At 35.8% G+C, this 72,089-nt stretch overlaps 1 protein-coding gene and 1 non-coding gene across 2 annotated transcripts; both read left to right on the top strand.

The window, feature by feature from the left end:
- Nucleotides 1-48,604: 48,604 nt before the first annotated feature.
- Nucleotides 48,605-48,677, top strand: Trnad-auc. The gene has a single exon. It is a non-coding gene; the product is annotated as a tRNA-Asp (tRNA).
- Nucleotides 48,678-64,765: 16,088 nt separating this feature from the next.
- Nucleotides 64,766-66,017, top strand: LOC125234919 (probable alpha-ketoglutarate-dependent hypophosphite dioxygenase). Its single transcript, XM_048141341.1, has 3 exons — nucleotides 64,766-64,963; nucleotides 65,354-65,485; nucleotides 65,901-66,017. Exons 1-3 carry the CDS (start codon nucleotides 64,766-64,768, stop codon nucleotides 66,015-66,017), a joined length of 447 nt encoding a protein of 148 aa, XP_047997298.1.
- The last annotated feature ends 6,072 nt before the right edge of the window (nucleotides 66,018-72,089 follow it).

The raw sequence follows: 72,089 nt of genomic DNA, 5'->3' as shown, positions 1-72,089 counted from the left end.
AATATTTGATTATTTGTTCGAAATTCATTTTACGCCCAAAGGCCGAATACACATAAACGTGCAGATATTTATGGCAAACGGATTACGGGCTACGACCGAACCTACAAATTCGTGCACTTCTTTTTTACGATGTTATTAATAACACGAAATCACTTAATTTTAGTCTTAATTCATAATTAATAAAACCACTAGCTCTTTAACAGTATAAATCATGCATTAAATAAAAGGTTTGTCACCAAAAATATACGAAATTATGAACTTACGTGGGTCACTACTCTCACCAAAATACCGCGCCATCTTCAAACATGTCCTGCGACCGACTGACCCGGCTAACCTAAGGTATTTACTATTATTACGTGTTGCTAGTGTCTGCAGATTCGATCGGTATAGGTTTGAGCCCGAAAATACAATTTACTTTCTGTCAAGATTTTTTAAAAATAATTTGCAGGATTATATCAAACCGGTCGGAAAGGGTTATTGTTTAACAGAATTTCAAGGGAAATGGGAGTTAAATTTTCACGGTGAATAGTGTTGGGGATATTACCAGGTTGATGATGAAAACTATTACTTGTACCATCACATTTACTTTATTCACTTATAACAAACATATTAACAACCAATTTACAATAAATAATTCAAGACTTCTTCACTACTACTCGTCTGTACTCGAACTGGCCACCGTCACTGCTTGTCCGCCATTTTTATAACATTCCAACATGGCGGAAACCCAGTGACTACTATTAGTCAATTGATATTCTTTAATACTTTCATCATAAATGACAGTAAGATAAATCAAAATAAGGCATTAATAAATAATTACTCTAACAGCTCGGCCATCCTGTTCGAGGCGAGACCCTTCGCCAAAACTTAATGTGAAATAATTCAAAAGAAAGACAATATCAGTTTATACAAGAAAGATTATAAAAGTGTAGTATAATATGCATTTGAAATAATTCTTAAACAATAGAAATACAAAACATCACTTCACTTCATACCGATACCTTTACCACATAATTACGATATGCTATAAAATGGATTTTTAAATATTTCCATAAATCTTATCAAGAAATATAGGCCCGTGAAAAATAAATATATGAATAACATTAACTTCGATACAATTAAATTAATTAAATTAATTACATCTAATTAAATTCATTACATCCAATTGAATTCATTACATCTAATTAAATTATGATAATTAAATTATTTTCACAAGTTATAAACATATTTAAGTAAACAATGCAACACTTCATTTCACACTTCACTCGCGAAACAAGCAAAAAGAACATATTTACACGGTTTTATGACATCACCACCTTATCACACGATTGAATGAAATTCCCGTGCCGCCACGGGCTTCGGCAACATGATGTACCCGTCCGCTGCAACAGCATCATGGGCCACCCAAGCTCTGTCAGCCTGGATAGTGCTGCCGATGCTGCTCATCACGGACGCCGGACATTGCGCCGCCAGACGCAAGCTCGCATACCATGCCAGCGTATGAGGACCCACGGTGGACGATCGAAACAGAGGTATCTTTACCCTGACCCTCTCACCTGGGCACTCCTGGGTCGGAAGTGAATCTACACCCCGACCCTCTCACCTGGGCACTCCTGGGTGGTAAACGAATACCAGACCCTGGCCCTTTCACCTGGACGCTCCTCGGTCCTTGATCTGAAACTTGCAACACTTTCTTTAGGAACATAATTTCGACTGTCTTCGAAATTATGGTAAAACGATTATGGTTCGGTAATCAATTCAATAAGTCATAATGTATCGATAGTCGTTATGATTAATTAAATTATTGTCATCGCCTATTAATATATCTACTGTTTATATATACTGAGTATATTCAAGATTTTTCAGATGTATATATCATACACATTTACAGAATCTTTAAATACTCAAATGACCTGTCAATAAAATATCGCGCCTAGTTAATATTTACCATTCGTAACGTAAACATATTATATTACGCAACCATTTAAGACTAATCGCAAGTACACGACTACGGTGTAGGTCCTTATTATTATTATTATTTTTATCCTGTTATTATTATTATTATTTTAGGTACTAGCTAAGATTGATGCAATAGTATGCCGAAATAGAAAAACTCTTTGTACATATACTATTTAGGTTACAGGTCAACAATAGCGACACCCGTCAGACATTATATACATAATCTCTTTTTTATATATACCGTGTCGTATGAAAAACCAAATACGATATCCGACGTATCTTTATTCGCGCTGATTACAAGCCGCAAGTGGTAAGCAATTCATTTAATTATCAAAAGATCTATTCACACATAAAGCAAGTATATATTTTCTTTTCATGAAGAGCTATCGCGAATTTAAAGACAAAAGATTATTAATGTTTGCTCTCTAGATTTCAAATTGCACATTTTCAATTTATTTCTTTTATCTATGAAAGGGAAACTAGTCGTTAGTAACGATTTTATTTTAAATCTAATAGGTCTCTTCATAACCGATACAAAGTTTAAGTACTTCACTTTTAATATTTTACGAGCTAAACCTGCTAGGTATTAAGTTTTATATGTTATCAATAAAGTCTCTTTTTTTGTTACTTTATTCTTGATCACCTAAGACTATAAAACATGTAAAGAACTGGATACACGTATTACAAGTAGCCAAAAGATAAATATGTAATTATTGCTGTACTGCTTTATCCAATCAAAAGTCGCAAATAATATACATTCTGATATTAAGGCACAGTCATTTATGTTGTACTTTTATATTAATGTTTCATGTATTTATAAAGGTTGAAATGAAAGTCTTTCACGTTCATCAACGTGCTTAAATGTTATGCACGTATATCCACGCGCTTTGAATCTCGCACGTTCATCCACGCGCTTTAAATCTCGCACGTTCATCCACGCGCTCTAAATCCCGCACGTCCATCCGCGTGCGTCAACCATATTCCACAAGATACGATTCATTGTGCAATACCCTGGCTCAAGTCATTATTTTATACTGGGGCCAAAATACTCGAGTTTACACGTACATATGACTCTTTGACCTACATATGACTGACTCTACATATGACTGACTCTACATATGACTGACTCTACATATGACTGACTCTACATATGACTGACTCTACATATGACTGACTCTACATATGACTGACTCTACATATGACTGACTCTACATATGACTGACTCTACATATGACTGACTCTACATATGACTGACTCTACATATGACTGACTCTACATATGACTGACTCTACATATGACTGACTCTACATATGACTCTACATATGACTCTACATATGACTCTACTTATGACTCTACTTATGACTCTACATATGACTCTACATATGACTCTACATATGACTCTACATATGACTCTACATATGACTCTACATATGATTCTACATATGACTCTACATATGACTCTACATATGACTCTACATATGACTCTACATATGACTCTACATATGACTCTACATATGACTCTACATATGACTCTACATATGACTCTATATATGACTACATGTGACCATCACGTCATGTCACATGCACCATAATATATAAGCATATCAAGATTGAATCGTTATTCTCAAGAAGCAAACAGATATTACTAATAGTCTGAAACATGTCTTAATGATATTTATTCACACCATAGATGTAATTTTTCGATTTCCCATCGAATTATCACCCATGATCACCATGGTAAAATGCGAAGAATTTTATTTTATACGTTACTTTGATTAAATAATTCTGCCATCACTGGCCATTATAAAATAGTATTCATAAATGTGGTAGCATACCGTCCACAATCAAAATGAAATCAATCAGTCCAATTCGTGAAATAAAACGTTGAAAAACAACACATTTCAATTCGTTGAGTTTTAAAACTTTAAAACGCTAAACATTTTTATAACGAGTTATCATAAAATATCTGAAGATGATTAGAGATACAACTTACTCTCCATTATTCATACCAGGGGTTGGCAACCTTATTATCAAAGTTGTTTATTTAAATTCAGTACTTAACAGAATTAAACTACCCACAATTGCACAACTTCAATTTTAACGGTTAATATAATATGTTAAATTCACTATTAAATATGTATTTGCAAATGAACAGGAATCGTTTTTGTTCAAAATCATACTTAAAGCATTAAATATCAAAATTAAGAACCAACTGCATTATAATTCTCAGTTTGAATTGAGATCAACTTTTCATAAGTATACATAATTTTTACCAATCTTGTGTTACCGGACACGAGGGATTAAATTATTGAAGTACTTTATGAGAACATATTTTACACAGCGTATTTCATTCAGTATGAATGTTTAATTGTTTATCTGATCTGTATAACTTGATAAGCTCGAATATGTATAATTATATTATAATAACAGAATACAACAGCAGGACAATTGCCTCGTTGGAATAAATTACACCACTTTTCGGAAACAACATAAAATGGCTTGTGTTTAACAACTCGAGGCATCGTTAAATAAAGCAGTCGTTTAATCAGAACTTTATTTCTATTGATAAGATACAAATTTACTTTACTCATAATTCCACGATTTCCTTATGCCAATTAATTTATGAAATTTTACTGTCACAAACTGAATGACGTATCATATGACGGCGCTTATTGTGTATCCAGAATATACTAGTCATATAGTTATCAGATTTATGTGTTTCAATAACTAATGGGCAATGTAATGTTACACACCTTTTGTAAAAAGATTTTTAGGTACAAAAGTAAAATCCGTTACATTATTTTGACTAAAAAAAAAAAACCTTACACTTGTGTGGCGTGGCAAAAATCTTATCGATTTTTGTTTCGTCCAACTTCTGAACTGTTGGGGATATTACCAGGTTGATGATGAAAACTATTACTTGCGTAAACTTTATTCATTTTTTATGTTAAATGACTTAGTCTGTACTCGAACTTTCACTGTTCTTTTTATAACATTCCAACATGGCGGAAACTTTTAGTCATTTATTCTTACTTTCATCATAAATGACAGGATAAATCAAAATGTGTAAATAATTACTCTAACAATAGATGTTAAATGAATTATCTGATGTAATGACTATTTTTGTAAGTAAGCGTAAACGCATTTTTTATGTTAAATGTTAGTTTCGTTCTTAATAGCTTTTAATTGTGTAATTTATCAGACTTAATTATAATTTATTTCTATCTCTATCTCATAGCAAGAAATAAATGAAACGAAATATGGCAATAACTTCAAACGAGATGCATATTAAATAAATTACTTACCTATATCAAATATCATAAAAATAAAAAATAAAAGTGTGATACTCGTGATAAGGCCCTGAGACGAAACTTATACTCCGTTTTTTTTGTTTGATTTTAGTTAGTTCGAGCCCCGGGCGAGGCAACTTTTGTTTTTTAAAAACAAAGGAATGTATTTTTTAAGTAAAATGAGCTAGATTCAGTATTTAAGGTGGTTTCCCTCCAGGGCCCGAGTTATCTTTCCACACCGTATATGAACCTATAGTAAGAATAAAATTTACATACTTCCAAAATTAACAACACCATGGTTTTAAAATGCAAGCAAGGCAAGGTGTGAAAACCGCACGTAGCGATAAACGATTCAGCTCCATTGAAAATGTGTTTCGTAAAATTCAGTCGTGAGCGACCATATTTTTTAAGGCTTAAAACGTGGCCTCTGCGGAATCACAGTATAAAACCAGTAATAACTCTTCTTACAAACTTCACGCCGCGCGGTGTGTCCCCCTCCCTCCCCTCGCATGCGGCGAAAACATGCGAAACTGGTGATTATTGGGCTGGACAGTCGGGGCCGCGTTTGCGCGCTGTGTTGACGTGTTGAGTTCGGGAGAAAATGACGTCAGCACCGAAGACATATTTTCGTTACTGTAGTGTTTATGGGTGTATGGAAAGTTCTCAAAATGCGGAAATGTCATTCTTTAGAATTCCTAGACACCCAGAAAAGTAAGTGGTTGTTATATATTTGCAGTGTTAGGTACATTATTGCTTACGTAAATGGCGTAAAAGTGAGATTTAAAGCTAGAATGACACATTAAAATCAATAAGGATTTATCTGTAACGACATTTAGGTAGATGCTGCGATCTATCTAGCTCGAAAGTTTGGTACCTACTTAAATATTGTGCAAACATCTATTCAAACATTTTATGTAAATATGATTTCGTCAGTATTTAAGAAACAAATACGTACTTGAATCTTTATTAGATAAAAAGGTAGAAAGAGCGTTGGTACTAGCATAGCGCCATACACAGTTACTAATACGAGTAGGACAGTAGGTACCTACGTTTCTAGTTCAAACGAATCTTTTTTTTATTGTGATGGATTGGGTGTATTCTAGAGAAAACATATAAAATGAACACTTAAATTAACGCTTTTGCAATTATTGTTACACAATCTACTATTGCGCGTATGAGAGTAATATATTTATAATGATTTTTTGTGTCTTCAATACTGACTAATGTGGTGTCATGACGTGGTATTGTTATACTAAAACCTACTTACAGTTAATAGTACCTATTAGATTTACAACAACTTACATTGTACGAAGTCGATTATAGTAACGTTGTACATGTACAACCCTGCGTGACCTTGCGCAGTAGTAACGACCGCGCCGCCGCTGCCGGAGATTAACTACTGATATATCCTTATACTGTGGCGGAATTATTTACGTTTGCATATTTATGTGCTTTATAAAGAAATTTGAAAATATAGTTTTATTACGTATATTTTTTTATCAAGAAACTCCTTTAAATTCAGATGTATTCAGTGACACTTCTCGCACTATATGTAGTGCGATAAAATAACACTGAAAAAGTTATTTCTTTATTTTTCTAATCAGTGTTTCTATTAAACACGGCAGACATTTATTGCATATAACTCAAAAATGACTTAACCTCATGTTGGCTACAGCTTTTATAGAAAATAGTGACTAAGTCTGACTGTTATAGGTATTTTACCAACAACATTATACGTTTTTAACTTCTGAATAGCAGAAACGTCTGCAATCAATGCCACTAGGCTTAGAATAAATTTTTTCTACTCCCGTACCGTTATTCTTGAGTTACAAGGTCGTGCAGAGAACTTTAAAACCCTACATAAAAGATGACAGGACAAGTCTATCTAGTCTATACCCTGAAAACATTTAGTAGCAGTAGCACGATATAGCTGTTAAAGTTCAGTAAATACAGTGCTACCAACTTAACAAACCAATCACTTCATTGTCGAAAATTAAAATATTGTTGCATTGTTTGTAAACATTGTTGCCAACCTTAGAATGTCAGATAAAGCCTGCCATTCGCAGAGTCGAGTCTCGTTCGTTTTCTGCTGCGTTCATTGGCGACGCGTCGAATCGCATTGAAATGTATGAGAACTCGATTCAACTCGGCTCGATTCGTCTTAGTGGCCAGGCTTCAGAGAACCATACCATAGACAGTTTTATTTTCATGTTTGCACTCAAACTGCATAATTCAAAATGGTAGGCCCACTAGATAACTAAGATGACTGGAATTAGGTATTTGTTGTTGAATTTATAATTTTCTTTCAAAGTAAGTGCTTGGTCGTAGAAAAAGTATTGTATGCAACGGTGTTTAACTGAGTCAAAAAATGCTCGTGGCGTCTTTATTAACAATTTTCGGCTTCGCCTCAAATTGTTACCCGCCACTCACCTTTTTTGATCTCTTTTAACCACCAGTTGCATAAAATACTATAAACATTCTACGTATTGGACGGCAATTAGTATCGTATGTATGTATGGCTTATTTGCAAAAGTACCCATGCGGGCTATTTGCTATATGAATAAATGATTTGTAGTTATTTAGTTTACATTTGCAGTTACAAAAGAACACATATTCCACAGAGATCATTTCTAGGTATCGGAAGTTGCGCTGCAAATCTACTTACCTAAGTTATAAACCTGGCTGGGTACAAACGCTCACGAAACGCTCAAGAAACGAAACGCTAGTAGATATCTCGACTAAAGTATTGTATTTTAAATGCCAAAAACTTATCGTACAATGAGAAAAAAACAAACAGTTTTCATGTTCGTTCAACAAGTTTTTTGGTTAAAATAGCGCCTACGTGCTCTTTGGTTCAAACAAGAAGCTACTTGTCATTTGAATCGGCAATATATTTGAATCAACAAGTCGATTTTATAAAAACAACCAGACACATATTGTTTTAAACATACGTTTGGCTGATTCAAACGGATAAACCGCAACAAGTCGAACTTGTTAAATTCACATTGCAAATTTCTCTCAGTGTAGTGGCTCGATGTTGCCATCAAGTTTAAACAGGAAACGGTATTATTATCGTCCTTGCAGGAAACTAACAAACTACTTAGGTACTGTGAGCCAGAGGCAGCGTAGCTATATATTTCTATCGCTCTTGCGTATAGGCGCAGCAGAGCCAGACTAACTTTCGCGGCGTTTCGTTTTCGTTTCGCGTCGGAGAAATGCCATTCGCCTACGGGGCCTGGCCCCGTAGCCGAATGGCATTTCTCCGACGCCAAACGAAAGCGATACGCCGCTGGCTCTGTCGCGCCAATACGCAAGCGCGATAGAGATAGATATCTACTAGCGCTTCGTTTCGTGAGCGATTGTGCCATTCGGCTAGCCACCCTGGCCTGCTAGCCGAATGGTATTTCTGCGACGCCAAACGCCGGCAAAAATGCATTCTAGCTCTGTCGCGCCAATACGGAAGAGCGATAGAAATTGAAAGAGAGACAAGAAATGCCCTTGTAATTATGTAGGTCTGTCAGGACTTGCAACGTAATGGCTACATCAGCCTGAATGTCTCCTGATTAGGTACTTACGAGAAGGTCACTTAATTTAGCTTTCGTCGAAAAAGTTTTATCTGGATCCGGCAAAAACCTTGGCCAAGAGATAAACTAAAAGTACCTACTAGGGATTCACAGCGAATTCGTTAGTCAGCACTAACGAGTCATAACTTGGCAATGTACAAGCACAGTATAAAACCAGTAATAACTCTTCTTACAAACTTCACGCCGCGCGGTGTGTCCCCCTCCCTCCCCTCGCATGCGGCGAAAACATGCGAAACTGGTGATTATTGGGCTGGACAGTCGGGGCCGCGTTTGCGCGCTGTGTTGACGTGTTGAGTTCGGGAGAAAATGACGTCAGCACCGAAGACATATTTTCGTTACTGTAGTGTTTATGGGTGTATGGAAAGTTCTCAAAATGCGGAAATGTCATTCTTTAGAATTCCTAGACACCCAGAAAAGTAAGTGGTTGTTATATATTTGCAGTGTTAGGTACATTATTGCTTACGTAAATGGCGTAAAAGTGAGATTTAAAGCTAGAATGACACATTAAAATCAATAAGGATTTATCTGTAACGACATTTAGGTAGATGCTGCGATCTATCTAGCTCGAAAGTTTGGTACCTACTTAAATATTGTGCAAACATCTATTCAAACATTTTATGTAAATATGATTTCGTCAGTATTTAAGAAACAAATACGTACTTGAATCTTTATTAGATAAAAAGGTAGAAAGAGCGTTGGTACTAGCATAGCGCCATACACAGTTACTAATACGAGTAGGACAGTAGGTACCTACGTTTCTAGTTCAAACGAATCTTTTTTTATTGTGATGGATTGGGTGTATTCTAGAGAAAACATATAAAATGAACACTTAAATTAACGCTTTTGCAATTATTGTTACACAATCTACTATTGCGCGTATGAGAGTAATATATTTATAATGATTTTTTGTGTCTTCAATACTGACTAATGTGGTGTCATGACGTGGTATTGTTATACTAAAACCTACTTACAGTTAATAGTACCTATTAGATTTACAACAACTTACATTGTACGAAGTCGATTATAGTAACGTTGTACATGTACAACCCTGCGTGACCTTGCGCAGTAGTAACGACCGCGCCGCCGCTGCCGGAGATTAACTACTGATATATCCTTATACTGTGGTACAAGTCAGTACACTCCTATTAAATATTATTGAAATAGTTATTTGTTATACAAGGGGGCAAAGTTGTATTTTAACGCCGAGTGTGGAATTGAAAAACGAGCAAGTGAAAGGATTCTATAGTTGAACCACGAGCGAAGCGAGTGGTTCGAGAATAGAATCCTGAACTTGCGAGTTTTTTAACACACGAGAAGTAAAATACATTTGCACCCGAGTGTAACACAAAACTTTTCCCCTCACTATAGCGAGGAAACTACAACGCAAAAAATGCGTTTATCACTGCTTCTAAGTAGTTCCACAGGTGGTAAATCATCTTTATTACTAGATTCACCTAATTTTATCAATTTTAAAGCAGTTAATTTGACTTTATTCAAGGTCAAATTACTTTACCCACTAGTGGATAAAATGCGTTTTTACCCGCTGCTATTAAAGGACAAAACACGTGTTTCCAAGCTAGTGAGGGGAAAATAATATTGTTAGTAGTTGCCGTAAATTGCTTATATAGTTGTCATGCTCTCTAAATTATTTTTATCACTGCAACCACATTCGCGAATGCGCATTTGTTGACGAAGCTTGTTGCAGATATTGTGGGATAAGTATATGACGAGACGTGGGCGGATTACATCTGTGTTTTGACGAAGCATGTGGCGGATCACGTTTTTTTTAATAAATAATTTACATACTTTTTTTTAATGTACAATTTGCGGAACATTCATAAACTTCCGTAAATTACTGATAAATTATATCAGAACATTCTCATGCAAGTTGCCATTGAAGACATTATATATGCAATGTTCTTGATGTTTGAATTACGACGCTGACAACACCCAATGGCCTGTCTATTCGTATGGGAGTGAGAGCGCTATGTCAGTAAAAGAGGGTGGGTAGGTACGAAAAGTACTTACGGAAAAATATTAAAATAAAATAGAAAGATGAATTATTTGTGCAAAATGTTTCGTCAGCGTTTTAGATATTTTTGTTATTGTAATATTAATTAAAGACAACTAAGTTAATAATTGAACGACATAGAAACGTTTAATGACGAACTCGAGACCAATCTTTGCAATTTTTTTCTAATGAGCCGATTTTATTAAATCGTGTATCGAGTACGGCTATGTTCGTTGAAATATAATGAATAATAACATATCATTTACTTCCCTTACTGAAACTAATAGTTTGTCTTAAAAAAAACTGCGCAAGTAACATCAATTTTGCGCAATTGGGTGTTGTCAGCCCCTTAAATACTGAAGTTTAGGCACAGTATAATAAAGAGTACTATCGTAGGTTTAGGTGTTGTCAACTCAACACATACTAAGAAATTGACCTGTAGAGCTTGGCAATAAATGTGCGAAGAACAAGACCGAAAATGTTCTATGAGAACATTCTCAAATTTGGAGACTTCTCTTCGGTGCATTGCTAATAATAGTAATAATATATTTTTCCCCTCACTAGCTCGTAAACACGTGTTTTGTCCTTTAATACCAGCGGGTAAAAACGCATTTTATCCACTAGTGGGTAAACCAATTTGACCTTGAATAAAGTCAAATTAACTGCTTTAAAATTGATAAAAGTAGATGAATCTAGTAATAAAGATGATTTACCACCTGTGGAACTACTGGAAGCAATGATAAACGCATTTTTTGCGTTGTAGTTTCCTCGCTATAGGGGGGGTGTTACACTCGGGTGCAAATGTATTTTACTTCTCGTGTGTTAAAAAACTCGCAAGTTCAGGATTCTATTCTCGAACCACTCGCTTCGCTCGTGGTTCAACTATAGAATCCTTTCACTTGCTCGTTTTTCAATTCCACACTCGGCGTTAAAATACAACTTTGCCCCGTTGTATAACAAATAACTATTAGTTTGTTAGAATATACTTAACAATAAAACTTAAGTAGGATAACCTGTTTCTGAAAAAATATTGGAGACAGTGGTGTTGATATATGGGACATTAAATCATCCAATCATAACTTCTTTTCCTCTCTCTTGCGTGATTACCATTACTTACCTACTAATAGCGCGAACGTCACGAAAAATAAATTCATTTTGGTTCTAGTAAGTAACTGATGCTGGAGGCGCCCTTCCCTTTCCCATATAGGTAAGGTGCATTAAGATAATTCCGAAAGTCGTCTAATTACGAAAGTCGCATAAAAATCACCATTATTTCCATCATATAAAGATTCCCCTTTCGGAATTACCAGAGCATTTCTGTCATTCGAAATTACCCTAGGCAATCATGGTCGCGCGATAAACGATAAAACATCAGGCCGTTCCTATCGCACTATTTGTGGTTGTACATACGTAGGCAATTCCAACTGGCAATAAAACGTTTGATACGCAATTGACGGAAGTGTCTTTCACATAAAGAAAATATTCGTTTCAGATTCGGGGCATCATTTTTATTTGACTTCATAATACGATCTCGGAAATTTCCTTGATGGCAGAAGTCAACAACATTTTGCGTAGGCATGATGATGATTATTATTTTGCATGAATATTGTTTTTTGGATCCTTCGTTTGAATATCAATTTATATTCAGAAAAATCTTTGTATGTGATATAAGTAAGCGCAAAGAAATACACACATTGTACAAGTCTTTCAAATACAAGAGAACAAATTTAATATTTATAAATGATAAATTGAAAGAGATAGTCAATTCTCGAATCTTTTGGAGACGGGTAATAATATCACTTTATATTATATGTACCTATTCATAACTCTTGTGTCAATATATTTTTGCTTAATATTATTAAATTACTTATCATTGATATTTCTATGAAAACGCTTACTTTCTCGACTGTAATTGTATGTGTAGGTATTGTGTACTTGTTGACATTGATAATATGTAGTTACTTTTATCTTGGAATTTTTAACAAGACAATATGTTGCCTTGCCTTCTTATTTTGTCATCACGTCCTTAGAAAAAAAACCGGCCAAGAGCGTGTCGGGCCACGCTCAGTGTAGGGTTCCGTAGTTTTCCGTATTTTTCTCAAAAACTACTAAACCTATCAAGTTCAAAACAATTTTTCTAGAAAGTCTTTGTAAAGTTCTACTTTTGTGATTTTTTTCATATTTTTTAAACATATGGTTCAAAAGTTAGAGGGGGGGGACGCACTTTTTTTTCCTTTAGGAGCGATTATTTCCGAAAATATTAATATTATCAAAAAATGATCTTAGTAAACCCTTATTCATTTTTAAATACCTATCCAACAATATATCACACGTTGGGGTTGGAATGAAAAAAAATATCAGCCTCCACTTTACATGTAGGGGGGGTACCCTAATAAAACATTTTTTTTTTAATTTTTTATTTTTGCACTTTGTTGGCGTGATTGATATACATATTGATACCAAATTTCAACTTTCTAGTGCTAACGGTTACTGAGATTATCCGCGGACGGACGGACGGACAGACAGACATGGCGAAACTATAAGGGTTCCTAGTTGACTACGGAACCCTAAAAACATTAGTTTTACAACGTCATAGTAATCGGATTACAAAAAAATATGATCTTAATGTTAATACCTTTTCAAATAAATATTATCATGTAACTTATATTGACCGGGATATAGACCGTGATTACCTTTCAGTCAGTGTCAGTTTTGCGTGATCATGATGCATGCAACTGCGTCGAAATATCGGGAGCTCGACAAAAATCAAAAAGGTAATCACGGTCTATATCCCGGTCAATATAATAGACGGAGAGCTGGCAGGATTTTGGAGTAGGTCCTTGAGGCAACCTGGAAAGGTGCTCAGATACTTCTCTGATCATAGCCAACATCAGGTCTGCAAGTCTGGCAGCTGGGGAGCGGGGCTTTATCGAGCTATGAATTTTTAAAGATTTAATTTTTTGAGGCCCAAAAAAGGTGTTTGAGGCAACCTGGAATTATTAAAAAGTGAAAATAGAGTTCCTCAGAAGTCGCATAGTATTTATGCCAGATCATTTGGCCGGGTCCTTCACCGTGCCAGAACGGTACAAAGTGGTAAAAAAAAATTCCAAAAAAGGTTCTTGAGGCAGTCTGTCATTTTTACCAGTGAAAGATGAGGGTCTAAATAGCCATGGAAAAATAATGCCATGACATGAGGTGGGGTCCGTACCCTGCCATTCGATCTTGAAAGTCAATTTTTTAGTTTTTCGTAAATAACTCGTAAACGGTGGCCCACAGCAAAAAAATATGTTAAACAGAAAATATCTACATAAAATTTCCTACAAGAAAGGTTATGTACGTTTTTTCGATAGGATCAATATATAAATGGATAATTTAGTAAGAAAGTTTTTTTTAATCGATTACATGCTCCGTTTTTCGTCAATACCTCGTAAACGGTGGCCCACAGCAAAAAATTATGTTAAACAGAAAATATCTACATAAAATTTCCTATAAGAAAGGTTATATAACTTTTTTCGCTAGGATCAATTTTTTAGTTGGAAAGTATTTTTAAATAGATATTTGGGCCGTTTTTTGTTGATAACTCAAAAACGGTGGCTCACAGCCAAAAATAATGTTAGACAGAATTAATCTACATAATATTTCCTACAAGAAAGGTTCTATACGTTTTTTCGCTAGAATCAATATTTTAGTTGGAAAGTATTTTTAAATACATTTCATGGGCAGTTTTTTGTTAATAACTCGAATTCGGTGGCTCACAGCCAAAAATAATGTTAAACAGAATTAATCTACATAATATTTCCCACAAGAAAGGTTCTATAACATTTTTCGCTAGAATCAATATTTTAGTTGGAAAGTATTTTTAAATAGATTACATGGGCCGTTTTTTGTTAATAACTCGAAATCGGTGGCTCACAGCCAAAACTAATGTTACACAAAATTAATCTACATAATATTTCCTACAAGAAGGGTTCTATAACATTTTTCGCTAGAATCAATATTTTAGTTGGAAATTATTTTTAAATAGATTTCATGGGCCGTTTTTTCTTAATAACTCGAAATCGGTGGCTCACAGCCAAAACTAATGTTACACAGAATTAATCTTCATAATATTTTCTACAAGAAAGGTTCTATAAGATTTTTCGCTAGGATCAATATTTTAGTTATACAATACTTTTAGCCCCAAAGCGTTAAAAAGGGAATGTACAAGTTTCTAATGGGGTGGCAACGCGCATGTGACACTGTTTGAGTTGCAGGCGTCCATAGGTTACGGTGACCGCTTTACATCAGGCGGGCCGTATGCTTGTTTGCCACCGACGTAGTATATTAAAAAAAAATCGTGAATATTTATACTGTTTATCGTCCCATACAACATTTTAATTTCGCGCCATTTTCTATAAATTTATCCTTAGTTTCAAAATCATTGAACATAGTATGACGTTGGTAAGAGAGACCGGCCCCCTAGTAAATCAAGGTCGCGGTATAAAAACAAGGTTTTCCTAGCCGATTAGACATTACACGCGATTTATAAACTAACTAGATTTTCCTGACAGTGCAATAATTAAAAACAAGCAATAGTTATTTGTTATACAAGGGAGCAAAGTTGTATTTTAACCGAGTGTGGAATTGCAACACGAACTAGCGAATGGATTCTAGGGTTAAAATAAAAGAGTCGATATTTCCTACAAGAAAGGTTCTATAAGATTTTTCGCTAGGATCAATATTTTAGTTGGAAAGTATTTTTAAATAGATTTCATGGGCAGTTTTTTGTTAATAACTCGAAATCGGTGGCTCACAACCAAAAATAATGTTATACAGAATTAATCTAAATAATATTTCCTACAAGAAAGGTTCTATAACATTTTTCGCTAGAATCAATATTTTAGTTGGAAAGTATTTTTGAATAGATTTCATGGGCCGTTTTTTGTTAATAACTCGAAATCGGTGGCTCACAGCCAAAACTAATGTTTCACAGAATTAATCTTCATAATATTTCCTACAAGAAAGGTTCTTTAATATTTTTCGCTAGGATCAATATTTTAGTTGGAAAGTATTTTTCCAACTTCCCGGACCGCCGGCGAGTCCATCAGGGACGCTCCGGGCCTTAGGCCCTACGCGGAGCTTGGCCTTCGGCCTTTGCTCGGCTCCGAAGCTCTACCGTTGGGCGTTCAGCCCGCCGGTTACGCTTGTTTAAGACACTTTTGTAAGGAAATTGTATGGGAGCACTTTATGCCCGCAGTGAAATTACTTTGATTTGGCCCGGGTGGGAGCCTAAAGGTGAGCCCCGTTCCTGCGGCCCTCCGCGGGGTCGGCCTTCGGCCTCCCACCCTGAAGCTCGCCCTTTGGGCTCGCGAAAATACTTGAAAAAATTATTTTGCCATAACGGCGGCCATCTTGGATTTTCGAAAAATTTTTTTTGACATTTGTATTCTAAGGGCCCATACCTCTCCGCATGTAAAATTTCAGCGCGCTCGGACCAACTTGAAAAAAAAAGTCGGCCATTTTGAATTTTTTTGATGCAACTTTTTTCTACTCGGGCTCCTGTATGACATTTGATCGAGTACCCCCCGGCTATCTCTTACGGTTTAAAAGTTGCCATACAAAAAAAGTGGAATTTTTTTCCCATTTGTAGCATTTTTCAAATTTTTTTTATATCATTCTAATCTAGACCCTAGAGAGATTCTATGACCAAAATTTGAGCACTCTAGGATAAACTTGAAAAATCGACAAAAAACAAGTCGGCCATTTTGAAAAAAAAATGGCGGCCTCAAAAACTGCCCAGGGTCCTCTATGACATTTGGTCGAGCACCCCCCAATATCTCCCCCCGTTTAGCCAGGCCGTCCAACATTTTTTGACCCTAAGACCGTATGCCTGTTTGCCACCCACGGGATCAAGATTTGTTAAGTCGCAGTATACAGCATTTCTCGGAACTATCTAGCTACTTACGAAAGCAAGGAGCGCCGGACGATCGAACGCAAGTCCGTTGTCTACGACCTACGAGCGCTCGGCGCAGACTGAGCGGGCCCGTATCAACACAGTGTATTTTATTCGAATTTTAGGTACTTTAAAAAAATGTCTGTCGACAGAAAGGTATGTCCTATATGTATAATTTTTTTCTTATATGTCAACAAGAAGTTCTAGTTTAGGATAATATTATTTAAGAGTTACAATAAATGCAGGAATCCCAGGAAAAATACATAATGTAAACCTCTTTTTATCGAAAAAATGGGGAAGATACGGAAGGTTATTTATTAAATCCACCATTTCAAATAAATCTTAAAATGTCAAACTATGATTACCTCGTACAGCACGGGGAGCATGGTCGCGCGATAGACGATAAAATAGCAGGCCGTCCCTATCGCACTATTTGTAAGTGCGATATCCGGACGGCCTGATATTTTATCGTCTATCGCGCGACCATGCTTCCGTGCTGCACGGAAGCATGGTCGCGCGATAGACGATAAAATAGCAGGCCGTCCCTATCGCACTACTAGTAAGTGCGATAGGGACGGCCTGATATTTTATCGTCTATCGCGCGACCATGCTTCCCGTGCTGGATATAACAAATAGGATTGTGATCATTTATGACCCCAAATAACATATTTAACAGCACAATCACGATTCTAAACGAGTGATCCCACTACGAAATTTGAAAACGTCTACCGAAAAAACTGATATGTTTTAAGTATAAAAAGACATATTTTAAAATCACAGCCAAAAATAATGTTAGACAGAATTAATCTACATAATATTTCCTACAAGAAAGGTTCTATACGTTTTTTCGCTAGAATCAATATTTTAGTTGGAAAGTATTTTTAAATACATTTCATGGGCAGTTTTTTGTTAATAACTCGAATTCGGTGGCTCACAGCCAAAAATAATGTTAAACAGAATTAATCTACATAATATTTCCCACAAGAAAGGTTCTATAACATTTTTCGCTAGAATCAATATTTTAGTTGGAAAGTATTTTTAAATAGATTACATGGGCCGTTTTTTGTTAATAACTCGAAATCGGTGGCTCACAGCCAAAACTAATGTTACACAAAATTAATCTACATAATATTTCCTACAAGAAGGGTTCTCTAACATTTTTCGCTAGAATCAATATTTTAGTTGGAAATTATTTTTAAATAGATTTCATGGGCCGTTTTTTCTTAATAACTCGAAATCGGTGGCTCACAGCCAAAACTAATGTTACACAGAATTAATCTTCATAATATTTTCTACAAAAAAGGTTCTATAAGATTTTTCGCTAGGATCAATATTTTAGTTATACAATACTTTTAGCCCCAAAGCGTTAAAAAGGGAATGTACAAGTTTCTAATGGGGTGGCAACGCGCATGTGACACTGTTTGAGTTGCAGGCGTCCATAGGTTACGGTGACCGCTTTACATCAGGCGGGCCGTATGCTTGTTTGCCAACATTTTAATTTCGCGCCATTTTCTATAAATTTATCCTTAGTTTCAAAATCATTGAACATAGTATGACGTTGGTAAGAGAGACCGGCCCCCTAGTAAATCAAGGTCGCGGTATAAAAACAAGGTTTTCCTAGCCGATTAGACATTACACGCGATTTATAAACTAACTAGATTTTCCTGACAGTGCAATAATTAAAAACAAGCAATAGTTATTTGTTATACAAGGGAGCAAAGTTGTATTTTAACCGAGTGTGGAATTGCAACACGAACTAGCGAATGGATTCTAGGGTTAAAATAAAAGAGTCGATATTTCCTACAAGAAAGGTTCTATAAGATTTTTCGCTAGGATCAATATTTTAGTTGGAAAGTATTTTTAAATAGATTTCATGGGCAGTTTTTTGTTAATAACTCGAAATCGGTGGCTCACAACCAAAAATAATGTTATACAGAATTAATCTAAATAATATTTCCTACAAGAAAGGTTCTATAACATTTTTCGCTAGAATCAATATTTTAGTTGGAAAGTATTTTTGAATAGATTTCATGGGCCGTTTTTTGTTAATAACTCGAAATCGGTGGCTCACAGCCAAAACTAATGTTTCACAGAATTAATCTTCATAATATTTCCTACAAGAAAGGTTCTTTAATATTTTTCGCTAGGATCAATATTTTAGTTGGAAAGTATTTTTCCAACTTCCCGGACCGCCGGCGAGTCCATCAGGGACGCTCCGGGCCTTAGGCCCTACGCGGAGCTTGGCCTTCGGCCTTTGCTCGGCTCCGAAGCTCTACCGTTGGGCGTTCAGCCCGCCGGTTACGCTTGTTTAAGACACTTTTGTAAGGAAATTGTATGGGAGCACTTTATGCACGCAGTGAAATTACTTTGATTTGGCCCGGGTGGGAGCCTAAAGGTGAGCCCCGTTCCTGCGGCCCTCCGCGGTCGGCCTTCGGCCTCCCACCCTGAAGCTCGCCCTTTGGGCTCGCGAAAATACTTGAAAAAATTATTTTGCCATAACGGCGGCCATCTTGGATTTTCGAAAAATTTTTTTTGACATTTGTATTCTAAGGGCCCATACCTCTCCGCATGTAAAATTTCAGCGCGCTCGGACCAACTTGAAAAAAAAGTCGGCCATTTTGAATTTTTTGATGCAACTTTTTTCTACTCGGGCTCCTGTATGACATTTGATCGAGTACCCCCGGCTATCTCTTACGGTTTAAAAGTTGCCATACAAAAAAAGTGGAATTTTTTTTTCCCATTTGTAGCATTTTTCAAATTTTTTATATCATTCTAATCTAGACCCTAGAGAGATTCTATGACCAAAATTTGAGCACTCTAGGATAAACTTGAAAAATCGACAAAAAACAAGTCGGCCATTTTGAAAAAAAAATGGCGGCCTCAAAAACTGCCCAGGGTCCTCTATGACATTTGGTCGAGCACCCCCCAATATCTCCCCCGTTTAGCCAGGCCGTCCAACATTTTTTGACCCAAGAGTCGCAGACCAGATTCCATATTTTTCCCACACGTCTCCCCGCTCCCTCTATACAAAGACACTTCGACCGTCGAAATCGGTTTAGCCGTTCTCCAGATATAGGGAGAGGTTAGAAATCAGTGGGGTTGCAGCTATATAAGACCGTATGCCTGTTTGCCACCCACGGGATCAAGATTTGTTAAGTCGCAGTATACAGCATTTCTCGGAACTATCTAGCTACTTACGAAAGCAAGGAGCGCCGGACGATCGAACGCAAGTCCGTTGTCTACGACCTACGAGCGCTCGGCGCAGACTGAGCGGGCCCGTATCAACACAGTGTATTTTATTCGAATTTTAGGTACTTTAAAAAAATGTCTGTCGACAGAAAGGTATGTCCTATATGTATAATTTTTTTCTTATATGTCAACAAGAAGTTCTAGTTTAGGATAATATTATTTAAGAGTTACAATAAATGCAGGAATCCCAGGAAAAATACATAATGTAAACCTCTTTTTATCGAAAAAATGGGGAAGATACGGAAGGTTATTTATTAAATCCACCATTTCAAATAAATCTTAAAATGTCAAACTATGATTACCTCGTACAGCACGGGGAGCATGGTCGCGCGATAGACGATAAAATAGCAGGCCGTCCCTATCGCACTATTTGTAAGTGCGATATCCGGACGGCCTGATATTTTATCGTCTATCGCGCGACCATGCTTCCGTGCTGCACGGAAGCATGGTCGCGCGATAGACGATAAAATAGCAGGCCGTCCCTATCGCACTACTAGTAAGTGCGATAGGGACGGCCTGATATTTTATCGTCTATCGCGCGACCATGCTTCCCGTGCTGGATATAACAAATAGGATTGTGATCATTTATGACCCCAAATAACATATTTAACAGCACAATCACGATTCTAAACGAGTGATCCCACTACGAAATTTGAAAACGTCTACCGAAAAAACTGATTTGTTTTAAGTATAAAAAGACATATTTTAAAATATTATATTATGATTAACTAGCTTAAGATATGTTCTTTTAGGAACATTATCAGTTTTTTAATAATCACTTAAGTATAGTTTCTTTATAGTTTTGAATGAAAAATGTTACATTTTGCAAAAAACGCTCTTCTTTAGGAATAAGGCCTCTTAACCTTGGTTGATTCCGTTTCGCGCTACTTAGATAGAGGGATGCAGGTGGACGTGCTGTACTTTGATTTAAAAAAGCCTTTGATCGCGTAGATAACGACGTACTCTTAAGCAAATTATGCAGCATTGGTTTCTCGCCTAAACTGTTTTGCCTTTTTGCTAGTTATCTACGTGATAGACGGCAATATGTGCAGCACGGATGCTATGTGTCGAGTGCCTACCCCACCCGTTACGGGGTCAGTCAGGGCTCTATTCTGGGTCCTCTGCTCTTTGGTGTTATGGTCAATGATCTGGCCTTGGTGCCTAAGCATGCGCAATGCCTACTCTATGCTGACGACCTGAAACTAATTTACAGGGTCCAGGAAGATTCTGACTTACAATCTTTACAAAGTGATATTGATCGGGTTTATGAATTGAGTCTTGTAAACAAACTTCTGAAACTTCAGTTCAATGTTGACAACTGTGCGGTTATTACTTTTTGTAAAGCGCGTAGTCCCCTGTGTAGGCAGTATCTCCTGGGGTGGAAACCCATCGCCCGTGTCACATTGATACGGGACTTGGGGGTTGTTTTAGATTCCCACCTTAACTTTCATGAGTACATGACAATGCTTGCTGCAGACTGTTACCGCAGGCTTGGGTTTGTTGTCCGCAACGCCAAAGAATTTGACAATCCCAGGATTCCCAGGGACATAAAGCTTCTTTATACTGCCCTCATGAGAAGTAAGCTTGAGACAGCCTCAGCCGTTTGGAATCCCCATGAAGCGCCCTACATCCTGCTGCTCGAAAAGGTCCAAAAAACATTTTTGCGTTTCTTTTATAAAAAAATGTACGGGTATTACCGATTCTTGTACCCAACAAAATTCTTTTTGGGGACGTTGGGTTTCTTCTCGTTAGAAGTTAGGCGTAATGTCGTGCTGATGTCTGTTGCATGTGGTATTTTGAAGGGGAGTCAGATTGCCCGGTTTTAGTATCCCAGCTGGTCCGTCTATTTGTTCCCTCTGTGACGAAATATGCTTTTCGTGATGCCTACATTCACGAAAAGCATATAACCCCTACTGGCGGTGCCGGCCGCTCGAACCGTGTTTTGCCGCAAGTAACCGCTAGTTCGTGCACTGCAAATAGTGAATGAGTTTTTAGACGTGGCACCTAATGTTGATATTCTTGCGAGCAGATGGGCGTTTATACGTGACGAATGCATGAGGTTTTGTGTGGGATTGGATGCTAGGCCTTCATCTGTTATTTATTAGTTATGTTATGGTATGTAATGTTTTGATTTTGCTGTTTATTTAATATTTAATTTTGTGTTACTTGTTGTAATGTTTATTTAAAATTCACGGTGCTTTAGTTTTGTATACTGTCATACTGTGTAATTTTCTTTGTGTAAATAAATAAATAAATCTATTTAAATATAATAATATTTTTTAACGTTATCATTATCAATTTTAGGATCAATAGATCCTAGCGAAAAAACGTACAAAACTTTTATTGTAACAAATTTTATGTTTGTTATTCCCGTTGAAGATTGATTTAGCTGTGGACCACCGTTTTCGAGTTATTTGCAAAAAACGGCTCGTGTAATCTATTTAAAATACTGTCCTACTAAAATATTGATCCTAACGAAAAATCATACATAACGTTTCTTGTAGCAAATATTATATAGATTATTTCTGTTTAATATTATTTCTGGTAATGGGGCACCGCTTTTGATGTTATTAACAAAAAGCGGCCCATGTAATCTATTTCAAAATACTTTCCAACTAAAATATTGATCCTAGCGAAAAAACGTATAGAACCTTTCTTATAGGAAATTTTATGTAGATTTTATTCTCGTGAACATTTTATTTAGCTGTGGGCCACCGTTTACGAGGTATTTACAAAAAACGGCCCATGAAATCTATTTAAAAATATTTTCCAACTAAAATATTGATCCTAGCGAAAAATCTTATAGAACCTTTCTTGTAGGAAATATTATGACGATTAATTCTGTATACCATTATTTTTGCTGTGAGCCACCGTTTTTGAGTTATCAACAAAAAGCGGCCCATTTAAAAATACTTTCCAACTAAAATATTGATTCTAGCGAAAAAACGTATAGAACCTTTCTTGTAGGAAATCTTATGTAGATTTTTTTCTCGTGAACATTTTATTTAGCTGTAGGCCACCGTTTACGAGGTATTTACAAAAAACGGCCCATGAAATCTATTTAAAAATACTTCCCAACTAAAATATTGATCCTAGCGAAAAATATTATAGAACCTTTCTTGTAGGAAATATTATGAAGATTAATTCTGTGTTACATTAGTTTTGGCTGTGAGCCACCGATTTCGAGTTATTAACAAAAAACGGCCCATGAAATCTATTTAAAAATAATTTCCAACTAAAATATTGATTCTAGCGAAAAATGTTATAGAACCCTTCTTGTAGGAAATATTATGTAGATTAATTTTGTGTAACATTAGTTTTGGCTGTGAGCCACCGATTTCGAGTTATTAACAAAAAACGGCCCATGTAATCTATTTAAAAATACTTTCCAACTAAAATATTGATTCTAGCGAAAAATGTTATAGAACCTTTCTTGTGGGAAATATTATGTAGATTAATTCTGTTTAACATTATTTTTGGCTGTGAGCCACCGAATTCGAGTTATTAACAAAAAACTGCCCATGAAATGTATTTAAAAATACTTTCCAACTAAAATATTGATTCTAGCGAAAAAACGTATAGAACCTTTCTTGTAGGAAATATTATGTAGATTAATTCTGTCTAACATTATTTTTGGCTGTGAGCCACCGTTTTTGAGTTATCAACAAAAAACGGCCCGAATATCTATTTAAAAATACTTTCCAACTAAAAAATTGATCCTAGCGAAAAAAGTTATATAACCTTTCTTATAGGAAATTTTATGTAGATATTTTCTGTTTAACATAATTTTTTGCTGTGGGCCACCGTTTACGAGGTATTGACGAAAAACGGAGCATGTAATCGATTAAAAAAAACTTTCTTACTAAATTATCCATTTATATATTGATCCTATCGAAAAAACGTACATAACCTTTCTTGTAGGAAATTTTATGTAGATATTTTCTGTTTAACATATTTTTTTGCTGTGGGCCACCGTTTACGAGTTATTTACGAAAAACTAAAAAATTGACTTTCAAGATCGAATGGCAGGGTACGGACCCCACCTCATGTCATGGCATTATTTTTCCATGGCTATTTAGACCCTCATCTTTCACTGGTAAAAATGACAGACTGCCTCAAGAACCTTTTTTGGAATTATTTTTTTTACCACTTTGTACCGTTCTGGCACGGTGAAGGACCCGGCCAAATGATCTGGCATAAATACTATGCGACTTCTGAGGAACTCTATTTTCACTTTTTAATAATTCCAGGTTGCCTCAAACACCTTTTTTGGGCCTCAAAAAATTAAATCTTTAAAAATTCATAGCTCGATAAAGCCCCGCTCCCCAGCTGCCAGACTTGCAGACCTGATGTTGGCTATGATCAGAGAAGCATCTGAGCACCTTTCCAGGTTGCCTCAAGGACCTACTCCAAAATCCTGCCAGCTCTTGGACCATAAGTCTAATGAAAATAACCGTGAATCATTCAAAACTCTTATTATCATGTAAATCAGACAGTTTACTCGATCCTTTTAGTCATAGTGAAAATGCTTTCGATCAATATCGTGATTCCGTTATAATTTAATATTAAGAGTGTACTGACTTGTGAAATATCACCAAAATTATCGGTTATTAGCTAAGTTTCCTGCTGATATACTAGCTGGAAACTAACGTGTCCCGTGAGAGGACACTTTACAACTAATTATAGTTCTAAATATTACCTTTAGAGTTAGGTATTCTGGCCAAAATGCCATATTTTGCGCCGTAAAAGGGGTGCTAATGCTACGTTGTAATAATATGGAAAACAGTTCCTTTTCAATTTACTAGACGCAAACGATTGACAGCTTGACTGCCTATGGAGGCGCTCTGCAATAAATGAAAAGCAAAAAACGAACCGATTATTAAATGTCACCGATAAATGCAATAAAATAAAGGGTTCTTACCTACAAAAGATATGCAGTGTGTATTTTTGAAAGGAACGTAATCAAACATAATTATGTAACTAAACCATGAATTTAATTCACTTAATAAATAAACATTATGACTTTATAAACTTTGTAACATTTTTTTTATTGTCAGCAATATATAGTACAGACACTTGTCAAGTAAGATAAATGACAGCTCATTTGAGTAATAAATAAATAAATAAATATTATAGGACATTATTACACAGATTGACTGAGTCCCACGATAAGCTCAAGAAGGCTTGTGATATGGGTACTCAGACAACGATATATATTATACAAATACATATCATCATCATCATCATCCTCCTCCTTGCGTTATCCCGGCATTTGCCACGGCTCATTGGTGTACCTATGCAAATACAATATATAGTATCAATATACAAATACTTAGATACATTGAAAACATCCATGACTCAGGAACAAATACCTGTGCTCATCACACAAATAAATGCTCTTACCAGGATTCGAAGCCGGTATGTAATGACAATTACGAAGTTCACACATTAAACGTGCGGATTTAGAAAATATGTTTTTGCAGTATTGTTAAATAATTAGCTTTTGGTAATGCATAATTTTATTATCGGTTTTAATAAATGCCCCCGTAGTGGTTACGCACTGTATAAACTTAATAATTTCATGAGATGTAAACGGAAGTATGGAGTCAATTTAGACGTACCTTAATGAGGTAGACTATTCTAAAATGCTTATTTATATTACTTCAAATTAAAAGTATGAAAACTATTGAAAACAGTCCCAATCCTTTTACTCGTAGATATATATTTATGCAAAGCTAATATGACTACAGCTTTTCTCCTATTAAAACCTGGCTAGTATACTCATACCTTTTGAACCTCGTGCTCACATGTATATTAATAGGAAATTAATTTGGGCGAATATTAACGACAACCCTCCCATGTCAGAACACAAATAATTTTCAATTATTGACTTCGGGGCATTTCCACGTAACTGTAATGGCCACTTAATTGTATGTTTATTTATTTATGATGAAAATTGAAGTATTAATTTCTAAATAAGCTTACTTTTAATCCTTAGATATGCTTACTTACTGTTTGAGCCGAGACCCAAACATTAAAGGAAACTGCTTAAAATATTTACCATTTTTAACGGACTATAAATGTTCAATAATAGGCTAGATTCTAGTCGGAGGTCACGTTTCGAGACAGATAGGTACTCGTAAGTTTGATTGGAAAAAAAGGGAGCGCTGCGCTGACTGCTGTGATGTCCTTCGACACCCCTGCTGGGGTGTGAGTGGCCCCTTCCGCGCTGTGGGGGCTGTGTCGGGGCGCGCCCCATCCATGTGGGGCGGTCTGACGCCGTCTATTTGGGGACGACTTGGCGATCCGGTGATTACTAGCCCTACCGCTACCGGCCGTGCCTTGTTCCTTGCTTTTATAGGGACGCGCAGGGGAAACTGTGGTGCTTCAGTCTTCATTCTTATTGGTCAGGCAGGTCGAGGCGCTGGCCGCCGCTTATTGGTCCAGAGGGGCGCCCGGAGGTTGGCTGTCCTGGACAGTGTTGCCATTCATGGCGTTAACACTTATGGCGCGACGACCCAAAGTGAGTCTTGGCCTCCAACACAAGAGCACGCCACTTTACGCGGTCCAGAGCGTCCTCTCGTCAGCCCTCACTGACGACGTCGAGTTCACGGAGATCTGCCTCCATTCTATCTGCCCAACGATATTTAGGATGACCAGCAGGACGGAATCCTTAGATTATATTGATATTTAAATTAGCACCATGAATAAAGAAACATACAAATAATAGGCTACTTGCCTCCTAGTCAAATCAGCTTCTTTTTAAGAACTGTCAAAACGAATTTAAACGACTTGCTAATATGGAATTAATATGAAATCGAATTGAGTGACGTCACGGTCAATTCAGTTACTTTATATATTTCTACCTGACTTATTAAATAGAAACTGTATTTTTAAAAAACTTCTGTCCATGTTTTTCGTATAATTATCTGATGCTTTATTTTGTGCATGGTATAAAATATTTTATTTTAAGAATGGTCACTTACATTACTCTGTTACATGGAATTACCCTTCGCTGAACTCATCGCGTATGTAGTACCTTCGATTTTACATTAATAAATCATGAAATGCCAAAAGCTTTGACAACAGTATTAATTTTACTCTATTAATACATACTTCATCCATTATAGTGTGCTAGTTTTCGTCAATTTAACATTTATTGTTTAAACAATATTGGCCTACAAAAAAAACGCTATACATATTATTTTTTTCTATGTTTCGACAACTAGCGTAAATATATTTGGACGCAAACTAACACCATTTCGTACCTTTTGGCGTTGAGACCCTTGGCCCGTGGGGTCCGAACGCCTTATTTAAGAGGATACGGTAGCGAAAATGCTAAAATGGAAAGGGGAGCTCCCTTTCAACTTGGAAATTTCAGTTAAATATACAAGTGTTATTAACTAGATTTATCGAAAAAAAAATTTCCATTAAGAACTAAGAAGATATTTCAAAAAAAATCTTTAAAATCGAGGTTCCGCTCTCGACTCTTTCCTCCTTCAAAACTTAATCAATCGGAACGAAATTTGAGCATCTGAATAACAATGAAATAGTCTATGTCGGACCGTTTAGCTTTTTTGGTTAATTGTTACCAATCTTGAGTATCACACCTTTTTTTGCGCCACAATGAAAAAGGCCGTTTTTGGAAATTATTGATTGGCTCTAGAGTCTTTAAAAAGCAGAATATCAAAAAAAATCAAAACAGTCCGACACAGATAAAAATAATAACAATCTGTGTTGAAAAAATCTTTGCTCTATCTTCAAAAACCAGGGAGGAAATAGTCGAGAGCGTTTGTATGGAGAATTGACCCCTACCGTATCGTCTTAAGGAAATGTCGAAAAAACTGACAGAGGTCAGCGGTGACCGTAGGGCTACCAGCTTCCTCGCCCAAAGAACAAGCCTCTATACAGGGAGGAAATGCTGCCAGTGTCTACACCACCATGCCTAAGGAGTTCACCTAGTTTTTAATATTTTTAGTTTAGTTAGGTATTATTTTTAGATTAAGGTTTAGTTTATGATTAGTATTATTGTTTTTATTTATAATTACAACATTTTAATAAAAGGTAACTTAAAATAAATATTTACAATTATGTATTCAATAAAGAAATATGTCATTTGTTCAACTAACAAAATGACGTTACAAATGGTTCACGGTCAAAATTTAATTATCGGCTACGGCGCGTAGGTACGTTAAGATCATACTTAAATAAAATAAAGTGACAACGTCTTGTCTGTCTCGGTGCGTCATGCAAGTCAAGATAGCTTCGAAATTCTCTTTCAGCTATCTGCATTCTGTCTCGAGTTGATTCAAGTACTCAATTAGCGTACCTACTCGCGTCAGTAGTAGTTACTTAGTGTAAAGTAAGGATTACATAAACGGGACATCCATCACGCGGGTAACTGCCACGTCGGATACACGCAGTCGGCTCACTTTGCATGATAGATCTATTCTGGCACAGACTACTTCATAAAAAGACTTTCAATCAGATCCTACATATTATCCTTAGGGTCATTTCCCTTTGGAATCTGTTTTGTGTTGTGAACGAAAGTAGTTAAGGTACCTACAGTAGGTACAGCGTGCGTAGCCGAATGCACAAACGCTCACGAAACAAAACCCTCGTAGATATCTATCTCTATCGCTCTTGCGGATTGGCGCGACGAGCCAGACTACCTTTCGCGGCGTTTCGTTTTCGTTTCGCGTCGTAGAAATGCCATTCGGCTACGGGGCCTGCCGCCTAAGATGATCCAAAGCTTACGCTTTCCCGCTCTCAAATTCCATACTTTTGTAGGTATGAGCTAGATGAGCTTAAACGAGCTTAAATAAAACTGCATATTTATATTAAAAATAAAAATAACTGCCATCTAAGTGACTTCTGCCAAGAATTATTATACGAATCAAAAATGTGAGTGTGTTTAGTAAAACGTCCCACTTTGTCGGTTACCATTAAGGCGAGATTTACTTGTATCTTTATAATGAATAAACTCACAAAGCGGCTTTATAGCAATCGACAATATGGGACGTTTTCCCTCACAAATATGCGAAAAAAGTTTCTGCAAGACATTAGTGAACCATCACTACGACATAATAAAGACTTAAATAAAGTTACCATTAGTATATAAAAGCTGTTGTAGTGTAAGTAAACCTAGGATGAAAGCAAATCAATCACACTTTAGAGCAAATATCGTAAAATTCGAGAACACTGTTCAGGTATGTTGTGAAATTATCGTTGAAATACAAGCCAATTCTCCGAAATCAGAACGTCATTCGTGTCAAGCATGCACGAGCGAAATGCACGTCCGATTCGAATTCTTTAGCCGGCCTAGCCGAAATGACTATCGTTGACGCTAGACGCCGATTGAAACGCAGTCTGGCTCCGACGTTATATTATCGTAAGCGTATGTGCACTTGGCTAAGTACTCAGATGTCCAAGTTGCAATCCTTCTTCGAGACGTGTATTCATCCTTTGTCTTCAGTTTGTTTAAAATCCTGTGAGTATAAAGGAGCAAGATTCCGTAGTAGTCGCTGAATTAGAATTAGGTAGTTTTAGTATGCCTTTAATTTTTATTGTATGATCTTCGTTTCAGACTGTGCGTGACATCAAACGTAGCGCTCGCCAAATGCCGCACCATGTCGACGTTTGCTTTTAGCTGAGATATCCGTCCCAGGCTCGATTGTAAGCAAGAGACCACATTCGAGACAAGAAAATTTCATTCACCACTTTGAAAATAAAACCTGAATCGACCAAAAAATTCTAGATCATTTTACAAGTTTTAAACTTTAACCACAGTATATTTCACGATAATTATTTACAAAATGCGGCCTGACTGCAACTGCGATGAAAAAACATACTAAATACGAGTTTCTTTGAAAATTAGAAATAGCCTATCAATTCTAGGTAAATTACAAATCGCATTCCAGCAGCACTGCCAACTAGGTTCCATTAAGTAATTGGACGGATGCTTGCTATGAGACTATGAGTATACTCTTCACTACAAACCCGTGTTCATCGATATGGAATGATTGAGAATTGAGACACTCATTTTGCAATTGGACTCCGAAACTCAAATACAAAATGTCGGGAAACTGTAATCATATTTTTCTAATAGGTATATAAGTAATTGCCGCAAAAATATTTTTTTAACAAAACCTTCTTTCAGATTTAAGTTTTAAAGTTTTTTAACCACTTCCAGGTTCCCCAAGGATCTAAGAAAATTAAGAAAAAAAAATAGTTCATACACTAATACATATTTGATACATTATGTTACTCGTATTATTGTTTTCGAAAACAGTATTTTTTTGTAAAAAAATAACCTAATTGTAAGATTGTGTGAACACCAGCGGGTAAAAACGCATTTTATCCACTAGTGGGTAAAGTAATTTGACCTTGAATAAAGCCAAATTAACTGCTTTAAAATTGATAAAAGTAAGTGAATCTAGTAATAAAGATGATTTACCACCTGTGGAACTACTGGAAGCAGGAACTATATTTTCAGGTTTTACTTGCAAATGATTAGCTAGCTTTGCGTAAGCTTTATACCAAATCACTGAAGGTATTAATTAAACCATTATACTTCGAGCTAGGTATTATATTTCAATCAGGGATGGTCACGGATATGGGTCGGCTTTATAATTGCTAATGAATGGCAAATAATTGACCTAAAAGATAGATATGTTTTGATTATTCTGCGTACTGGTCAATTAGTATCTGTGACAGGATTTGAGTGGTTATGTGTTATGTCATACAATATGAATGACGAATATAATAAACTGTATTTCATTGGGATTTACATTTCTGCAAACATGCATGTTAAACCTTAGATATGTAAGGTTGTAATATTCTGGTTCACCAGAAAGCCCGTTTCTCAACACCAATTGATGTATATGTATTTAGAAAAATACGAATAAAAAAATGAACTATGCTATTTTGTTTCCTATAATGGACCTAACTATATACCGAAGTTAACGGAATTAAAAAAAACACGGTGTATAAATAAACACATTGTAAAAAACCGGCCAAGAGCGTGTCGGGCCACGCTCAGTGTAGGGTTCCGTAGTTTTCCGTATTTTTCTCAAAAACTACTAAACCTATCAAGTTCAAAACAATTTTCCTAGAAAGTCTTTATAAAGTTCTACTTTTGGGATTTTTTTCTTATTTTTTAAACATATGGTTCAAAAGTTAGAGGGGGGACGGGGACGCACTTTTTTTTCCTTTAGGATCGATTATTTCCGAAAATATTAATATTATCAAAAAACAATCTTAGTAAACCCTTATTAATTTTTAAATACCTATCCAACAATATATCACACGTTGGGGTTGGAATGAAAAAAAAATCAGTCCCCACTTTACATGTAGGGGGAGTACCCTAATAAATCATTTTTTCCATTTTTTATTTTTGCACTTTGTTGGCGTGATTGATATACATATTGGTACCAAATTTCAGCTTTCTAGTGCTAACGGTTACTGAGATTATCCGCGGACGGACGGACGGACGGACGGACGGACGGACGGACGGACGGACGGACGGACGGACGGACGGGCAGACAGACATGGCGAAACTATAAGGGTTTCTAGTTGACTACGGAACCCTAAAAAGTGACCTAGGCCTCCAAGTGTCCCGAGCTGGAATCGAACCAGCGTCCTCCGTTTACCGGACGGATACCTAAACCGCTCGGCCTCCGGGTCACGAACACGAAGGTAACGGTCGAAAATTCCAAGTATATGACATTTCCGAAGGCTCAGACAGTATGTTTCGACCTCCTAGCTGAATCAACTCAGGAGTTTACAAGCTAGCAAAGAGAGATGGCGCTACCATTGGCGTACTTTGCGCCGTTTGTACTGTATGCCTACCATCTCCAATTCTCCTTCAATTGCTCAAAGGTTAACTGGAAGAGATCCCTTAAAGGGATAAGTTCGCCTTTGTACTAGTGATAAACTTTTTTTTTTTGTTAGTTGTATTATTTTCTGGTACAATAAAGTGTTTTACTACTACTAATTTATTTATTCCTATAAGTACATACATCCATATGGAATAACACACAACCGAGTGCCCGAAACCCTGCCAAAAAACCGGCCAAGAGCGTGTCGGGCCACGCTCAGTGTAGGGTTCCGTAGTTTTCCGTATTTTTCTCAAAAAGTACTGAACCTATCAAGTTCAAAACAATTTTCCTAGAAAGTATTTATAAAGTTCTACTTTTGTGATTTTTTTCATATTTTTTAAACATATGGTTCAAAAGTTAGAGGGGGGGGACGCACTTTTTTTTCCTTTCGGAGCGATTATTTCCGAAAATATTATTATTATCAAAAAACAATCTTAGCAAACCCTTATTCATTTTTCAATACCTATCCAACAATATATCACACGTTGGGGTTGGAATGAAAAAAAATATCAGCCCCCAGTTTACATGTAGGGGGGGTACCCTAATAAAACATTTTTTTCCATTTTTTATTTTTGCACTTTATTGGCGTGATTGATATACATATTGGTACCAAATTTCAGCTTTCTAGTGCTAACGGTTACTAAGATTATTCGCGGACGGACGGACGGACGGACGGACGGACGGACGGACGGACAGACAGACATGGCGAAACTATAAGGGTTCCTAGTTGACTACGGAACCCTAAAAACCTAACCTAGGATGCCAACAGCGCTGGTGGTCAGGACCGCAGAGAAAAGAATCGCCCGACTATCCCACTTGAGTATAACTATAAACTCAAGTACAAACCATAACATATACTTACACATAAAATAAACATGTGTTACTATTGTTGTTGGGAAATTCCACGAATAAGCTGAAACTGAACCTAAAGCGCACCCAAATCGGTATAAGAAGATTTTTTCACCACGCCCTTTCTTCTGGAATCACAGAATATATAATAGTACAAGTACAGAAGGCCCACTGCTTTGATGTTCACGAAATGCCGCCTTTTTAAATGCCTACAAAATTTAAACAAAGAAACCAGCCGCACGTGCGCAGCGTCGGACTATAGGGTTGCCTATAGATTAAAACGAATTAATACTCAGATAAAATGTTATACAATTATATTCAAGTCTTGGCTACTTTCAAGGTATAATACAGTATTTATATAATATTTTTGTTTAAGTCCCAACACACAAGCCTTATTGAACTTTTCTGTGGGGCTTAATCAATAGTAGATCTCTGTACTCGTAAGATTGTGCCATTTTATTCATAATGTATATTTAACTAATCATTATTAGCCATTCCACACGCGGACATCGCATTACAAGCCTTAAAAAAAACTCGCGACCTAAAGTAACAATCGAAAGTGGGTTCTGTGAGCACGCGCGTCACCCCTGATTAGGCCGCGAACTCGCGGCCGCCAGCATGTACTTGTAGCGCGGCGATAGAATCGCTGAGTGAGCCGCCCCTGCTGGAATCGTAGAAGTCAACTGTGGCATAGGCAAGAGGCTGGCAACCTGTCACTGCAATGTCACAATTTCATTTTCTTTCAATTCAACCCCTTAAGCACTGGTCCCACCGCGAGCTAGTAAGCTATGAGCTATCGGCTATAAAAACGAACAAATGACACATCATCAACATCGCCGTGTCTCTTTTATTTACGCGGGTGTGATTATCTTCTGTTCGTTTTTAGGGTTCCGTAGTCAACTAGGAACCCTTATAGTTTCGCCATGTCTGTCTGTCCGTCCGTCCGTCCGTCCGTCCGTCCGCGGATAATCTCAGTAACCGTTAGCACTAGAAAGCTGAAATTTGGTACCAATATGTATATCAATCACGCCAACAAAGTGCAAAAATAAAAAATGGAAAAAAATGTTTTATTAGGGTACCCCCCCTACATGTAAAGTGGGGGCTGATATTTTTTTTCGTTCCAACCCCAACGTGTGATATATTTTTGGATAGGTATTTAAAAATGAATAAGGGTTTACTAATATCGTTTTTTGATAATATTAATATTTTTGGAAATAATCGCTCCTAAAGGAAAAAAAAGTGCGTCCCCCCCCCTCTAACTTTTGAACCATGTGTTTAAAAAATATGAAAAAAATCACAAAAGTGAACTTTATAAGGACTTTCTAGGAAAATTGTTTTGAACTTGATAGGTTCAGTAGTTTTTGAGAAAAATACGGAAAACTACGGAACCCTACACTGAGCGTGGCCCGACACGCTCTTGGCCGGTTTTTTTATAGTTGATAAATAGCTCATAGTTTACTAGCTCGCGGTGGGACCAGTGCTTTATGTGTGTATTTTGTAGATTTTATTTCTAAGAAGTTTGAGAAAACATTTAAATAAATACTAGCTAAGTAGCTAGTAAATTTTGTACTGACTCTCTCTTCTTCGTCATAACTTAAGATCTGAATTACTTATGTTTTACCTTACCCATTTCTGACAAAGGGACGCCTAGTCTTTTGATGCCTCCCTACATAAATGTTTGATTATATTTTGACTTTATACTAAAACGACTGAATAATGCATTTGCATTAAATATGTAAATATTTACATTACTTGTGCATAATTATATTATGATCTTATTCTTGCTAGCTGGCTGACTACACCTTTACGTCCAACAGTAGTTTTCTATTTTTTAGGTACTTTAGATATGACAAGTTTAATTGCCTGACTTCTATTACGAGTAAGGTTAAAATGAACTATTCCAATACTTTGTACGAAATAAATTATTATCAACTCCGATATTGTGCGTGGTAGGACAGAATAATTTTAATACTATCAAGGGGCATTTGCAGCCACGAAAATGGATGGTTTACCCACCATTTTATATGGAATTTGACAGTTGACAGCACACTAACCCTGAGCACAGTATTAATAAAGAGCACTATCGCCCTGAGTTAAGTGGTTAGTGGTACAACTCATGGTTAGTGGGCTGTCAACTGTCAAATTCCATATAAAATGGTGGATTAACCCTCGGGTTAACCCTCCATTTTCGTTGGTGCAAGTGGCCCTAAGTTAGGTATATTAAGGTAAACGCAGCTATTAACGCCCCCCTTAAGGCAATTTTTCAATCAACCCTTATTTTTAAGTATACAGATTGCCCCAAAATATTGTTTTTTTTAATTTTATATGCTAACTGAATGTTTATAAAAGATAAATACGAGTATTAAGTGACCTGTGCTTCAATCATAGATTTAGGGCCGGTTGCATCAAACCGTCTATCGCCGTTAAAGCGATGGTTAAATTTTATTGTATGGGAAGTTCCATAGACATCTGCTGAGTGACGATGATGTGTCTGTCAAATGTGGTTGATGCAACTGGCCCTTAGATGTAAAAAACATACTTTAAATTATTATTAAAGTTCAAGAGTCGATTGTTACTATTACCGCCCCATAATAATGGACGTGAGGCTATTAACGAACGAGAGAAAGGACAGGTGTTTGTGCTCAGTATAAGTCGTATATACTTACCTGTGTAGCTGTAGGTGGCATAATAACCCAATTATATATCTGTTATACCTACCTATGGATAAATAGCTTATTTTTCACGTTTACAAAATACTGTAAGGGTGGGTAAGTGAAACAGCAACTAAAACACTTTAATATATCTCCCATGTAATAATTTCAGTAAGCTGCACAAAAAATCTAGTATATGAAATCATCAAAACAAACTAATATAAATTAAAATATTTGCTTACGTATAAATTATTATATTCAATACTTAATAATACATTGTAGTTGTATACCTAGAGTGCTATTTCTTTTTTTGTAATATTGTACTTCGCATCAACTATTTAAGTCCGTATTTTTAGGAAAAACTGATTGATCGTATATTTTTAATGGTATGAATATAAATGATCCGCAATACATTCATGTGGCTGTTGTTAGCGATTCCTATGAGTCGGTAATAAAATGTCTAAGTGCGGACTGAAAATCTATTACCGACTTATTCAAAAAATATGTTTTATTTATTTTATTGGCCTTCCATTTATAAAACCGTTTGTTATTTTCTTACATTTTAAATAGGAAGCACATATACGTGGTTTTAAATAGTAAAAACTTATCATTAAACTTTGGTGTTTTCAACATAGTTGCTTCGAAAATATTAGATCTTTCGTCAACTTTACGACATCAGAAAAAGAAAATTAGATAACAAAGTGTAGGTCGTTAATCATTCTTTCATAAGATTAGCCTGTTTGGATTTGTACAAATCCATAAAAACACTTCTCTTGAATTATGATATAATAATATAAAAGAAAGAAAAACTAAACATAACGTTGATGTTATTGCCGACTCCCGGGTCGTTGATAGCTGCTACAACTAGAAACGGTGAAGCTATCACCGTCTTGTTTTAATTTCATGTTTTACGGTAGTAAATAACTTTTTTCTTATACATTCTCATATAAAATTAAAAGTTCATAAAAAGGTAAATACATTTTGTATTAAAAAGTAAATCACAGTGCTCAATTTTTCAAATAAATGTCTGAACAAGATATGTCACATAAGCTTAAAGCACTTTGAAAGCATAAGCGTTACTATGAGAAGTATGAGATGATCTACGATCTCGCCACTTGGGCCTTTATTAGAGTAAATTATCCTTTTATCGAAGTACCCCTCAAAGTAATGAAAATGTACTCGATACTCAAGAAACTTTGCTTGCAGAAGATCATCTACCCACTACTGCAATATTTCTGGCAACCGCAGTATATCGAATTAATAAAATAGATCGGTAATACCTTCCGATTTTCGATGGGGCGTTAATAGCTGCGTTTACCTTACATCTTTGTATCTAGGCGCAATATATAATTCATATAAATGCTCGTATTAGTTTTGGCACTAGACCAAGTTCAACTCTAGGTATATTTTCTCCACCCGAGGCAAAGTCAATATGCTGCCAGAATGAGAAAGGCTTTGATTTTAAAAATAAGTCCGGAACGGAAGGGATAATAACGAGCTGGATAATATGTTTTCCATTCGATTTGCTTTGATAGCCAAGCGGTTCAATGGGAAAAAGGTTTGAATATTCACGCTAGGCGTTTGTAAGGTAGGCACTTGGATTTATGGTAAACTAGCTTTTGCCCGCGGCTTCGCTCGCGTTAGAAAGAGACAAAAAGTAGCCTATGTCACTCACCGTCCCTTCAACTATCGCCACCTAAAAAATCACGTCGATTCGTCGCTCCGTTTTGCCGTGAAAGACAGACAAACAAACAGACACACACACTTTCCCATTTATAATATTATATATATATATATATATATATATATATATATATATAGTATATATATATATTATGTTTTCATATATTTGTGAATTAAGTATATTATATTCTACGATTACCACATTCACTAATTGTAAATGTTGTGTTATAAATAAAGAAGCTGGTATTAAATATTTCAAGTCAACATTGAATTAACAAATAGTACGATGGTTATTATTAGCCCATTCATTACTTTGTGCTAATGTTAAGAAATGTAATAATTCATTTGAATTTAGTCAAGTAGACTCTGTAAATATTGTTAAAACATTCAAGTCACTCAATTTAAAGAAAACGGAAGACTTATGGGGAACATCAGTTAAAGTAATTAGTCATGTCATAGATATAATAGCACCTTACTTGGCCGTAATATATAATATTTCAATTTCACAAGGCACCTTTCCAGATCTTATGAAATGTAGCAAAGTCATACCGCTTTTTAAATCGGGTGATTCGAGTGATATAACCAATTTCCGTCCCATATCAATACTTCCTGTTCTAAGTAAAGTCTTTGAGAAGCTAATGTTAAATGATCTACTGGGACACTTCAACAGACATAGATTACTTACAAGCAAACAGTTCGGTTTCACAAGGGGCCGTTCCACGACCGATGCTGCTTCGGTACTCATTAAACATATATATAATATTTGGGAAAATTCTTGTGATGCAATTGGCATATTTTGTGATCTTTCAAAAGCCTTTGATTGTGTGGATCATGGAACGCTCATTTTGAAATTAGAACACTATGGTTTGTCTATAAATGCCCTAAACTTTATGTCTTCTTACCTTAGCAATAGAACACAAACAGTAGTTGTTAAGAAAACTCGCTCTAGCGGGACTGTTGTCCAATTAGGAGTGCCACAAGGCTCAATTTTAGGTCCATTCCTGTTTTTGGTTTATATAAATGATTTGCCATGTATAGTAAAAAACTTTTGTGAAATAGTACTTTTTGCTGATGATACATCACTGCTTTTTAATGTTGACCGAAAATCTACGGATTACAATGTAATTAATAGCACGTTAGCTGATGTACTGCAGTGGTTTACTGTCAACAATTTACTTCTTAATTCTAAGAAAACCAAATGTATTCAATTCTCTCTGCCGAATGTTAAACCAATCGATACAAAAATACTTTTGAATGATGAATGCTTAGAGATGGTAGATACAACACTGTTCCTTGGCTTAACATTGGACAAAAATCTACAATGGAGTCCTCATATAAGGAAACTAGCAAGCAAATTAAGTTCAGCCGCATACGCCGTTAGGAGAATCAGGCAACTGACTAATGTTGAGACAGCTCGCCTAGTGTATCATAGTTATTTTCACAGTGTAATGTCATACGGTATTCTGGTTTGGGGCAAAGCAGCTGACATACAGACTATCTTTGTATTACAAAAGAGAGCCATTCGTTCTATTTACAACTTAGGAACACGTGAATCAGTAAGAGAACTCTTCAAAGAAATTAATATCTTAACTGTAGCTTCCCAATACATTTATGATAGTATAATTTATGTTGTTAAGAATTTAGACTGTTTCACTAAGAATTCTGATATCCATAATTATAACACTAGAAACAAAAATAAGCTTGCCATAAAGAAGTTTCGTGTCCGTAAAGTACAGAAGTCATTTGTTGGGCAATGCATTCATTTTTATAATAAGTTACCTGACACTGCTTTGAGATTACCCCTCCCAGCTCTTAAGAACTACTTAAAAAAATCATTGATGTTAAAGGCTGATTACAGAGTCGAGGACTATTTGACAGACAAACATGCATGGCCCGAACCAGAAACTACAAAAAACGAATAGCAATTAAAATAATTGTATTATGTATAGAGGACACAGTTCAGATAAGAAAGCACATCAAATATTTTATATTTTATGTTGTGTAGGTAAATTACATATTTAATGATATTGAGATTCATATTATCTTTTTCTTCTGTGACAATTTGACATGTTTTCTCTGAAGAAGAACGACGTATTATTAAGCAATAATATAATTTATTGAAATTAATTTCCATAGAGTACCTAGTCTGTTCATATTCTTTGATGAATACTTTTGCATGTTAAATTGTATCTTGTTATTTAATGCATGTTAGTTATAAGATGTAATGTTTTGAAAAGAAGTTGCCCGCCGAGTTTCTTGCCGGTCCCATAGTGGATACCCCCCTCCCAACTGAGGGGGGACTGAAATCTTCTCGAGGCTGAGGCGTAGGGTTAGAGCCGGCGTAGCTTTATTTGACGTTCATATGCGCATTGTAATATGCCTACTTGAAAAATAAATATTTCATTTTCATTTTCATTTTCATTTTCATTTCATACTTATATAAAAAGCACATTCCAATAAATAGTTCGTACAGTCATAATCAAAAGTAGCTTGTCAAACAACGCTTCACAAGTAACTATACCATTCTGTAACCACTGGCGAAACGAGGTGTGTCGTATTTCTGACCGCTACATTTCTATTTAGAAATGGTATTCAGGATTTCAAACACTTTTGGTGAGATGTTTCATCCGCTACTATTATACATACTGTGTATTTTATCTTCCACAATCGCTCGTAATAAAATACAAATCCTTTTGTGAACTTTGGAATCAATTTTAATAAGTACCTAATTTTGATTTTAATATATTCAGCTCATCTCGCTCGCTCTGCAGCTCAATAATTCTGTCTTGAAATCAAGTTTCTGAATACTGAAACGTTATAAACAGAATCTATACTAATATTATAAATGGGAAAGTGTGTGTCTCTGTTTGTTTGTCCGTCTTTCAAGGCAAAACGGAGCGACGAGTTGACGTGATTTTTTAAGTGGAGATAGTTGAAGGGATGGAGAGTGACATAGGCTACTTTTTGTCTCTTTCTAACGCGAGCGAAGCCGCGGGAAAAAGCTAGTAAGATATAATTCCATTTCATTTCATTTCATATACAAACCGATATGATTGACAACGTCCGGTCTTGTTTATAATAGTTGTTAGTGACCATGCCTGCTAAGCCAATAGTCCTGGGTTCGAATCGGGGTAAGGGCATTCATGGGAAATGAGTTTCTTTAATACTATGTAATGATGTCTATGAATACTGTGTAATGATGTCTATAAAAAAAACTCAAATAAATAAAACCGGCCAAGTGCGAGTTGTAGGTACTCGCGTTTCAAGGGTTCCGTACACTACAAGAAGGGCTTTTAAGCGCCTCCTTAGTAGGAACTTAAGTCATTTTTGCGAATAATCGACATTTTGAACAAAACGAAACAGAAATGAGTTTATATGTAATATTCAAATGCACTCGCACAATTTCAAGAGATTTGGTAACTCCTTGCAGCGGCAGTAAGAGAAATTCGTAATTTGAATTTTTTCTTTTAAGTCCGACTTACGCTTTACTGTAGATTTCTAATAGGTTTTCCTGTAATTTATAGATTGAAAACTATCTCGTGTATTTTTTTGAAAATTTTGCGCTAAGTAGTTTCGGAGATAAGGGGGGGGGGGATTTTCTTAATTTAAATTACATGTCCGTCTTTGAGTCACAGGTTTACATATGTGTGCCAAATTTCAAGTAAATCGGCTGTGATAGACGAACAGACAGATACACGAGTGATCCTATAAGGGTTCCGTTTTTCCTTTTTGAGGTACGGAACCCTAAAAAACATATTTTTTCCGCATACATAAAATTCTGATTTATGACGAAGGAAGGTTTCAACTTTTTCATTTCGCCAGTCGAACTATTATTTTCAAAGGTATCTATAAAACCTCAGTTTAATCCACTCAGCATAACTGTAAATTATTCAAATGTAAAATAAATACAGCTATCTAGAACAATTGCGGTTTTAATTAAACAACTCTCGAGCCTTTAATGCCAATTTTATTCCTCTAATGACAAACTGAAACTGTTCAAATATATAAAACAGGTAAACATCAATTCGTTTTAACGACTAAGTATTTGTTCAATCACTCTGGAATACATCAAAACAGTGATTTAATATCGATTGGTTCCACAACCACTTGATTTAACAAGAAATCGTGAAAACGGGACTTAGTACTACCACAGAATATATAATAGTACAAGTGTACTACCTACCTATGATGCATCACGTTTCGTCTAATGTTCGATTGTGGTGTGGGGAAACAGGCATAAGTTTAATACACGGTGCTCGTGAGCATTCCGAGAGATTATCTGAGGTCAAAAGGAAGAAAAAAGATTAAATACAAATGAGGAAATTGTTTTTTTTTATATTTTTTAAATATTTTTTAATGGTTCAATAGTTCAATAGTTCTTTATTTGCATACCATATAATTTTACAATAGGTATATATTATATGGACCCTGAAAAGGGTATAGCAAGTATTTTTACATAAAAAGTAAATGTTATTTATAACACTGGCACTTAAAATGAGTTTTAAACTTTTTTTTTTCTAAAAACCTCACCGCTTTCAGCTTTTACTTCTCACTTTTTGACATCTGTCGATGATGATAGTAACACTATTCTCCATAATGGAATCAACGTCGTTAAAAAAGCCTTTAGTACTGAGTAACAATAAGATTTTTTTTTTCAATTTTATTGGTAATAACTCTGAAACTAGCGAAATCTAGAAAAAAAATATCATCTTATTCTTAAAATGCAATCAGGAATATGCTGTTAACATCTCTCGCAATGCTCACGAGTACCGTGTATAATTCCCGGTTTGACGAGAGCAAACGTGAGTTTCTGCTAATGAATGCTTATATAACTAATAATTAGGTAACGATGTAGGTAACAAATCGAATTATTTTATTAAATATTTTTTGATTTGAATATCCGTCGTGGGTATTTCAGTTTATAATCATTAGGTAACTTAATTTTCTTCTTGTAAGTTTTCTTTAAGTGTCTAAATCAGCATTGATTAAAATAATAAACATTAAAAAAATAATTATATGTGGATGTTTGAAATGTGCCTGCGTTCACCGTACCGAAACTCGCGTGCTATTTGTGTCTATAAAAAACGGTATTTAATGAAACCCCAGTGAAATTTCTAGTTTATACAATTGTAGTCTATAAAATGCCCTTAAATAATGACATGGCCTAAATATATACAGAAATTTCTCTTTTTTTTTCTATTTTCATAATTTTTACAAGCTTTTAATTACTTTTACCAGTCCCATTGTCTTTTTAGGGTTCCGTAGTTAGGAACCCTTATAGTTTCATAATTTTTACAAGCTTTTAATTACTTTTACCAGTCCCATTGTCTTTTTTATTTTTCTTTATTCTTAAGTTACTATTCGCCCGAATACCAAATACGAATATTTATGGAATCCTTAATCATTTATTTGACTCCTACTTTTACTGCGTACCGAGTTATTATTTGTTTGTATCTACTCTTCCATATTTCCGACAGACGCAGAACCGTCACTAAACATCAAAAGCCGGAACTCACGGCTTCCCGAATTAATGAGGCTATTCTTATTTTACGTTCAATGAAAAATACGAAGACTCGCGTTTCAATAGACGAGAACCATTTTTCGGTAAAATGGAGCGGTTTTTAAATACCGGAAATTATACTTTTCTGCTGAAAGCTGGCTGTAAACAAAAGTTCAATTCAGCTACTTCAGGAGCAAATAAAAACAAAAGAAGAGTTCAACTAGTTTCCAAAACAATATGAACCATGCATGACTCCATGCGGTACCTCAAATTGGAGAATAAAGTATATGCCTCACTTAGGTTATTATATTATGCATGTTACAACTTATAAACACTTTAGAATTGCTGCATATTGTGTTTACATTACGGTCAACAAACAAAGAAGCCAGAATCATCGTACCTAAGATACCTAAAAATGTTCATTTTGTTAACTCGTTTATGGCTCAAACTTCTGTAATTAAATAAAGATCAATTTTCTTGGAAAGTATTTACATATTAAGCTCTATTATATATACTAATTCCATTTGTACAGGTTTTACCCTCAGATAACGTATCCGGAAATTTTCGAGAACGTTTCCGATAGATTTCTCTGTTCTCGGAAAAATGTCGGGAACGGCAAATCACTATTGTAGACACATTTTTAACCGTCGCCTCATATCTCTCAAGAAGGACGGTTATCAAGTCGTCTGTATGTTTTTTTTTTTTTTTATGTTTGTTCCTCGATATCTCCGTCGTTACTGGACCGATTTTGAAATTTTTTTTTTTATTGAATGTATATGATACAGATTGGTCCCATTTTTCTCAGAACCCAGTTCTGATGATGGGATCCTGGAGAAATCGAGGGAACTCCTCGAATCTGAAAGGCATACATATGGTGATTTTTGTGTTTTTAAAGGAACAGCACGCATTTAGGTACGGAACAGTGACATTTGGTGCAGTGGAACTGCTGATGGTGGCCAGAACGGAACTCTTCAAATCTGAACGGCACGCTTATAGTGACTTTGGTATTTTTATAAGAACAGCATGCACTTTCGTCAAGAACAGTGACATTTGGTGCAGTCGAATTGCTGATGATGGTCACAACCGAACTCCTCAAATCTGAACGGCACGCTTATAGTGACTTTGGTATTTTTATAAGAACAGCATGCACTTTCGTCCAGAACAGTGACATTTGGTGTAGTGGAACTGCTGATGATGGCCAGAACCAAACTCCTCAAATCTGAACGGCACGCTTATAGTGACTTTGCCACTTTTATAAGAACAGCATGCGCTTACGTCTAGAACAGTGAAATTTGGTACAGTGGAACTGCTGATGATGGTCAGAGCCGAACTCCTCAAATCTGAACGGCACGCTTATAGTGACTTTGGTATTTTTATAAGAACAGCATGCACTTACGTCCAGAACAGTGACATTTGGTGCAGTGGAACTGCTGATGATAGTCAGAACCGTACTCCTTAAATCTGAACGGCACACTCATAGTGACTTTGGTATTTTTGTAAGAAAAGCATGCATTTAAGTTCATAACAGTAACGTTTATTTAGTTATGTTTGTTAAGCATATTGAGTTTTCAAGTCAAAGTTTGTCAAGCTTCGATTTCTTATAGTATAATCGGATTCATGAGGAATTGAGGAAACTCCTCAAACCTTAACTCGATTTCTTATAGTATAATCGGATTCATGAGGAATTGAGGAAACTCCTCAAACCTTAACGTTATACGTATATTCATTTGTGTTGCCATCTAATAATTAAATCATTAAAAGCAGTTTTAAAAAATACTTACACATTTCTACATAATCCAACATTCGCAAGTAGCTTTCACCAGAACCCGAAAGGCGACGGTTTTTTTTTTCTTAAAAATTATATCTACACGGTGTTTCCGGTATCACTCAAAACCTCAGACACCCCAACTGATTTTTATTTTTTTAAACTCATCTAGAGTATTCATCTTTTAATCTGATCGTTACTTTTTTTTTAATTGAATTTTTAATTTTCTGTACAGTTCTACTTGACTTTTAGCTCTACACTCAATAAAATAATTGCTAACTACCATCATAAACCATAACACTATTTATTTGTGTACGTTACTGCAACGACATAAGGTTTACCAATAGACAGCTAAGATGTCACTGTAAAACACTTTAAAGCTTTGTCACAGTAAACTTCAAATTGGACAGGTAATCGCAGTAAGCAAATAAACTGAATATTCAAAATGACAAGGTTGTAATTAGGTACGAGTTCAATTTGTTATGACTTATGATAAACATTAAGATTAAACTGACAAACAACGTCAAACTAGTAGCGGAAAAAATAATCGTCCAAGTAACCGGCCAGTATTAATATCCCTAAATACTGAAAAAAGGTAAACAACCTCTAGCAATGCGATATACACAATGTTGTATTACGAGTACAATAGAATGGGCACGTAAAAAATAATTAATAATACTAATTTAAATAAAAATATTACCCCCATCAAGATATAGCTCAATCGATTCTACTCTCGATTCTGAACAAACTGTTTTCAGGTTTTTAGTGTTAAGTGAAACACGGTGTATAGATAGGTTATTGATCCCCGACGCAAAAACGACGGGGTGTTATAAGTTTGACGTGTCTGTCTGTCTGTCTTTATGTCTGTCTATCTGTCTGTGTGTGTGTGTGTGTGTGTGTGTGTGTGTGTGTGTGTGTGTGTGTGTCTGCCTGTGGCATCGTAGCTCCCGAACGGTTGAACCGATTTGGATTTAGTTTTTTTTTGTTTCAAAGCTGAGTTAGTCGGGAGTGTTCTTAGCCATGTTTCATGAAAATCGGTCCACTATGTCGGGGGTTTTTTCAAAATTTTAATTTTGAGGTTAGGTTATTTTCTGTGTTTCACTTTTCGATATATGTAGGCACATACACGTACGTAATTTTTGATATCTGTCCAACAGATTGAAATAAGATGACGATGAGAATGAATGAAGGTGAACACAGCCTACCTACAATAGCTATAGTTACAGCGCTCAACTCAACAGCAGGCCTAGCACATGATGGCCGCGAGAGTATGTCGCCGCGAGATAGACTACCTGTCCTTATGTCATTAATACAATTAGACAAAGACGTGTCATCTATCTCGCGGTGACATACTCCCGCGGCCATCATGTGCTAGGCCTACAGGTGTTGACTATTGACGGCTCGGGCAAACGACATTCGCCTCACGCACAGATTGCTATTCCAGGCACGGTTCAATTTACATTTACTTCAATTTAGAAGGACCGAGTAGAATTGTTTATGGGATTTCATTTTGTGAAAAACGTTTTAAATGTGACAAAGCTTTTTTAATTGCACACGATGCCCTTATAAGCATTGGTCAAGTAGGATAACCACCATAAGGTATACTTATGCATAAGTAATTTAACAAGATAGGAATAGTAGATTATATACATTTACTAGTTGTATGCACAATCTTACACAGATAAAACATTTAAACATACCTTAAAAAATAGAAAATTTAATTAAATATAGGTACATACATATAATCACGCCTGTAGCCCATAAAGGGGTAGGCAGAGCACATGAACTACTGTTTCAGTGCCAGTCTTGAGTTTGAAAGAAATCCAAATTGTGACATTGCAGTGACAGGTTGCCAGCCTCTCGCCTACGCCACAATTTAACCCATATCCCACAGTCGACTTCTACGACACCCACGGGAAGAAAGGGGGTGGTGAAATTCTTAACCCGTCACGTTTGCAGTGCTTTCATTAAGGTCATCTATTATAGATAGACTAGATAGGTTATAATAGATTAGGTTTGTTTTAAGACAAAAGTTAATATTCGTTTCAGAGAAAATAGTTATTTTCCCCTCACTAGCTCGAAAACACGTGTTTTGTCCTTTAATACCAGCCGGTAAAAACGAATTTTATCCACTAGTGGGTAAAGTCATTTGACCTTGAATAAAGTCAAATTAACTGCTTTAAAGTTGATAAAAGTAGGTGAATCTAGTAATAAAGATGATTTACCACCTGTGGAACTACTGGAAGCAGTGATAAACGCATTTTTTGCGTTGTAGTTTCCTCGCTATAGTGAGGGGAAAAGTTTTGTGTTACACTCGGGTGCAAATGTATTTTACTTCTCGTGTGTTAATTCCACACTCGGCGTTAAAATACAACTTTGCCCCCTTGTATAACAAATAACTATTGTTTTACAAGGGGGCAAAGTAGTTGTTTAACTGCACGTGCCAATATTGATACCTGAGCAAGCGAAAGATTCCAATATTAATCCTGAGCAAGCGAAAGTTTTAAAACTACATTGAATTAATTCAATAAAATGTCAAATTGTATAAATACTAGTCTAGAAACTTCTAGAACAAATTCTAAATGTCAAAAAATTGCTAATTAGTACTTGTATTGGTATTATTTTTTGCATGTTATTGAAAATTATTGTTTATCATAAGTATTTTTTTCTTGTCTTAATGCAGGTATGTGTTGTCTACCTACCTACTTAACAATTACGGTGACAATAACCTAGTTAAATGCATGATGTATTTATGTAACAACAATGTTCTCATGGAAGTGATGTATATCTTAAATGGGAATAAATGTCTTTAAACCTAAACCTAAACCTATATTGAACCGCGAGCGTAGCGAGTGGTTCAAAAAGTGGAATCTTGAGCGTTGCGAGGGTATCAAGGCACGAAGGTTAAACAAACTTTGCCACCGAGTGAAACACAAAATTTTTCACCACACCAACACGAACAAAATACTGACTATAAAACATCAAAATAAATCAAATCCGTCAATTTATTCAATATTTATGATTCAAAATCATCATTAAATGATTCATTAAATGATGATTTTGAATCATAAATTTTATAAATTTTATAGGTAAAATCTAGCAGCCAGATTAAGACATCGAGTTAAAATTTGTATGAAATTACTTTGCCCCCTTGTGGATAAAATGCAATTTTGCTATCTGTTTTCGAATAGCAAAGAAAGCCTTTACCAGTTGGTGTGGTGAAAACCGAATTATGTATGACTAACGAAAATGTGGACAAACGATACATTACGACTTACCTAAGCCTTTAAAGGGAACTAATAGAGATCATAGCTAGATTACGTAAGCATGTAAAGTAAGAAAATAAATGTCTCAGATCATATGTAATTTTCGGCCAAGACGGAGCCGAAGTCAACAAACGTGTGATCTGGGGCTTTCTTATTTACTAACCAATATGACTGAAAATATTTTTTAAGAAAAAAAACCGCCTTCCTTTGGGGTTCTGGTGATAAATACTTTCAAATGTTGGATTATGTTATCAATTCGTCTGTATATTTTTAATGTTTGTTATTCGATATCTCCGTCATTTCTGAACCAATTTTGAAATTTGGATGATTCTAAAGTACTTACAGATGAGAATGATTATCAGAACGGAACTCTAACCAGGGGCGGCTCACTCTTCATCAGCAGTTCCACTGCACCAAATGTCACTGTTCTGGACGTAAGTGCATGCTGTTCTTATAAAAATACCAAAGTCACTATAAGTGTGCCGTTCAGATTTGAGGAGTTCCGTTCTGACCATCATGAGCAATTCCACTGCACCAAATGTCACTGTTCTGGACGTAAGTGCATGCTGTTCTTATAAAAATACCAAAGTCACTATAAGTGTGCCGTTCAGATTTGAGGAGTTCCATTCTGACCATCATCAGGAGTTCCACTGCACCAAATGTCACTGTTCCGTACGTAAATGCATGCTGTTCCTTTAAAAACACAAAAACCACCATATGTATGCCTTTCAGATTTGAGGAGTTCCCTCGATTTCTCCAGGATTCCATCATCAGAACTGGGTTCTGAGAAAAATGGAACCAATCTGTATGCATATACGGCAACCGGAGTTCTAAGTCATATTGGAAATTCACCAGTTACGATGCGCTAACCATGCTAAATTTTTAACTTCTGACGTAGCCGTTTAAGAAGTTTAACACTCTTACGGTAGATGTCGCTACGGGTCCCATTGACCTTAGTAGTGGAAAATTTCGCTGGCTTGGTTGAAGTCTTGGTGGCTCAGTTGGCAGAGCGCTGGAGTATCAATCCAGAGGCCGTGAGTTCAAGTCTCACCCAAGGCAGACATTTTCCACTTTTAAATTTATTCTAAGCCTAGTGGCATCGATTGCAGACGTTTCTGCTAATCAGAAGTTAAAAATTTAGTTTATTTTATTACAATACTAGCTTTTTCTCGCGGCTTCGCTCGCGTTAGAAAGACCTTGTTGAACTCGATGGTCGAGTTCGAAACACGAATCAAGTTTTTTGTTAACTAGTGTTCGTCCTAGGGATATCTATTGAAGACCAATGGGTTAAGGATGAAAAACTGGTATACCTTCGGAGGTGTAAGAAGTGATAGATATGTAAATACAAAAGTTATATTCAGTAGACGGTCTTTCTGGGTAGACGGTCTTCTCCACACTGACCTTAAGTCAAAAAATACTCGTGGCGTCTTTATTAACAATTCTGTTTTCGGCATTTCGCTATCCGTCTTCGCCTTAAATTGTTACCCAGGCCCCACGTCGCTCGCCTTTGTTCACCTCTTTTAAATACCGGTTGCATAAAATACGTACTATTTTCAAACGATACGTTTCGTTTTGGTTGTAACGTTAATGGAATCAAGACTTAATAATCAACTGTTGATTTGAAAATAATACTTAAAACCATTGAAATTCGTTTTCAGGCTGGCAAATTTTAACAAAAAAACTGAACCAGACACTGGCATAGCGACTGGCACAGCTCATGTTTACTCTCTAAACACACCAACTGCATACGGGGTTTGGCTCAAGTGCTACGAATTTTAACCGCATTTAGGTCCTTCGGGTCGTGCGCGATTTCCTGTAATTACCGTAGCCCGTACCGTGACCTCAAATGAACTCTACCTTTCTTTGATAAATTGAGATGTATAACGCTTACATTTCTCAAATAAAAGTAGCCAAATTGAATCTCCTTCAAGAGACCTTAAAAGTGCGGCAATTGTCAAAAAATAATCTCCAACAAGCATTCATAGGACGGTTGTAGATATGTCATATTAGTTATTGTGTGGATTGCCTACGACGGATTGAAGTGGGATGAAAACGATACACGCTCATGACCATGAATGATAAAGCTCATAAAGCCAACCAGCAGTGAAAGCGGAGCCTACTAGAGTGACTGCCACTAGTGCCACCTGTATAGATAATATTTTCACTGATATTTTTCCTACTACTAAAGATGTAATTAGCAACTTAGAATCAGACCATTTAGGCCAATTGATAGTATTTGAGACATTAAGGAAAAATACTTTGAGAAAACAAATAACTTTTGTACCAGTAACCTCCGACCGCGTGGAACGAATGAAGCAAAGTTTGGTTCAGGCGCTACCCTCCCTGTCTTCCGATATGAGTCCTAATAGTATGTATAATTCATTCTTTCACACTTTTCTGCAACATTATAATGCAATATTTACTTCAAAATCGGTCGTAGTTAGTGGTGCATCAGTTTTTAGTGAGTGGGCTACTGCAGAGTTACATCAACGAAGACGTGCATTGTATGCCTTGTATGAAGAACGGCGGTTTAATACGAGTGATGAATTTAAAGAACATGTTAAGCAATATTCGAAGAAGTTCAAGATAGATTGTCATATCGCTAAGCGAAATTATCTTAGTAATAAAATAAAAAATAGCTCTGACATTATTAAAGCAACGTGGAAAGTAATTAATGTGGAAACTGGTCGCTCGAAACACGCAGTAAAAGATATTAAACTGAATATTGATAACAAAATTATAGATTCCAATTTTGAAGTAGCAACAGAGTTCGAAAAATTTTTCACCGAGATACCAGCATTCACAACTAAGGATTTAAATTCATCACCCTTATCTGCCGTCACATTATTAGAGGAAAACGTTCCTGAGTGTTGTAGAGACCTTTATTTTGAACATGTTTGTACCTCAGATATAGTAAAGGCATTTAAATCAATTAATGTCAAAAAAACTAGTGACCTCTGGGGGGTCTCCGTCCATGCCGTAAAATCCTTAGTTGAGGTTGTAGCGCCTGACTTAGCAGTTATAAGGTAACGGCGGCTATCAACGCGGGTATCGAAATCGACGTCCATTACCGCCGCATTTGCAAATACGCATTTTATAGGCAAACCGACCAATTTCCTAAATAAAGTTACTCACACAAAGGAAGCCTGTTTAGTTGACTAACGCACATATAGGCGCTAGAGAGTGTGAATGAAAGAAGACACTCGCTATTTGACAGTTTTTGCCACGGGGCCGCAAGAAGAGCTTGTGTCATACTGACGCGTGACGCTAAACCTAAGTGAACTCCAATCTCATTTAGTAGTTTACGTAATAATTGTGGTAAATAGGTGAAAGTTATGCATTTTAAAATATTGTTTATAGTTTTCTACATGACTTCTGAGTACTTTTTACGTATTGTTTAGCCTGGAAATGTGTTTAAAGTGGAAATTAAAAGACAGCGGTGAAAGGCGCCATTTCGTGAGTAGATTCTATTACTGTGGTATACCACAGTAATGGTTAAAGTAGTGATATTAGTTCTTTATGCTTTATTTTAAGTATATGTGATCAGTTATATAATGTCTTACAGTAGTTTCAATCTTGATCTATTCACGCTATCAAAGAACTATTTACGTGGTATGAAAAATATTCTACAAAACCTTAATTTTTAGCAAAAACTTCATTACTGATTTCGTAGTTTCTATGAAAACCGTTAATTTGTCAATTTTTTTAAACATTGAGATAAAGTCTGATGTTTACTTACCAGTTATGTAAACTTGGTTTTAATATAAAGTTGCAATATTTTATTTTGATTTGTAATGAAAATACATCTGTATGACATTGTTTTTATTGGTCGGAATTAGATTTTATTATACTCCAATTTATGCCTATCACCGATGGTACGATCGGATAACCCTCGGTAATGGAATGTATAAGAATCTATTACCGATCCATGCAATATTTGTTTGGGTCGGTAATAGGTTCCTAAAGAAGTATCTATTACCGAGCGACATATTAGTCTTGTATCAAAATATGACATTTAGAGTACCGTAAGTACAGATTTCTTAGATGAAACTGAGTCTTCTGTGGGTATTCATAAAGGAAAATAGTATAGGTATATGTATTTGTCATAATTTGTATATTCAACCGTCGGTATTAAGCTCCGAATTTTGAGATGGGTTTCTATTTACCGATGGCAGAAAAACACTGTCATTCATACCCTCGGTAATGAAATCTCAATTCGCGTTAATAGAACCGCAGCCTGTTCATTACCACGGTAATAGAAAATTTAGGTATGCTGGCTTCAATAATTATTTTATGCCATATAATAAACTAAAATGATCCAAAAACTCTTCAAAACTAATAGTTCAATAAATACTCTTCCATAAAAAAAATATTTGTGGTCGTTAACGAGCTTTGATACCCCTAATTTTTTGGAATCTTTTGAAATCTTCCTGAAGTACCACGTTAATAGGCGCCATTACCTTATTCAACAACAGTGTTGACTGCGGCGAGTTTCCTGATCTAATGAAACATAGCAAAATAACTCCTTTATTTAAATCCGGCAGCCACTCTGACCCCACTAACTTTAGACCAATATCTGTGCTGCCAACTTTCAGTAAAATATTTGAAAAATTAGTTCTTTCTCAATTAGTACGACATTTTAACGTTAATAATTTAATGCATAATAAGCAATTTGGCTTCACACGGGGTCGCTCGACAACCGATGCTGGTGTTGAGCTAATTAAGCATATTTTCGATGCCTGGGAGGAGTCACAAGATGCTTTAGGTATCTTTTGTGATTTATCTAAGGCCTTCGACTGTGTTTGTCATGAAACATTGATCAGGAAACTACATTATTATGGAGTCAGAGGATCAGCACTAGATTTACTCAAGTCCTACTTAAATGGTAGAATACAAAGGGTAGATGTCAATGGACAGAGATCAACTGGGTCATTGGTCTCTATGGGTGTACCACAGGGATCAATATTGGGGCCTTTCCTGTTCCTTATCTACATAAATGACTTGCCATTCCTTGTAAAGACCCACCATGATATAGTATTGTTTGCAGACGACACCTCACTTATTTTCAAACTCAAACGACAGCAACAAGCTCACAGTGATGTAAACAATGCTATCTCTAAAGTAGTGAACTGGTTCAATGCTAATAATTTATTATTAAATGAAAAAAAGACTAAATGTATTAAGTTTGTCACTAATAGTAACGTAAGGAATGAGCAAACAAGTGTCGTTGTGAAGGATGAGGAATTAGAACTGGTAGATAGTACAGTTTTTCTTGGTATAACTTTAGATTCTAAACTTCAGTGGGGTCCCCATATTGTTAACCTCTCGAATAGACTTAGTTCTGCAGCTTTTGCAGTGAGCAAGATCCGTCAGTTAACAGACGTGAAAACAGCTCGATTAGTTTATTTTAGTTACTTTCACAGCATTATGTCATATGGTATTTTACTTTGGGGCAGTGCTTCAGAGATAAATACCATATTTATTCTGCAGAAGAGGGCTATTCGAGCAATATATAAAATGAACCATAGAGACTCACTTAGAGATAAATTTAAGGACATCAATATAATGACAGTGCATTGTCAATATATTTATGAGAATATTATGTATGTACATAAAAACATTTGTAATTTTAAGAAAAACTGTGATGTACATAATATAAATACTAGAAATAAACATAAACTCGCGGTGCCCTTCACACGGCTCTGTAAAATTAAAAAATCATTCATGGGTAATTGTGTTCGATTTTATAATAAACTTCCGAATCATATTACTGACTTGTCAATTAATAAATTTAAGAATCATGTAAAGCGTGTACTCATTTCCAAAGCTTATTATACAACACAAGACTACATGAATGATAAAACAACGTGGGATTAATTGTTATTCGAAATGGTTTCTTATTTTTACGTTTATTATTATTATTATTGTTGATGAAATTAATATTGTATTTTTTTGGACATTGGATTTTTCCTAGAAATATTCTAGACATGTATTTTTATATATACATATACCTAATTATATATTTTTTGTTTAACGATTATTTTTATATGAAATTGTATATTATAGACTCAATATTATTATGAACAATAATTTACAACAATAAATTGCTCTGATAATTAGGTTAGATTAAGATCATAATATATATGTAATGAACTATTCATAAGAGCTTGTAACTAGGCCTACATGAATAAAGATATTTTGAATTGAATTGAATTGAATACTTACACGACTAAACTTGTCCCCTGAAAAGTGGCCAAAGCTGATTTTGGGTTTTTTCAACCCGGGCACTGAAACTTGTGTAGTTTCATGGACTCTACAACCTCCTTTAGGGAATGCAGGCATGAATGTATGTACCTATGTATCTGTATGTATTATGTAGTGATGTGTAAGTTGCGGAAACTTTCCAAAAAAATCTTAAATTTCTTGAAAAATTCACGAAACTTTCACGAAAAATAAAGGGAATTTAAATTTATGAAATGGAAAGATTCCATCCATACAATTGTCCATACAAAGTATGGAAAGTTTCCGAAGTTTTCCTATGTGAAAGTTTCAGAATTTTGGAATCTTTCCGTCGGCACATCAGTAGTAGGTATTATGTATCATAAATATCTTGTAAACTTATTGTAAACCTTGTAATAATGAAAATCTAAAAATAAGCGAAGCGAAAGATGCCCATCTATTTGCACTGTATACTCAATTTCCAATGTCACTTTTCCATTTCCCGTTGTATTGATTCAGCTATAAAGCCATTCTGCAGTGTTTTATCATGGGCCATAACTTTTGCCAAATAAATACGCAATTCAGTGGTATTTATTAGCCATTTGGCAATATGTATTTCGGAGAGGTAGGTATTAGGTAAGTACAGTCGGCATTAAAAGCAGCGAATCAAATAATATCTTTGACATTTATTAACGCGAACTGTACAAATGTATCTATAATGTATACTGTGGGTGAACCAGGCATAGAATTACTTAGCGTTATCATTAATTAGGTATTTCTAAGTTACTCTACAAGTTAATTTTTGGATTTTTTTTTAGTTGCAATTTATTGTAAACATGGTTGCGATGACATTACATGCGCGGCATGTGTTTTTTAAAGTAACTGTCAATAGGGTAGAATTAAATTGTATGAATAAATTTGTTAAGTAGGTAAAAGTTTCTAACTGCATTTCTTATGTCAGTTATGTCCTATATCTAACTACCATTAAGAAATTCGCCCGTATTAGACATATACACTGTATATTTAAAAAAAAGTTTTCAGGATGGCAATTACTTTCAAGAGTACCTTTTTGTACCTTTTGGCGTAGAAACTTTAGGTCCATGGGGTCCCAGCGCGAACAAGTTTTTCACAGAAATCGCGAAGCGTCTGGTTGAGGTAACTGGTGACCGAAGAGCTGGCGACTTCCTCGCACAACGTCTCAGCATTGCGATACAGCGAGGAAATGTCGCCAGTATCCTTGGTACAATGTTGCGGGCCTATTTTAGAAATTAGCTAGCTTGTAACTTTAGTCTTAGTTTCTTATATTAATTATGTAAATATCTTTATGTAAATAAAGTACTTAAGACCTACTTACAAGGTAGGTATTACCAAAGAGGATCGAGTATTATAGAGAGTTACTGTCTAAGTAAAATGTGTAATCACTGCCATCTCTTGACACAGGCTTAAAACTTTTGAACCTCAGTTTTGACAATTTGGGCCATATTGTTAGCTTGATATGCGTTAAATTGTCAAATATTAATATTAGCGCCATCTAGCTGAGCGTATACCCCAAAGGTGTAATGCCATCTAGGCCACCGTACCTTTTTCTGTATGGTACTGAGGTACGTTCTTTTCTTAGACATTATCTGTCTATAAATGAAATGAAATTTTCTTCAGAAGATCCTGCATTCGCGGCGGGTCATTGATAATGGTTAAACATAGTATAAAAAGTAAAGAGCGTAGAGATATTGTTGACTTGTCTGTAGAACGCGTTATAGAACTTTCTTGTGTCGAGTTGGAACGATTTATTGTTGTATGCGTGTACAGGCCCCCATCGGCGGACTATAATGTATTTGAATCGGTTATAGATGAAGTCCTTAGTCGTGTTTTTAGAAGTCAGAAAACTATAGTTGTATGTGGCGATTTTAATATTAATTTGCTAGAAAATTCGCCTTTGTGTGGAAGGTTACTAAATACCTTTAAATCTTTTAATTTAGTAAATTTATTTTGTGAACCAACTAGAATCACGGCAACCAGTGCAACATGTATAGACAACATCTTCAGTAACGATATTGCGATTAGTAAATCTGTAATAAACACCTTGAGTTCTGACCACTGTGGACTAAAAGCCTCTTTTGGCGGGAAGATAGAGGATATTCCACAAGACACTGTGTGCAGACTGATTTCCGAAAGGCGCTTACAGTCATTCAATCGTAATATTAGGAACAACTTACCTTTTCTTTCATGTAACCGAGAGAACCCTGACTGTCTGAGTTCTGAGTTGTTTAACTGTATAAAAAAGGAATTTGATGCCTGCTTCATCCCCAAGAAGATGCAGGGCAAGGTCAAGGTTAAATTTAGCGACTGGGCTACGCCGGATATTCACGATAAGAGACGCCGGCTCTATGATTTGTATGATCTGCGAACAACTGATAAAAGGCCGGAATTTATAGAGTACGTAAAGAATTTCTCGAAATCTTTTAAAAGGATGTGTGTCGCCGCTAAAGCTGATTATTTATCCAAAAAGATCTTAAATTCCAGCGATAAAGTTAAAACTACATGGCAAGTGATCAGCAGTGAAACAGGAAAGCGTAAAATAAAAGAACGGCACTACAACCTACGAGTTGCTGATACTTTAGTAAGTTCCGACCGTGAAGTGGCAGATCACTTCGAGCGATTTTTCTCGAATATACCGGCAGAGACAACAAAGTCTCTTAACTCATCGCCAATTGTCGCTGAAGAAATGCTGCAAGCTAATGTAGAAGAATGTTCAGAAATATTCACATTTTCTTATGTTACTCCGACCATAGTTATTAAAACGTTCAGATCTTTAAATTTAAAGAAAACTGAAGATCTATGGGGCTTGTCAGTTAAAGTATTACACTCAATAGTAGAATCAATTGCACCCTATTTAGCTGAGATTTTCAACAGATGTATTGAAACTGGCATTTTTCCTGATATTATGAAACACAGCAAAATTATCCCGCTGTTTAAATCAGGAACGAAATCAGACCCGACCAACTTTAGACCTATTTCAATATTACCAGCGCTAAGTAAGGTCTTTGAGAAGCTTATTCTTAATCAACTGTTGTCTCACTTTAACAGAAATAAATTGCTTGACAATAATCAATTTGGTTTTACCAGAGGTCGTTCAACTACTGATGCCGGTGTGGTACTTCTAAAACACATCTTTGACGCCTGGGAAAGAGCTCAAGATGCTGTTGGAATTTTCTGTGATCTATCAAAGGCCTTTGATTGCGTTGATCACGAGAATTTAAAGAGAAAATTGAGCCACTATGGGGTTAAAGCTGCTGCCCTTGACCTTGTTTCATCGTACCTTTCCGACAGAACTCAGCGAGTTGTTATCAATGGGACTCAATCAGCAGGTTCACCGGTAGCACTTGGAGTGCCTCAAGGTTCAATTCTCGGTCCCTTCCTGTTCTTAGTATACATTAATGATCTACCGAAACTAGTGCAAGATAAACATGATATAGTGTTATTTGCTGACGACACTTCTCTTATATTCAAAGTTGACAGAAAGGAAAGCAGCTTCGATAACATCAACGATGCACTGTCTAGCATAACAGACTGGTTTACGGCGAATAACTTACTTCTAAACGCCAAGAAAACCAAGTGCATCAGATTTGCGCTTCCGAACGTTAAGCAGGTAAATAACAGTAAGATCCAAATGAAAGGTGAAACGCTGGAATTTGAAGATCGAACGGTTTTCCTTGGAGTCACTTTGGATTCAAAACTGCAATGGCATGCACATATAGCCACTTTAGCTGGCAAACTTAGTTCTGCAGCTTACGCAGTAAGGCGAATCAGACAACTAACAAACGTAGAGACGGCCAGGCTGGTATACTTTAGCTACTTCCACAGTGTTATGTCATATGGGATCCTGTTATGGGGAAAAGCTGCAGACATTCAGGCTATTTTTGTGCTGCAAAAACGAGCTGTCCGTTCAATCTACGGATTGGGCGGTCGAGCATCTTTAAGAGAAAAATTCAAAGAGGTGAACATTCTTACCGTTGCCTCTCAATACATATACGAAAATATTATGTATGTTCGGAAAAATATCCACGAATTCAAGCTTAACAGTGACATCCATAACTATAACACAAGGAACAAACATAAACTTGCTGTGACCGCCCACCGTCTCCGTAAGGTTGGTACGTCTTTCGTCGGGAACTGTACACGTTTTTATAACAAAGTACCAACCGATATAGTGGATTTGCCATTTGACAAATTTAAGGCACGCATTAAGCGTTTGTTGTTATGTAAGGCGTACTACACTGTGAAGGATTTTATAGATGATAGGGATGCCTTTAAGGTGGTTGCTTGTCAATAGATGAATGAAGTCGTATATATTTTTTCATTTTCTCTGCATTGTGTAATTAAGCATACTAGTGTTCAATTGACGTATGAGAACATATTCTCGTCTGATTATATTGTTTTTATTTAAGTTTAGTTGTGGACACTTGGAGACCTTATACATCTCCAAGATTATGTGTTTAATGTTTAATGTTTATCTTACTTTAATTTTATTGTATAAATCTATATTTCCTTCCTTTGTAACATACGAGCACAGAATATAGTGTCTTACAGCTATGTTTTATTATTTGAATATTTAATTTAGCCTGGCAGCTTAAACATGTCATGCACACTTAAAAGTCTTTGCTGCGGTGGCGTCGTTGATCGGGTCGCCACCTTCCCGAATAAAGGTTGAGGGAGGCGATGGCTGAGATATGCGTCATACTCGTGAACGGGTGCCGTCTGTGAAGACCGGTCTGTTTAAGCTTACTGGGGCTGTTATAACTTAGTAACTTTAATTCTAATTTTTATTAAATTAGGACACTTTGTTCGGTTGTCGTTTGTTTCCTTTCTTTTAGTGAATATTTTAAATATATGATTTTGACTCATGGAGACCATATACATCTCTAAGGAGAATTAGATTAAGTAGATATACATTTTATTTTTAGTTGTGACATTTAGAGTCATTTGCACCTCTAAAGTAATTTTAGACTTTTTTTTTTTTTTTGTATTTGTACTTTTTATATTAAAATTTAGTGTAGTTCTTGGTTGTAATTCGACATTTAGAGACCTTCTACATCTCTAATTAATTGTATAGAGTTAACTTTAGTTAGAACTTAGAATTAGTATATAATAGTATCAATTGTAATTTCAACTCAATTTTAAATATTTTTTTAAATACCTATGTACATGTGACGTGTAAAAGTGCCCCTGTGGCCTATTTGCTGAATAAATTATTTTGATTTTGATTTTGATTTTGATTTTGAAATGAAATGAAATGAAAATGAAATGAAATTTATTTGATAACAGATCGTTACGCTTTTCTTCTTATTTTTGACATCACTGAACCAAAGATGGGACAAAGAATTCAGAAATTCAACACCGACACTCGACACCGCAACAGTGATAATGAGCGAAGTGTATGTAGGTAGGTACGAACTATCGCACTAACCGCTGAGTTAGGACGACAAATTACAAATTAATCTTTACGGGTGGCGGTGTCGCCAGAATCGCGTAATTAGTACAGTACAATTAGTTCCGATTATTGTCACCCGCATAAATAAAGTTGTAAAGTAATGCAAGGTGGGTGGTTTTAGATGGTGTATTAAGCGGGGACGCGAGTCGTATTAACCGTGAAAAAATGTCTGAAAACGAGTCTCAAATTGTAGGGACCGGCGTAAAATGGCGTATAATCACAGAATATATAATAGTACAAGTGTATAATGCGGGAAATCGTATTAAACGTGATCGTTTTAACCGGGTTCTACTGTATACTTAAAAAATTATGTCAATTCGTAGCTCCGTTTTGCCGTGAAAGGCGGACAAACAGACAGACACATTCCCATTTATAATATTAGTATGATTACTAGCCTTTGCCCGCGGCTTCGCTCGCGTTAAATTCGAAAATTACGGAATGCTCCATACAAACTTCCACCCCTGATGTTAGGGAAGGGGGGGGGTTAGAAAGAGACAAAAAGTAACCTTGTACGTATATACTCTCTATCCCTTCAACTATCTCCACTTAAGGGCATTTTCAGAATTTGGGACCTCCCAATCAGCGAATGTTATTAACAAAAATTAACTAACTGTCCGTTTTGTAACGATAATTAAGCATGAAATTTCAATAAAAATATTGTTTTTGTGTAAATTACATAAACTTTAAGCGATAATCTACATTTAGAATGTTTCAAAAGGGTAAATTTTTAGACAGATTTCATGTTTAATTTTATTGTCGTCACAAAACTGACAGCGAGTTAATTTTTGTTAACAAGTTTTGCTAATTGAAGGGATCCAAATTCTGAAAATTAAACTTTAAAATCACGTCAATTCATCGCTCCGTCTTGCCGTGAAAGACGAACAAACAAACACACATACCTACTTTCCCGCTTATAATATTACTTAGTATGGATTATGTTTATTTACGTAATTAAGAAGTTGAGTTCGAAACATTTTGAAAGTTTCAGTGATTCCTTGTAAATGCTGTTACAGCGTTTTAGACTCGAAGCTTGATTAGCTCCTGGTAAATTCCTACTCAGAACAAAGATTAATTAAATTATGAATGCCCATAAATAGACAGAATTACTAGAGGCGCTTACTCCAATATTACTTAGGATCTATTACGTCTTTTCATTAATTATGAAGTTCAATATCGTCGTCATGCCTAATGTGATTTATAAAGGGCATATTGAATTTTAACAAGTTATTAATTAAAAGCCTGGATGGCTAAGGTTTTACTGAACATTATTAATTTTAGCTGAGGAAAATCTTTAAAAATATGTACGTATAAGTACTTAGTACCTATACCTATACAGTACCTTAGAATGACACCAGGCCCCGTAGCCGAATGCCACCACGCCGCAGAAATGTAGTCCGGCTCTGTCGTGCTAATACGCAAGAGCGATTGAGATAGATAGCTACGAAAGAAATATTATCGTGAGATTTTCATCAGCGTACGCACACAAAGTTTGTACATTTTTTTCTATGGTAGACTAACAGAGAATATCTTAAGCCCCTAAAGGCGATGAGATGATGATGATGGGGAGTCGGCGATGTGTAACAAAAAAAATTAAAAGCCCCCAAAAATAGCACTTAAGAGGGCTTTCGTGTTAAAAATAGTGAAATCGCAACCGAGCGCTCGATCATACCGTGTGTGGTATCAAATTAAAGGGCTTTGCGAGTAGTTTATAAATATATATCACATTATAGGACTTTTTCTACTTGGTCTAACAAAATATGAGAAAATGTCCAAAAGTGGTAATAATTGTACCGGTGAAGGCTCGTTTTCAAAAAATTGGCAAAAATCAATAATAGCAATTTATAATCACTAAGGCATAACAGCAATTTAAGTAAACGTTGCAGATTAATTTAGTACAAAACTTACTTCGATGTGATGTAGATTTTCAAAGAAATTGTCACTTAATTTTAGGTAATTTCTGAAAAAAATTGAATTCGCCTTAGGCTAGTTTACTCTTTTTCAAAAACTTAAAATAAAAATCTAGTCTGAAATGATTGTGGTACAGGATATACGAATTATAAATTTACCCGTTTTATTATTCAAAATTGTCCAAATTTTACAAATAAGATCGACTGATTCAGCTCTATACGTGCGTTTTTCTAAACGAGCATTAGAGATAAATTCATAATTAATTTAGTGAGTTAGTTTTCAAAAATCCAGTCTTATAAAAATCAAGATAATAATATTCTCTAACTGGAACTTGAATTAAATAAATCTATTGGATAACGGAAAGTGTAGTATTTCACCGACTAAAACTATCAATTTTACATTATTTTGACGTTTTTTTTGAAAGCAGCCTTAAACAATAGTTATTTGTTATACAAGGGGGCAAAGTTGTATTTTAACGCCGAGTGTGGAATTGAAAAACGAGCAAGTGAAAAGATTCTATAGTTGAACCACGAGCGAAGCGAGTGGTTCGAGAATAGAATCCTGAACTTGCGAGTTTTTTAACACACGAGAAGTAAAATACATTTGCACCCGAGTGTAACACAACACTTTTCCCCTCACTATAGCGAGGAAACTACAACGCAAAAAATGCGTTTATCACTGCTTCCAGTAGTTCCACAGGTGGTAAATCATCTTTATTACTAGATTCACCTACTTTTATCAATTTTAAAGCAGTTAATTTGACTTTATTCAAGGTCAAATTACTTTACCCACTAGTGGATAAAATGCGTTTTTACCCGCTGGTATTAAAGGACAAAACACGTGTTTCCGAGCTAGTGAGGGGAAAAATATAAAATCATTGTAGATACTTACTTATATTATTATATTTCAAATTTGGTCGTGTTCACTGGTTTAACGCTTTCATTGTTTTAGCAGATAATGAGTTTTAAATGTTTTAATGAGTTTAATTTAAACTATATTCTGTGTAATATTTTATTTTATACTGTGCAATATTTTACACATTCATTAATTACCACCAGATATAGTAACTTTTCCGGCAATTTCGGTGCAGCATTGTCGCGTTAAACAATTATATATATAGGTATGTCCGAAGCCAGTTGGAATAGTTAATTAGCATTAACAGTAAAATGAGCCTTAATTGCTCATCTACCTAGAAAACACACGTATGAATTCCTTTATTTCTATATGCACAAATTTTAATGCTGTACCGAAATTACTGGAAAAGCTGCGATGTCCTATTACCATTAGGTACCACATTTTGCATTCTACAACATAGGAAGTAAATATTTGGTAGTAATAAGGAATAGAAGTATTGGCTTATAAAAATAGCGTGGAAGAGTATTTTATTTAGGTCTACTAAAGTCTAGAGCAATCATTCTCATAACAAAATTAAATACTGATAATACGTATTGGATGTTTTCTGTGATACAAGCAAATAATTAAGACATAAATCAAAAAGATGATAATTATATCCAGTTATTAGGTATAATATTTTTTATTAAGTAAATTGTTGCTGGTATGTACTCGTATGTACTTACTACAAATAATGAAAAATTAAAATTAATATATCGAATAAAAAATTAAATCAAATACTACCCTCATAATCAAAAAGACCTCCGCGGGCCATACCGGCTGCAAAGTTGCCCAAAACCCTAACACTCCGTTGTTTCGAAGGCGAGCGATACGAAATATTTTTTTGCCTCGAGTGCAGAATATTCGGCTGTTTTTAAGACAGCTACAGACTCTGCCGCTCAGTTAGGTACATTTCAAAATGATGAAGTCTTAAGATTATACGCTTTTCATTCAAATTCAATAATTAATAATTTCAACGTTGGTAAGTAGGTATCACCCCTGTCGGTTTTCCGTATTGGCGCGACAGAGCCAGTCTGCATTTCGATTGGCTTAGGAACCAGAAGTTAAGCCAACCTCACTTAATATGCCAGCCTAGCCGAAGTGACAATCGTTGACGTGACCTAAACGCAGTCTGGCTCTGCAGAATAGTGTAAGTGTAGGTACACCGGGTTTGACATAATTTAGAGAGCTATTGTCGTTATTCGACGAACTTCACTGGTAGGTATCTTTATTGGTTTCGTCTAGACACCGGTGAGTGAGTGTCTCCATAATGTTGAGAATCTACACAAAATGCTGAGTCACTGCTCCTAAAATCTACTTCCAGGAAGATATCAACTGAAAAATGTAGTTTTGAATTTATATTATTGCACCCATTCCTTTTCCGAGTTTGTTCGCATTTGTTTTAAGAAAGCAATAAAATGGACGAAGAGCATGTCGAGCTATATTTACGCTCTTTATTATCATTTGCGTTACATCCACTAGTGTTAACCTTTGATGTTCGTATCACTATGCAATACATAGATACTTAATAATTATTATGTTGCTGAATAGTCGCCTTAGATTTATCAGCTGATTCCCCTTTCAACTCTTACTCTCAGATAAGGGGTTATCAGAGTACCTAAAACATCTTAGAGCAGGAAAATTATCATAGTGTTCTTTTTTTACGGCCAAAAAAGATCTAAATACTTAGCTAAAATCTTTCTAAAATTTTCTTAAATCTCTCTAAGGTCAGTGTGGAGAAGACCGTCTACCCGGAAAGACCGTCTATTGACTATAACTTTTGTGCTATATGAGAAATATATGATAGTGTCAATTAGGGGTATTGCGTTGCATCAAATGCGGCAGGTCTAATCCGTACTAATATTATAAATGGGAAAGTGTGTGTCTGTTTGTTTGTCCGTCTTTCACGGCAAAACGGAGCGACAAATTGACGTATTTTTTTAAGTGGAGATATTTGAAGAGATGGAGAGTGACGTAGGCTACTGTTTATCTCTTTCTAACGCGAGCGAAGCCGCGGGCAAAAGCTAGTATATAATATACGGGTATATTGTTAGAGATGAAATAGTAGTGTCAAATTCCGTAATCTAACTCTCAAAGCGCTGTAAAAGTTGGGCACATGTACAAGTGGCCAATTTCTTACGCTCAGTGGTAAGCTATGCGCTGTCTTTTTATCGCTTTTCCGTGTATGTGCAACATATACATATGATATAGGCAGAAAACGACCCGCCTGATGAGAAGCAGTCATCGCCGCCCTTGGAGATAAGCAGCATCAGGGGAGCCACTTATGCGTTGACGACCTTTGAGAAACTTAAATGTCTGGTTCTTAAAGAACCTCATCATGGAAAACAGCTCAGAAGGTATCGTTCACCTTGAAGCGTTAGTCATTGGCCACTTGTGTACAGGCCTCGTACATAGAGACAAACATTCGAAATCTAAGGCTAAGTAATAATCGGCCAGGGAAAGACCGTAAACATTTTATGCAGGTTAAATATTTATCGACTGAGGCCGATATTACACTATCATAGAAATATGATCATAGGCAACATGCCGTCCTTTTTCTTCACGTTGGAGAAAAAGAGAGGCATACAGATTTATCATCATGTATATATGATAAGATATATAAAAGTGTACTATCGGCCTTATGCGAGCCACGAACTCTTTACAGGACTACCACTACTTCCCATTCAAGAACGATTCCATGACAGCTGCCTTCATTAACTTCGACGATGCTGACCCCGAGAATGGAGGGTTGTGCATCTACCCCGGATCGCACGAGCTCGGCCCGCTTAAGGACGTCGGCACTATCGAGAAAGGAGAAGCCTTCCATTATATGGACCCGGTAAGTTCAACGTCTTGGCCGCAAAAACGCCGACCTCTGTCTGTATATTGATTATAAGATCTAGGTACGTTTCTCGGTCAATGCACCCTCAGAACTTAAGTTCTATAAGTTCGCCTAATTGGCGAGCATCCAACAGACATAAATCAATCAAACAGACCCTGTACCATGATTTTTTAAATGTTTACGCTATCGAGAAACACACAGAGAAACATATTTTATACTTAACGTCAAAAGTTCAGGCAGGCAAATCAGGCAATTATGGTCGCGCGATAAATGATAAAACATCTGACCGTCCCTATCGCACTTACTAATAGTGCGATAGGGACGGCCTGATATTTTATCGTCTATCGCGCAACCATGATACCCGTGCAGATCTAACCTTTTCCACAGAAAGAATGGCCTATCGAGAAGGCCACACCAGTCATCGCCAAGAGGGGGGACGTGGTGTTCTTCACATACTTGACGCTGCATGGCAGCTACCGCAACCTTTCCGACCGCCTGCGCCGCATGCTGCTTATTCAGGTGAAGCTTCACATTCAAAACATCTCTTTTTTTTACGTGCAAGGAAGTTAACATGGAAGGACCCGAGTGGTTGTGTGGAAGGGCTAATGAGACCCCAAGTCTACCGCCGTTGTGTTGTAGGGGTAGATTACAGGAACGCTCACACTTTACTTACTTGTAACTACAGCGCCAGATTAGTTAATTGTATACTTGGCAATGTAAGTTGGCATGTTGTAAAAACACAGCTAGTTGGGACACACAATTTATGTAAGACCTATCGTGTCCACCCTTTTCCGATGGACCGGTTTAGATTTAGTTTTTTGTTGTTGTTTGAAAGCTGAATTAGTCGGGAGTATTTTTAGCCATGTTTCATGAAATCGGTCTACTATGTCAGTGTTTTTTTTTTAATTTTGTGGTTATTTCTCATGTTTCATAGGTCTTCGCTGCAGACGATGAGCCCATCAAGGACATGCACAAAAGCCTGGGCCAGGGTCTGGTGCTCCGAGGCAAAAACGACAAGAAGGAAGCCAGTCACATGATTGTAACTAGTTAGTAATGCAAATAAACTTGAACGTGACAAGGAGTGGACAAACACTTTGTTTGTTTCATCGTTACAATTAACGAAGGACAACTTAAGTAGATAAATTAACTTAAATTTGGAATCCAAATGAGACATTTTAAAATAAGTAAATTTTCGTTTCAGACATTTTCTAATAGACCTCGAATACCTAATAGAATAATTTTAAATTGGTAAATGACGGGAGATTTGAATAATGATCTATAATTATTTTTAAAATTGTTTATCTGAAGTAAAGCTGGCTATTGTTGATCCAACACACTAAATTATTTACAAAATGAATCTTGAATTTCTTTATGACGTGTTACAATCTTAGTTTTCTTACAACGCCCACTAAACTCACATTTTTTACTTTAATCCGTCAGCTGTCTTATTCTTTAAAATGCAACCGTATTTATTAAAATAAAATGTCGTATCGAATTAGGTACCTTAGGTAGGTAACTTTAAAATTATCTTAGTACGACTAAGTGCGTTTTCACATTATCCGATCCGATATCGGATGTCGGACCGATATCCAATACATTACAGGTGCCATCTTGGATTTTTTCCATTGAAATCCTTCCGACATCCGATATCGGATCGGATAATGTGAAAACGGCCTAAGCTAAACTGTGGAACCTAGTCGAGAACTTTAGGTATGAACTTTTATTTATGTTTGTTTGGGTTATGATTTCCTACCTGCTGCTATTTGAAGCTCCCTAATTATATATGTAGACATTGTGGAAACCATTCTTATCTTAGGCGTGAAATTGGACCAAGAAGAGTAAAAAAAACCGGCCAAGTGCGAGTTGAACTCGCCCACCGAGGGTTCCGTATCCGTACAAACTTTCAATAGTTAAAATAATCATGTTTCTCATGTAACTTTAAACCCGATAAGTTGAGCAAACTGGTTTTTGAAATTCGAACTATGTGCAATTTCCACAATGTTGTTATTTAAAGGGCCAGTTATCTCGATTTATCGGGTTTCACCAGTAAACCCTCGTTATAGTATGTTGGTTTTTCAGGGATAATTCTTTATGATGTCAACCGATTTCGACAGTTTTTACTTTATTTGAAAGATATTTTTTACGTAAAGTTTTGTATTAATTTGAAGTACGATATACATCCGCAAGAGTGATTAATTTGAAAGTGAAAATCTGAAAGTTTTTTTTAATAAAAAAAAAAGTTTCCAAATAACAGACAAAATTTTATTTCTCTTGTTAATATTTTGCATAAAACCAATATTTCGTAAAATTTTAATAATTTTTCGTTGGTAAACTTCGGAGAAACGGTATTTTTTTTTACATTTTCCTTCACAGTTATTTTTTTCTTCATTACAAAAATATTAAAAAATAATTTTGATATGTACTATTTGAGATATTTCTAACGATACCCCACTTGACCTAGTAACTTGATATTTACAGTTTGCCCCCCTTTCATTTTGGCCATTTTCTATAATTAATGTTAAATAATTTTAAAAAATAATACCCTCAATTTGTAGAGGTTAACAATGTTCATAACTATTCCAAATTTCATATTGATAGCATAATTAGTTCTCGAAATATTTGTAATGTGATCGACGGACAGACAGACAGAACAGAGCGGCGCCATAAGGGTTCCCTTTGTACCTTTTTGGTACGGAATGCCCTTACCGGGATTCGAACCCAGGACCGCGGCTTAGCAGGCAGGGTCACTACTGACTGAGCCAGACCTAGGGTTGTAAAAAAACGGTTTTTTTTCTGGCTTGAAAAAGAAACATGAAAAAAAACCGTGAAAAAAAAACAGTTTTTTTTCTGGAGTATGTTTTTTTTCTAAAGTACGAAATCTCAAAATTTGCAAAGTAGTTAATACTTTTATACGGTTTTTAACCGACTTCAAAAAAGGAGGAGGTTCTCAATTCGACTGAATTTTTTTTTTTTTTTTGTATGTATGTTACTCGATATCTCCGAGAATCGTGGACCGATTTTCAAAATTTTTTTTTTGATCGAACGGGTATAACTCCGAGATGGTCCCATTGGCACCAAGTCGGGGTCTGATGATGGGATCTTGGAGAAATCGAGGGAACTCTTCAAATGTTATAGGCACATGTAATGTTTTTAGTGTATTTTTCAAAGGTACACCAGTATTTACGCCTGATGGTAATAATTTTATGTGGCTGAGCTGATGATGGAAGGTCAACTCCTCAATGGTTAGGAGTTAAAGGATAATTCTTTCACTACTGTACATATATTCGGACTGATACATATAATATCACTAGGAACCACTAAAAATCAACAAATAAATTAACTTTTTAACAAAAAATAAAACCGCCTTCAAAAAAAGCGTGTTACAAAATACGGAGAAACTAAAAAGTCAAAAATAATAAACCTTCGAATTCAGATTTCTTATCGGATTGCAATAATCTAAACATCCAAATTATAAACAAATCAATTATTTTTGGAGTCGGGGCCAGCCTGCGTATGGTTGGGTGGGGCAAACAGGAAATAGCAAGGCGACGAACAGGTCTGGTACCGACTACAAAAATAATTGATTTGTTTATAATTTGGATGTTTAGATTATTGCAATCCGATAAGAAATCTGAATTCGAAGGTTTATTATTTTTGACTTTTTAGTTTCTCCGTATTTTGTAACACGCTTTTTTTGAAGGCGGTTTTATTTTTTGTTAAAAAGTTAATTTATTTTTTAGACTTAATGTTAACTATTAAACGAATTTAATCAAATAACTTTAATTTCTGGTCTTATAAAAGTAACATTTACGAAATCTGTAGTTAGTAGTTATCACTATTTACTGTTGGCAACACCACCGCCTCTCCACGCTACACGCCGCATCGGGGATTCCCCAATAAACGTTTGTATACTGAATTAAAATGTACGTTATTGTTATTGAAACACGTTACAACTCACGAAAAACCGTTATTGTCGTATTATTTGTTCATCTGAAAAAAAACCATATTTAGAAAAAAAACCAAGGTGCTCGGTTTTTTTTCATGTTTTTTTTTTCATAATTCTGAAAAAAAACATTTGGTTTTTTTTCTATTTACAACCCTAGCCAGACCGGTTGTCAACTGAGCTAGACCGGTTGTCGACTGAGCCAGACCGGTTGTCAACTGAGCTAGACCGGTTGTCGACTGAGCCAGACCGGTTGTCAACTGAGGTGTAGGTATAGTATGAATTTTCTGAGATGAACTTTTCGGTTTTGCCCTAATCTGTTAAACAAAGGCCTTTGTTTCTATTATTCGCCGCGGTTAGCTCCCGTTTCCACAGCACGTGCCAAAGTCTCAGTGTAGTTAAAAAGCAACTATCATGATAGCAATATAAATTAAATAAATAAATAAAGCAATAAGGTTCAAATTTATTAAACTGTTTGCAGTGTGCAGGTAACTTTTTTTGAAGATGACAAAACGTGTTATCTCCGAAAGGGCTTTTTATGGATTTGAACCTTATTGCTATCATGATAGTTGCTTTTTAACTACACTGAGACTTTGGCACGTGCTGTGGAAATGGGAGCTAACCGCGGCGAATAATAGAAACAAAGGCCTTTGTTTAACAGATTAGGGCAAAAGTGAAAAGTGCATCCCAGAAAATTCATACTATATACTTCTTTTAAAAATATAAAACCAGTATGCATTTCATCAATACTATATTTCTCGAAGAATATGTAAACCTTTACTAGGTAATACAATATCTGAATTAGATTTTTGTACAGTATTCGTATTTAAGACATCTCGTACAAGAGAAACTGTATTAGGTAATGTTGATAAGAATATTATGTTATATAACAAGTAGGTTATTTTAAAGACTTACATTAAATTCTTATTATAACAGTCCGCTTTCAAAGTCCGTGGCATTTAACAACCCTGTGTGTAATGGCCTTTTTCAATATAATTTTTTCATAGCTGACAGTTTTTTAGGGTTCCGTAGTCAACTAGGAACCCTTATAGTTTCGCCATGTCTGTCTGTCCGTCCGTCCGTCCGTCCGTCCGTCCGTCCGCGGATAATCTCAGTAACCGTTAGCACTAGAAAGCTGAAATTTGGTACCAATATGTATATCAATCACGCCAACAAAGTGCAAAAATAAAAAATGGAAAAAAATGTTTTATGAGGGTACTCCCCCTACATGTAAAGTGGGGGCTGATTTTTTTTTTCATTCCAACCCCAACGTGTGATATATTGTTGGATAGGTATTTAAAAATGAATAAGGGTTTACTAAGATCGTTTTTTGATAATATTAATAGTTTTAGAAATAATCTCTCCTAAAGGAAAAAAAAGTGCGTCCCCCCCCCTCTAACTTTTGAACCATATGTTTAAAAAATATGAAAAAAATCACAAAAGTAGAACTTTATAAAGACTTTCTAGGAAAATTGTTTTGAACTTGATAGGTTCAGTAGTTTTTGAGAAAAATACGGAAAACTACGGAACCCTACACTGAGCGTGGCCCGACACGCTCTTGGCCGGTTTTTTATTTACAGTGAGATGAAATAGTACATTACGATACAAGTGCGTAAAAAAGGAAGTTCGAAACGAGTGGCGATAAATTAAAACACGACCGAAGGGAGTGTTTTAAATCGACACGAGTTACGAATTTCCTTTTCGCACGTGTATCGTACGACGTTTTTCAGTACAGATGGCCATCCGAAGTTTCGACCTGACATATAATGAACCACTTCTCGCACTAGTGCGTAAAAAAACACCATCTGTACTGAAAAGGAGAATATTAATCTAAAAAATATACTAATACACTATATTGAAATACAATTCAAAAATTTCAACGGTATTAAAATTGCAACTTTTTTTATAAAAATCTATTCATATAAAGCAACTCCTACACACACCGTGAACCGCAGTAAATGGCCTGGCTCGCGATAATATCTGTTTATTAGCTATCTATCTCTATCGCTCTTGCGAATTGGTGCGACAGAGCTAGACTGCATATCTGTCGGTGTCTGTCGTCGACGATTGCCTTTCGGCTACGCTGGCTGTTTATTACGTAAAAGGGGCGTTCCGTTCCGAGAGAATGTCGCTTACAACATGTAATATTTCTAATATGTACTTCTGAAGACGCTAAAAATCGAAGTTGTGTCTGACAATTTTTTATGACTTGGTTAACAAATTGGCAGTATTTTCTCGAGCTTTACGGATTTCATTGAAATAGCTGCCTTACAAGGCAAAATCATGTAGTAATCGACATTCTCGTGGAATGCCTCAAAATCGTTGCCACTGGATTACACTGGCTGTTACGTTGTCCCGATTATACGGATAAGGCTATCTATGCAATCATCGCCCACAGGATTAGTTTACCCGCGGGTTGCAGTTCTAATTGGTAAACTGAAGTCAGTGCCCCCCGTGGAGATTGTATTCGAAAACGAGACGTTAAAATTTGGCTGCCCTCAAAACCAGCGCCATGACAAACTTAAGTCATCGGCATTTGCATTCATTTTGGTGTTAGTTTAAGTTTTTAAACATCAAAATATACATACCTACATTTTCTATTTCTATTTTAAAGTATCGGTACATATGCGTCATTTTGAACATTAACACATTTAAATTTTTTTGTACTATTTCGGGTAGTTCCATTCTCTGATAAACAGGAAAACACACGTCACACCGCAGTGCTTCGTGATTTGGGTGAGATAGGATTTCATACAAAGGTGATTTTAGAAGATTGTTTGCTCGTTTTTTTTATTATGAATATTACTGTAGCTCCATTTTAAATTGGAACACTTTATTTCTGTAGCAGTAGCCTTAACATCCCATATCGCCCCCATTCGTCCTCAAATTACGGTAGATTCATTCGAAATTGGTACGTTTCGTTTTCGAATAAAATTTGGATACAGGCCTCCACTAGGATGCAAACGAGGGTAAGAAATTGACATAAAAAATACGACAATAGAAGACATTATACAGTCGTACATTTGTATTGACTATTGACTAGCTTAAAATATTAAGGACTTACTAGCTACCAGTTCCGCAATCAGATCTTTAATTAGAAAAATATTATAAAATTTTCTTTTAATTTTAACCCGTTTATGGTTTTTAAATTATAAATACTTATTTTACTAATAATTACTC

The sequence above is a fragment of the Leguminivora glycinivorella genome, chromosome 16 (genome assembly GCF_023078275.1).
Source record: "Leguminivora glycinivorella isolate SPB_JAAS2020 chromosome 16, LegGlyc_1.1, whole genome shotgun sequence".
In the NCBI taxonomy this organism is placed as follows: domain Eukaryota; kingdom Metazoa; phylum Arthropoda; class Insecta; order Lepidoptera; family Tortricidae; genus Leguminivora; species Leguminivora glycinivorella.
The sequence above is the reverse complement of the archived record's forward strand: the minus strand, read 5'-3'. Positions and strand labels throughout refer to the sequence as shown.

What these genes read in the sequence shown, in the direction of transcription:
- LOC125234919 (XM_048141341.1), top strand. Translation starts at nt 64,766, where the DNA reads ATGCGAGCCACGAACTCTTTACAGGACTACCACTACTTCCCATTCAAG. An exon ending in CCTTCCATTATATGGACCCG is followed by an intron (nt 64,964 to 65,353) that starts GTAAGTTCAACG and finishes CCTTTTCCACAG; the next exon opens with AAAGAATGGCCTATCGAGAA. An exon ending in GCCGCATGCTGCTTATTCAG is followed by an intron (nt 65,486 to 65,900) that starts GTGAAGCTTCAC and finishes CATGTTTCATAG; the next exon opens with GTCTTCGCTGCAGACGATGA.